This window comes from Schistocerca americana, chromosome 1 (assembly GCF_021461395.2).
Source record: "Schistocerca americana isolate TAMUIC-IGC-003095 chromosome 1, iqSchAmer2.1, whole genome shotgun sequence".
Classification (NCBI taxonomy): Eukaryota; Metazoa; Arthropoda; class Insecta; order Orthoptera; family Acrididae; genus Schistocerca; species Schistocerca americana.
Genome location: NC_060119.1, coordinates 488,048,132 through 488,120,220, shown reverse-complemented (window position 1 = coordinate 488,120,220; position 72,089 = coordinate 488,048,132). Strand labels below are relative to the sequence as shown.

The 72,089-nt window shown below is 43.3% G+C and overlaps 1 protein-coding gene and 1 pseudogene across 1 annotated transcript; one reads left to right on the top strand and one right to left on the bottom strand.

Moving 5' to 3' along the window:
- The first annotated feature begins 22,134 nt into the window (after nucleotides 1–22,134).
- Nucleotides 22,135–23,001, top strand: LOC124566302 (golgin candidate 3-like). Its single transcript, XM_047131027.1, has one exon. The coding sequence runs from the start codon at nucleotides 22,135–22,137 to the stop codon at nucleotides 22,999–23,001; it is 867 nt and encodes a 288-aa protein (XP_046986983.1).
- Nucleotides 23,002–35,979: 12,978 nt separating this feature from the next.
- Nucleotides 35,980–36,097, bottom strand: LOC124556803 (annotated as a pseudogene).
- Between the last annotated feature and the right edge of the window lie 35,992 nt (nucleotides 36,098–72,089).

Sequence of the window (72,089 nt, the reverse complement as noted above, 5' to 3'; positions counted from 1 at the left end):
GCAGACAAACTGCGCGAGAATCGGGAATCTCAAAAACGTCGGTGTTGAGAATGCTATATCAACATCGATTGCACCCGTACCGTATTTCCACGCACCAGGAATTGTGTGGCGACGACTTTGAACGTCGTGTACAAAAAATGGTTCAGATGGCTCTGAGCACTATGGGACTCAACTGCTGAGGTCATTAGTCCCCTAGAACTTAGAACTAGTTAAACCTAACTAACCTAAGGACATCACAAACATCCATGCCCGAGGCAGGATTCGAACCTGCGACCGTAGCGGTCTTGCGGTTCCAGACTGCAGCGCCTTTAACCGCACGGCCACTTCAGCCGGCGAACGTCGTGTACAGTTCTGCCACTGGGAGCAAGAGAAATTTCAGGACGATGACAGATCTATTGCACGCGTTCTATTTAGCGACGAAGCGTCATTTACCAACAGCAGTAACGTAAACCGGCATAATATGCACTATTGGGCCAAATCCACAATGGCTGCGACAAGCGAAACATCAGTGACCTTGGCGGGTTAACGTATGGTGCGGCATTATGGGAGGAAGGATAATTGGCCCCTATTTTATCGATGACAATCTAAATGATGCAATGTGTGCTGATTTCCTACGTAATGTTCTACCGATGTTACTACAAGATGTTTCACTGCATGACAGAATGGTGATGTACTTCCAACATGATGAATGTCCGGCACATAGCTCGCGTGCGGTTGAAGCGGTATTGAATAGCATATTTCATGACAGGTGGATTGGTCGTCGAAGCGCCATACCATGGCCCGCACGTTCACCGGATCTGACTTCCCCGGATTTCTTTCTCTGGGGAAAGTTGAAGGATATTTGCTATCGTGATCCACCGACAACGCCTGACAACATGCGTCAGCGCATTGTCAATGCATGTGCGAACATTACGGAAGGCGAACCACTCGCTGTAGAGGAATGTCGTTCACGTATTGCCAAATACATTGAGGTTGACGGACCTCATTTTGAGCATTTATTGCATTAATGTGGTATTTACAGGTAATCATGCTATAACAGCATGCGTTCTCAGAAATGATAAGTTCACAAAGGTACATGTATCACATTGGAACAACCGAAATAAAATTTTCAAACGTACCTACGTTCTGTATTTTAATTAAAAAAACCCAACTGTTCGTCTAAAATGTGAGCCATATGTTTGTGACTATTACAGTGCCATCTATCACAAAGCGAAAACAGTGGTCCAACTAAAATATTCATATTTCTTTACGTACTACACGAATATGTAATAAAACATGGGGTCCGCTATTAAAGAAAAAAAAACGCAGTTGATATCCGTTTGACCTATGGCAGCGCCATCTAGCGAGCCAACCATAGCGCCATCTGGTTTCCCCCTTCAAACTAGACAAGTTTCATTCTTTGTAGTTTTTTCGTTTAATGATTATTTCGTGAGATATATGGCCCGGTCACGATCAATGGATCACACTGTATAGGCGTAACACTGCAAAGCGAAAGGAAATGGAACGGGCTTGTAAGGAATTGGGAGAATTATAAGGAAGTGTGGCTCTCGTACAGAGGAGACAGCGGGCAAAAGACTTGTACGACACATAATGAAGACTGCTCGAGTATTTCGGATTCATACTACCACAACAGAAGCGAATCGAAGCGTTCGAGATGTAGTGCTACATAAGAACGGTGAAAATTAGGTGGACTGAAAAGACAAGGAATCAGGAAGAAAAGAATATGTGGGGAATACTGACAAGAAGAAGTGATAGGCTGATAGAACGTGTGTTAAGACATGAGGGATAACTTCCATGCTGCTAGACGGAGCTGTAGAGCGTAAAAACTCTGGGGGAATGCACAGATTTGAATACATAATTTAGTATGCAGGGTGCAAATGCTACCCTGACATGAAGAGCTTAGCGCAGGAGAGGAATTTGTGGAGGGTGGCATCAAATTAATCACAAGACAGACGACTCATCAAAAAGGGAAAAAAAGAAACAATTACAAAATATTTCAAGTTAATTTCTTATGTTCTCCTCTTTTTCCCCGAGAATATTAATTATATACTGACCGAAATGGAAATTGCTATACGACGAACTCCTTCATTTCAGTCTATCAGTCTGATTACTCCAATATGTCCATGCTTACGCTATATGTTGTTTCAGATTTCATCCTTGTGCGAAAAAAAAAAAAAAAAAAATTGGAAATTTGTGGTAAAGTTTTATGGGACCAAACTGCTAAGGTCATCGGTCCCTAAGCCTACACACGACTTAATCTAAATTAAACTAACTTACGCTAAGGACAACATACACAGCCATGCGCGAGGGAGGACTCGAACCTCCGACGGGGGGAGCCGCACGGGCCGTGACAAGGCGCCTCAGACCGCGCGGCTACCACGCGCGGCCATTGTATGAATTTATTTTCAATACAGAAAAGAACTGTTTCTACATATGAAGAATGTTGTGAATACATGTTGGCTGTTGGATGTGTCTAACGATGTTGGAAATTTTCAGGTGGAGATCTCAATACAGTATGCGCAGACGACGTCCACTATTATTGTCTTCTTCCGGACTCTGAGAAAGCCTGAATCATTGCCATGACAGACGTGGGTGCGTCATACCGCCAGATGGGACAGACATTAGGCTATACTGTGATGAATGCAGAACCAGTGGTGATGAGATGGACTCGAGACAACAGTGCAGCAAGAAGAGTCCTTCCTGAAGGACTGCACTACGAGAAGATGGTAGAATCCTTTGACTGGCTCCGATGAATAGACGGATGACAGTAGGTGAAATCTGAGCGGAAGTTAAGAGAGTGTCACCACGAACTGTGGGGAGGAGGTTAACTGGAAGCCGAGTTGAGCTCAGGAGTTGCTATGCGTCATTTACCACTGGTACCATACTAGAGACAAGAGAGACTTGCACTATAGAGACTGATTCAATTGCGAAGCTGTGTGGCTCTCTATAGTATTCAGCAAGAGTCTCGCTTCGCTTCACAGGTGTCATATCGACTTCATAATGTGTACAGACAACCTGGTGACCCATACCCCTCAAACTCCTGGAATCATGGTGTGCGGAGCTATTCGATGTGGGAACAGGACTGATTTTGTAATTGTACAAGAGCTACTACATACTCGCCAGTATTCTAAGATATTATGGCATGTTCCAGCAGGTTAGTTCGAGATCCCCCAATGCAGTTCACATCATAAACGCACTGGAAAATGTACACATGCTTGACTGGCGTACAGGCTACCCTGCGCCAGGCGCCGTACAGTGGCTTGCGCAGTATCTATGTAGATGTCGATGTGGTTGTAGTCCCTTGATTTGTCACCCATAAAGCAGAAAAATGGTTCAAATGGTTCTGAGCACTATGGGACTTAACATCTTAGGTCATCAGTCCCCTAGAACTTAGAACTACTTAAACCTAACTAACCTAAGGACATCACACACATCCATGCCCGAAGCAGGATTCGAACCTGCGACCGTAGCAGTCCCGCGGTTCCGGACTGCAGCGCCAAGAACCGCAAGGCCACCGCGGCCGGCCACCCATAAAGCAGGTCTAGGATGCAATGGAAAGACGTATACTTCCAAACTAGCCATTAGCCAGCATCTGATACAGTGTTTGTGATTATGTGTAGCTGAAAGATAAAGATTTACGTGAAACGACACAGTTTTCTTCTAGTCTACCAACAACATAGCACTTGCGAAATCCAACTCACGCGATTCTCACTTCATATCTTTAAAGCAATGGACTGAGATAATTACATTACTTCGGTATTTCTAGATTTTCGGAAAGCGTTCGATTTGGTACTACATCGACTCTTACTACATGATGTTCGGCCGCATTGATCCTTGACATAACACTACACCGCTCCCTGACTTACAAAAAACGTCTAGGAAACGTAAGCCAAAAGCTAAAGAGTCGCAACAACATCCTGAGAAAATTGGCTGGCTCGACTTGGGGAGCTCAAGCATCCACCTTACGTACTGCCGCAATAGCCCTTGTATATCCTGTTGCCGAACATTGCTCTGCTGTCTGGCATTTGAGCACTCATACTAAGAAAATCGACGCCCAGTTGAATGAGTGTTTGAGGATAATAACGGGTATTATTAAATCCACCCCAGTCCCTTGGCTGCATACTCTAAGCAATATCCCACCTCCACAATTGAGAAGGCAAGACGCAGCAGCAAGAGAGTGGTCAAAAATTCATGACTCAGATCACCCACAGAATCTACTAATCCATGATGTTTTGAACGAAATACCATCGACCCGCTTGAAGTCACGGAAGCCTATATGGGTTAATACACAAGAACATCAACCTGACATCAAGGAGCAATGGCGGCACTTTTGGAATGACTCTGGAATTAATAAACAAGGTATCCAAGATCCTGCTTTGGAATTACCGGGCTTTGACATGAAGAGATGTACCTGGACTAAATTAAACCGTATCAGAACGGGCCATGCAAGATGCAATGCATATAAGTACAAGTGGGGTCTATGCGACTCACCAGCCTGTGACTGCGGAGCACCAGAACAGAACGTCCGCCATATTATTGAGGAATGCCCCTTAAGAAGATACGCCGGACCTGTCTCTGAGGTTATATATGTGAAACCCTCTGCTTTGGATTAGCTGTGCAATCTAGAGTTCCCGGGTTCGATTCCCGGCGGGGTCAGGGATTTTCTCTGCCTCGTGATGACTGGGTGTTTGTGTGGTGTCCTTAGGTTAGTTAGGTTTAAGTAGTTCTAAGTTCTAGGGGACTGATGACCATAGATGTTAAGTCCCATAGTGCTCAGAGCCATTTGCAATCTAGATATTGAGCTTTAAATATATGAATGAGTTTCTAGTGAGGCTTGCCAAGCTTTTAACGTGTAGTTATTTTGTCTTGAGTGTTTGTACTTTATCCTTTTGTGCTATTGCTTGTTTTTTTACACATGTACTATTTACACGTTTTTTTGTTTTATACATTTCGTTTACATATTGTTGTACTTATATAAAATATTGACGCTGTATTGCCATACCCAAAATAAAATAAATAAAAATAAATAAACTTCTTAAATGGCAGAACATGTGCTCTCCTGGATCCAAAGCTGTCCATAGAAGCAAACGAAAATGTCGGAAAGTGTGACACGATGACTACTGCTCACATATTTTAGTGATTTATCTTACCTCCCATTCCACTAATTGAGAGCTTTAAATGTACGAGGTAGTATTCGCTGTCAGAGATTATATTGCCTAGTGACGTTGCAAGGCCACTATCGGCTGTCCAAACACAAGATCTTACTTTATCACAGGGGTGGAGTATATTAGTTTCTTATTTTCTTCCAGCTTTATATAGGATATGCTACATCGACGTTGCGAGATGATTTAATATGAATGAGTTACGAATTCCACCTGTTTTAGATCTGGCGACTTGCGGTTCGAGAAGAGAAGAGATAAAAATCCAACATACTAGATTTGAATCTAATAAAGAAACGAATGTATTGAAAATGCACCCACCACTAGGAAGTCATAATTCTCATTCAGTCTAGCGCATCCTTCATTACGACAAAAATGTGACTCAGTCAAATGTGGCGTTGGTTAGCCTGTCGGAGTGGTGCTGGCTTGGCATGTATTACGTCTGAGGTCGATTCCCACTTCAGGGGACAATTTTTACCAGGCATCAACAACCATCTTCATCTCCGCTAACACCAACCGAAAAACATGGAGTTGCACCGTCGTGCTTCCAAATCCACATTATATGTAATACATACACAGCCTGATGGAAAGTTGGCTTAAGGCGAGCCGTGGCAGAGTGACAAGTCGCGCCTAGTAGAATGCCTGTCACCAGTAGGCTTCCTCATAAAAGTAAATTTTATTTTATTTTATTAGCTAAATTTCGTCATGGTCACAGAGCATGTATTTTATTTAAACTTTAGATGTTGAAAATATTAGTGGTTGACTGGGATTCAAACTCGGATCTCTTCTTTCGCAAGATTTGGTCACTTCGTGGCGGTACATCGTTTCGTTGATTCTCCAATATTCCTGACTCCTCAAGGGCTCAATGAGGGGCACGTCTCTGGGTTCGAATCATGGTTTGGCAGAAACATTTTAATCATTTCATTTCGTGCTCTAAATGTACACAATTATTGGTGAAAAATAATTTTGATTGTTAGTGTCTCTTCGTGGTGGTGCTGGCTTGGCATTTATTACGTCTGAGGTCGATTCCCACTTCAGGGGACAATTTTTACCAGGCATCAACAACCATCTTCATCACTGCTAACACCAACCGAATTAATATTAAATGATGATGATGATGATGATGATAATGATGGTGTCTCTTCGTGCGAGTCAGCAATAGCAAAGGAGCCAGTTTCGACTTCCACCTAGACACTAAAAATTTCATCACATGGTTTCGGGTCCAAGCATGTCACTCCAAGCTACTGATGAAAAGAATTCAAAAGTTAACGTCCTTCTTTTGCAATCAATAACGATCTTAATTAATTAATGCCGTGTGACGAGGGCCTCCCGTCGGGTAGACCGCTCGCCTGGGTAAAGCCTTTCAATTTGAGGCCACTTGGGCGACTTGCGCGTCGAGGGGGATGAAATGACGATGATTAGGACAACGCTACACCCAGTCCCTGAGCGGAGAAAGTCTCCGACCCAGCCGGGAATCGAACTCGGGCCTTTAGGATTGACAGTCCGTTGTGCTAACCACTCAGCTACCGGGGGCGGACATGAATAACGATGACATTTGCGGGGTTCGGCTTCCATCCAGCACAGAAATTTTCGGTATTTTATTCCTAATTCAAGCATGCCCACATAGCTCCTTGTGAAATAAACCTATATTAAATGTATATTTGTGGCTAGAAAATAACGGTGGTAAATGCCAGGTTCGATTCCTGGTAAGACAAAAAAATTCGTCTCATCATTTCAAACTCAGACATCTCTCTAGTGTTGAAAAAAATTCGATAACTATCATTTGATTGTGCTTAATTAGCAATCCCATCAGGTGCTGGGTTCGAAAACACCTTCTAATACAAACTTTTACGTCACGCAAATTAAAAGTTAAGCATGCGCACACTTTGTTACTTGCGAATGAAACCATATTTAAAATATTTTGTACTAACTTAACAGGGACGCTCGTAAACTATCATTTATTCGAAGTGACATTTCAGAAATGTTAGCACTCTCATTAGCATGTAAGACAACTTCTACTCTAGTCTTGTCCAGTACAAAAATTTTCCTTGTGTAATTTCAAGTCGAGAGCTTTAACATTAGTTGTAGGTGTCGGGTTTGGATCCATATACAGAATAAAAGTGTCTGGCATGTCATTTAAAGTTCAAATACGTGCACAACTGGCTACTCATGAGCCGCTTAGATAAATAATGGCACTTTGCGCCAAATAACTTGGGTGGTAGGGGAGTTCCGAACTGCACATATGAGGGGACTTCATAACGTAAGCTACTCGTTATTATGGGAGGCCAGGTAACTTTTATTAAATGCTGTACTATCCGCCAAAGTGACACAAATACATGACACCAATTTTCAACATATTCAATAAGTCTCTGTAACCAACAGTCGTGTTATCCTCCCAGTTCCTCGACGATAGAAATCCGCTCTTTGGTCACAGAGCCATTGGAGAAGCTGTATGAATGTAGTCATCGTTGGAAAAGCTATTTCCCCAGCATGTTCTTTCACCTTGACGAAAATATAGAAATGACATATAGCAAAGTTTGGACTTCCTGCTGACACCCAACCTCCAGCTGTCAACACTTAATCAGTACCAAACGTTGTATGTCGGTAGATTATCAACAGAACTGCCGATACAGTTTGTGCTATGAGCTGTCGTCCAGGAGAAGGCGCATGAACTGTAAGTAATAAGTACCACATGACCTACAGACACTGCTAGAGCACAACTATGAGCGTCTGCTGTGTGGAGCTCCCGTGGGGAAGTCGAGTATTAACAGTTTCGAAATATCACTTATTGTAATAAATTTGAGTTTACAAGCGTTAAGGACGTTCTCATCTCTAATGTCGAGTTTCCTGATATTTATAACATCGTGGCACTAATTTATATCTGGAATGGCAGATATACAGAGCAGTATTCTCTAGCAGGGGCTCTTGATGTAATCTTTGTATAAAGTCACACAACCATACAGGAAACAATGAAGAGTACCTAAAAAGAAGTTAAGTGGGCTGGGTCAAAATCAGGCGGAACACAATTCAGGTCGTTCGGACATTTTTGAGCATGATAGTACATGTTGAACGTGCTAAAAATAGCTTCCAAACCTGCACATTACGTGCAAACAACAACAATGATTGGAAGTTGACTGAGGTAGGAGGTGGATGTCGGGTGGATACGAGCTAACCGAAAACGCTGTGCCGATGAATAGAGTAGTCCTGCTGGGCTCACTGACTGTATCATAATGACTAGTATTTCCGGGGGCTGTGAGGAAACTAGTTACGATTAATAAGAAACCACCTGAGCCGTATTGATACCCGTTTGTCATGTCTCGTCCGGTTTCGTTCGAAAGAACATCATCGGATTGCACTACCCGTAGAGTTGCGCCAATATCACGACTTAATATTTTTAGTTATCTTACGTAACGTTAAAGGTAAATTAAGTAAGATAACTAAAGCTAAAGTCCACCCGAACAGGTCATGAAGGCCGAATGGTATCGACCGGCCGCCGTGTCATCCTCAGCCCACAGGCGTCACCGGATGCGGATATGGCACGCATGTGGTCAGCACACCGCTCTCCCGGCCGTAAGTTAGTTTACGATACCGGAGCCGCTACTCCTCAATCAAGTAGCTCCTCAGTTTGCCTCACAAGGGCTGAGTGCATCCCGCTCGTCAACAGGGCTCGGCAGACTGGATGGTCACCTATCCAAGTGCTAGCGCAGCTCGACAGCGCTTAACTTCGGTGATCTGACGGGAACCGCTGTTACCACTGCGGCAGGGCGGTTGGCCAATTAAGATAGCTAGAATGCTTATATCGCGATAATGGCACAACTCTGAGGGGATTTGTTATGAACCCTGTTGACAGTGTAACCTACACCTACATCTACATCTACATACATACTCCGCAATCCACCATACGGTGCGTGGCGGAGGGTACCTGGTACCACAACTAGCATCTTCTCTCCCTCTTCCACTCCCAAACAACGAGGGAAAAATGACTGCCTATATGCCTCTGCACGAGCCCTAATCTCCCTTATCTTATCTTTGTGGTCTTTCCGCGAAATGTAAGTTGGCGGCAGTAAAATTGTACTGCAGTCAGTCTCAAATGCTGGTTTTCTGAATTTCCTCAGGAGCGATTCACGAAAAGAACGCCTCATTTCCTCTAGAGACTCCCACCCGAGTTCCTGAAGCATTTGCGAAACATTCACGTGATGATCAAACCTACCAGTAAAAAAAATGGTTCAAATGGCTCTGAGCACTATGGGGCTTAACATTTGTGGTCATCAGTCCCCTAGAACTTAGAACTACTTAAACCTAACTAACTTAAGGACATCACACACATCCATGCCCGAGGCAGGATCCGAGCCTGCGACCGTAGCGGTCACGCGTTTCCAGACTGAAGCGCCTAGAACCGCACGGCCACAACGGCCTGCTCTACCAGTAACAAATCTAGCAGCCCGCCTCTGAATAGCTTCTGTGTCCTCCCTCAATCAGACCGTATAGGGATCCCAAACGCTCGATCAGTACTCAAGAATAGGTCGTATTAGTGTTTTATAAGCGGTCTCCTTTACAGATGAACCACATCTTCCCAAAATTCTACCAATGAACCGAAGACGGCTATCCGCCTTCCCTACAGCTGCCATTACATGCTTGTCGCACTTCATATCGCCCTGAAATGTTACGCCCAAATATTTAATCGACGTGACTGTGTCAAGCGCTACACTACTAATGGAGTATTCAAACATTACAGGATTCTTTTTCCTATTCATCTGCATTAATTTACATTTATCTATATTTAGAGTTAGCTGCCATTCTTCACACCAATCACAAATCCTGCCCAAGTCACCTTGTATCCTCCTACAGTCACTCAACGACAGCACCTTCCCGTAAACCACAGCATCATCAGCAAACAGCCGCACATTGCTATCCACCCTATCCAAAAGATCATTTATGTAGACAGAAAACAACAGTGGACCTACCACACTTCCCTGGGGCACTCCAGATGATACCCTCACCTCCGATGAAGACTCACCATCGAGGACAACGTACTGGGTTCTATTACTTAGGAAGTCTTCGAGCCACTCACATACTTGGGAACCAATCCCATATGCTCGTACCTTAGTTAGGAGTCTGCAGTGGGGCACCGAGTCAAACGCTTTCCGGAAGTGAAGGAATATGGCATCCGTCTGATACCCTTCATCTATGGTTCGCAAGAGATCATGTGAAAAAAGGGCGAGTTGCGTTTCGCGGGAGCGATGCTTTCTAAAGCTGTGCTGATGCATGGACAGCAACTTCTCTGTCTCAAGGAAATTCATTATATTCGAACTGAGAATATGTTCGAGAATCCTGCAACAAACCGATGTTAAGGATATTGGTCTGTAATTTTGAGGACCCGTCCTTCTACCCTTCTTACATACAGGCGTCACCTGCGCTTTCTTCCAGTCGCTCGGGACTTTACGTTGGGCAAGAGATTTGCGATAAATGCAAGCTAAGTAAGGAGCCAATGCAGTAGAGTACTCTCTGTAAGACCGAATTGGAAAACCTAATGGTGACCCTTCGAACGAAACTGACGGTGAAGTTATGAAAGTACATAAATTTAGTTATGGTGCTTTCTTGTTAATACTGGCGAGAATCAGCTATCGAGCTGAAGTTGTACAAGAAACTAATTACTTTCACTTAGACCATAGCAGGTTTCCTAAGTAGTAGCACCTGCAGGAACTGGATATAAATAAGGACACACCGCGAAAAGTGCTAGATAAGCCTGCAGATTGTGTTGTTGTATTTGAACACGAACGGCACCTATATGATGCCCTCAGTACGTTGCAAGTATAAGCCTTGGACAGATCAGTGAGTATAGATGTGAGTGCGTTAGGTCTCAGATAAGTGAAACTGAATATGGACAAATTCGTGGTGCTCGTAAGGCAAAGGCGCCAAATTTCGTCTCCGTGCCTAATTTCGTCCCCCTAAGGTTCTCTGTTCTGAGGGTAGGCGCATCGGTGAAATTTCTCGTTAGTTGTGCTCATGGCCACCAGTTAGTTGTGAAAGTTTCATGCGTCCAGTCCTCTGCGTGGCCGTTTGAGAAAACGTATTCTAATTTGTCAAAAGGTGAGTTGTCATAATACTATTCGTAAATGCTTTTTTAGAATTATTATAATGTATTTATTTAGTTGTATTTGCATTTCTGTTTACGGTAAGCTATAAAGTGAATGTCCACAGCTCGTGGTCGTGCGCTAGCTTTCTCGCTTCCCACGCCCGGGTTCCCGGGTTCGATTCCCGGCGGGGTCAGGGATATTCTCTGCCTCGTGATGACTGGGTGTTGTGTGATGTCCTTAGGTTAGTTAGATTTAAGTAGTTCTAAGTTCTAGGGGACTGATGACCATAGATGTTAAGTCCCATAGTGCTCAGAGCCATTTGAACCATTTATTATAAAGTGAATGATCTGAGCGTTTTACCGTGTTTGGTTTACTTCATGTAATGTAGGAAGTCGCCATATTGGCAAGTAGGATGTTCCTGTTCTCGTCCCCCATCTGTTCCTGGGGATGAAATTTAGAACATATTTTTTTCGTTTTGTTTCATATGCCGCCTAGGAAGAAGTGGGATAGAGGGACGATGAAATCGGCAGTAACTGCGGTGGGAAACTAGGAAATGGGATACAAAGCTGCAAGACATTTAGTGTGTCCAGTGCAACTCTCAAGGATTATATAAAGAAAGGAGAAGGTAAAAGTGCTGAAAAGTTAATTGAAAAAGCTATTGGCAGAAAGCCAGTTTTTTGACGTGAGTTAGTGTCTTATTGTAAGGACAAGGAGAAAAGTTTCTACCTCCTTACTCTGAATGATCTTAGACGAATGGCGTTTCAGCTTGTTTTACGAAATACTGTTGCTCAACCATTTTCAGTTGTGTAAAAAAGTGGTTACGTCTGTTTCTTCTGAGACATCCGACTCTTTCTACAAGAACGCCGCAATCCTTGTCGCTAGCAAGGGCACAAGGTTTCAATGAGGAAAGTGTTAAGATCCTTTTCTCTATTTTTAAGCCCGAGTTGGAGAAAATACAATTTAATCCACTTAAAGGGTTCAACGTATGTGAAAGCGGCATCACAGTGGTACAATGCAAGTTGGAAAGATTGTTGCTATGAAAGGGAAGAAGTCTGTGCACAAACTGGCGTCTGCAGAGAGAGGTGCACTACTGACGGTTGTTTTGTGCATGTCGTCACCAGGTTCATTTGTGCCCCCTGTTATGATTTCTTCCAGAAAGCCGATGAAGAACGAACTCATAGATGGAGCTCCACCTGGGTCAGTAGGAGCAGCGAATGAGTCTGAGTGGATCAGAAGTGATCTTTTTGAAAAATGATTTCGACATTTCATTTCAGTTGTAAAGCCATCAAAGGAAGATCCTATTGTATTAATATTGAACGGACACTTCTCACATTCTCGCAATGTGAATGTTACTAACACTGCTCGTGATAATGGTGTTGCCGTAGTCTGCTTGTCTCCTCACTGCACTTCAAAACTGCAGCCTCTCGATGTGTCATTCATGTTTCCTTTTAAAACATTTTATGCGCGGGCAACAGAAAATTGGCTGTCTAGCCACCCTGGCAGGGTTGTTGGTAACCTGAAGATTGCACAGCTATTCAAAGAAGCCTATGAAAAGGCAGCGGTTGTAAAAACTGCCGCGAATGGTTTTAAGAAAACTAGGATTCTGCCTTACAACCCGAGTGTGTTTGGCCCAGAAGACTTTTCGGCTATTGCTGACGCCTGCTCAGCTCCTGACCTACACGCAAAAAATCAACCCTCAACAAGCACAGCTATACAGCCGGCCTTTCCAGCCGCTCAACTTTCAAGCAGCACCCAGATGGCACAGTTAACAGCAGTTAGCCCAAGAGATGTCATACGGGTGCCTGTTATCCACTCATCTTCATCTAAGCAACGAGGCAGTGCTTCTCTTATTACAGGCTCTCCTTACAAGATGAAACTGCAACAATCTCAAGAGAAAACCATGCGTCGTGTGAGAAAACGGTTAGATGTAATTCCGAATACATTGCCAGGAAAGGTAAAGAAACCGTTAAACAAGAAAACAAAACTGGAAATATCCAGTGACTCTGATGAGGACTGTGATGTCCCATAACAAGGTTCAAGTGGAAGCGAGGATAATGAAGATGATGCGGAGTGGCCCATTTGCCTAAAACGCAAGGCAGTCATGGGGAAAAATATGTGCATTGCACTCAATGTTCCTTGTGGCAACACGAAATGTGCTCAGGAGCAAAAAAAAAAAAAAAAAAAAAAAAAAAAAAAAAAAAAAAAAAAAAAAAGACGCTTGTTTGGAAGGATAAAAAATAATCGTACAGTTGCTAATCAACATTCATTGCACCAAAAACGAATGTTGTAACCTGTATCTAATGTAAATAAGCGTTGTAAGATGTTTTTATTATTATTACCGTGTTTTTAAACTGTTAATACCTCTTTTACAAGTCGTATTAGTAGGGGACGAAAGTAGGACACCTTTCTCAAGTTTAGTAAAAGTACGAGTACATTGATTTTGAAGCTTTTTTTCTGTAAAGATAACAAATCGTTTCTGATATATTTTGAGCTAAATACCATGTGTAGTCTTAGTTGGTGGTCTTATATAAAATTTTTGGCAATAATTGATTTAAAGATATGGTACTCAGAGTCCAAAAAGAGACTGGGGTACGAAATTTGGCGGCTTTACCTTTTGTTTTATAACCAAGGCAGCAGAAGTGTTTGGTGTTTCAAGAGAAGATTTATACCGCATACAGGGAAAGCGGGAAAACATTATGCTCAGAGTCACAAATCGGACGAAAGAGTGTGCTGAGTGAGCTTGACAGACGATCAATGAAGAGGACTGTGACGAAGATTTGGGGAACGACAGCGCAAAAATGATTGCAGAACTGAATGTTGTGCTCGCGAACCCTGTCAGCACCAAGACAACACGAAAGGAGTTCAATAAGCATGAAATCGATGGGCGAGCCACTCACCACTGATTGAAATGCCCGTAACAGGAAAACGTGGCGACGAAACTATAAAACCTGGACTATGAACCAATGGAAGAATGCCATTTCGTCGGATGAGTCTTGTTTCACACTGTTTACCACTTCTGGCAGAGTTTATGTCCAAGAGTGCAACATTGCGAAGATTCGGTTATAATTTGGGCAGCTATACCGCGGTATTCATGGTCTCCATGATTACTCTGCAAGACCGCGTTACTACCAAGGACTATGTGAAGTTTTGGCTGATCAGACCCATTCCATTGTACAATGTCTGTTCTCCAATGGCGATGCTGTGTTCCAAGACGACAGGAACCCTGTTTACACAGCTGGCGTCGTTGAGGAGTGCTTCTGTAAGCATGAGAATGAAGTGTCGCATCTCCTGTGCTACAGCAGTCAACAGATCTGAATATTATTGGGCGTTTGTGGTCTGCTTTGGAGGGAAGTGTGGGTGCTCGCTATCCACCTCCATCCATAGTCCGCCGCTCGTGGTCTCGCGGTAGCGTTCTCGCTTCCCGAGCACGGGGTCCCGGGTTCGATTCCCGGCGGGGTCAGGGATTTTCACCTGCCTCGAGATGACTGGGTGTTTGTGTTGTCCTCATCATTTCATCATCATCCAGGAAAGTGGCGAAATTGGACTGAGCAAAGATTGGATAATTGTACGGGCGCTGATAACCACGCAGTTGAGCGCCCCACAAACCAAACATCATCATCATCATCCACCTCGATCATCATTATCTGCCACTATTTTGCAGGAATAATGCCATAGGATTCCCTGGAAACCCATGCAGAGCCTGTAGTTATCCATTCCGAGACGAGTAGAAGCTGTTTTGATGGCAACGGGCGTCATGCACCGTAGGAGGCATGGTAATGTGTTGTGTTTTGGGGGACAACGACTGTTCGCCTCCGGTGGCGTTCTGTGTGCCACACGTGTGCTAAAGAACAGTCACTTCAAGGCAAATATCTACAGCCAAGAAGCAGCGGCAGCTAGATAATCTCAAAGACCTCCTGGTTAAATTGAATTTGTCACAAGACATCCACTCACACTGTTCTTCTCACGACCCTCCAGCTATATACTTTGGACCCATTACAGAGATTTGTCAATCAGTATTGAAGGCACAAGAAAATAAAAATGCCAAGTCTCACAGAAGTATTTATCAAAATATAACATCGATGTTGTTGGCGTTTAGGGAACACACACTGAAAATAAAGAGCAGATAAATCAGAGAGGAAAAATTCCTGGCTGTGACCTACTAGGACCAACGTGCCATCGTGCTTGCGGAGTGGCAAAATACGTACGATCGCAAGTCAAGAACGCACATGTTTGCTCTGCATCTAAAGTCAACGACATCCACAAAGTTACAGTAAAAATTGGGGACGTGGCAGTAATTAGTATTAACAAACCTCTAGCTATCTCTTGGCCTCCATAGCTCATCCCGGTGTCGCAACACGCCATCATATACTTCGGTGATTTTAATAGCCACCATACTCAGTGGAACTATAAGGAAAGTGATCAAAATGGTGAAGCCGTTGTAAACTGGGTGGAAGACAATAGTTTATATTTGGTGTTTGATGCATGGGAACATTTGTATCATCAGATTGGAGACAGGAGCGTAATGCCGATCTATGATTTGTAGTAATTCATGAAAATAAATCATATCTCCAAAGTTTGTAGTTCGTATTACGAGACGTCCCACATGCGCAACACCGCCCGTTCTTGATTGATTTAGGGGCAAATATCCGACCCATTTCAGTCCACTCACGACCTACATGGAATTTCAGAATAGCAAATGGACTGTATTTTCTAAAAATCCTAATGAATGTCTTGGTTGGATTCTTCCCAAAAAACAAAAAAAACTATGGAGCTATGATAAGTGCAGCAAAGAAGGCAGTCTCTAGGGGCTACCGGAAGCAATGTATTCCAGGTTGGATTGAAGCTACTGAGAAACAATATGACGAATTTCTAAAAAGCAGGGACACAGAAATAGTGGATAACCAACTTCATAACCTCGATATAGCCAGATGTACTAAATGTGTAGAAGTTGTTGAGTTACTCAGTTTTCAAACATCAAGTAGAGAAACAGGGTCTTCACTAAAGTAGTTGGATGAAAGCAAAATTAAAGTGAGGAACAACACTCATATGTCAGCTAATAAGATTGCGTCACATTTACTGTCCACATCAAGAGCACCAAGGGGTAAAACTCATACAAGATATATTAGACGCAAACTCACATTGCACAAAAAGAACACTAATGAACAATCTGACTTTCCTAGAACTTCCTCTATTTCTGAGATTTCCGCTGTTCTTAAAACTCGAAAAAGATGGAAACAGAACGGGAAACGATGGAATCTACCTAGAATTTCTTCTGAATAGTGGGAACTACAAAGAAATATGGCTGGCGGATCTCTTCTCTGACATTATGGTATCTCGCTCAATCCCACAAAAAGTGACGCAGTCTAAAATCATAGGAATACTAAAGCCTGGCAAGGCATCAGATCAACCTAAGAAGTATCACCCAATCGCACTATTGAGCACTGTTTATAAGTTCTTCGAAAGAATTGTATACAATGGAATTAGTCTAGTGATCTTTCAGAACATTCCTTTTGAGCAGCTGAATTCCGACCAGGACGGAGCCGCACTGATTAAGCCTTATCTCTGACAACGTTTATTGAAGGAGGATACCAAATGTAGCGAATGATATTAGTTGCTTTCGTTAGTCTAAGTGCTTCATATGACACGGTTTTCAGGCATGAACCGCTTTATAAGTTATTACAACTCGTCCTATACGTACGTACGACGAAACTAATTGATAACATATTAGCTGGATGGACGTTTACAATAAATACAGCAAAAGACACTAACTGTCCAAAAGTATTGAATAATCCCTTACCGTAGGGATCCGTTCTTGCTTCTCTATTGTTTAATTTTCTGGTATTTCTCCAACATAGACGAGAAAGTGCGGCTATGCGGACGACTGGACAATTGCTATCCAACACAAAACTTTTGAAACAACTGAAGAAATCCTAACTTCTGAGCAAGGCATCTTAATCCAATATTTTCGTAGATGGAGGTCGCAACCAAAGTCAAACCAAACAGAAGTTCCATGTTCCGATCTATGTAATAGATTGGCACACACAGACCTCGATGTCTGTTTCGAGGGAGACAAAATTCATCATAACATGCATCCAGAATACCTTGAGATCACGTTAGATAGGACGCTTCGTTTTAAGGAGCACTTGGCGCGATCGTCTGCTAAGCTCAAAAGCAGAAAAAACATTCTCCATGAATAATCAAAATATCCACGGGTGTACTGCCGGTCTACAGTGCCCAACGGGCACAGTATTTCGGCGATCATACATGTCACCATCATCAGGTGAACTGACGGACTGAGCTCCTGTGAACGTGTCGGCACGGAGATCCGTACGCTATGGCTGCCCAGTTCCCCCTGAGCAGCCATAGCGTACGGATCTCCGTGCCGACACGTTCACAGGAGCTCAGTCCGTCAGTTCACCTGATGATGGCGACATGTATGATCGCCGAAATACTGTGCCCGTTGGACACTGTAGACCGGCAGTACACCCGTGGATACTTTGATTATCAAATACGCCGGGAGAAACTCAAGAATCACATTCTCCATGAACTCCGTGGCACTCGTGCGGTTCTAGGCGCTACAGTCTGGAACCGCGAGACCGCTACGGTCGCAGGTTCGAATCCTGCCTCGGGCAGTTAGGTTTAAGTAGTTCTAAGTTCTAGGGGACTGATAGACGTTGAGTCCCATAGTGCTCAGAGCCATTTGAACCACTCGTTGGGGATCGTCAGCAGACACTCTTCGGGTATCAGTACTCGGACTGATATACTCAGCAGCAGAGTACTGTGCTCCTTCTAGCTTTATACTCCACACGTAAAAAAAAAAAAAAGAAGTTAAGCGTACAACTTAACGGCCACGGGAGTGGCCGTGCTGTTTGAGGCGCCGTGTCACGGATTGCGCGGCCCCTCCCGCCGGAGGTTCGAGTCCTTCCTCGGGCATGGTTTGTGTGTTGTTCTTAGCATAAGTTGCTGTAAGTAGTGTGAAGTCTACGGACCTATGACCTCATTAGTTTGGTCCCTTAGGAATTCACACACATTTGAACATTCTGAACAACTTAATGAGGCCATGCGCATTGTTAGTGGGTCAATACGATCTACTTCCACATACAGTCTACCTATCTTGAGCCACATTCCATCTTCTGATGTCAGATGGAAGAGCACGCCACTGAGTGAGTACCGGAAGATTCCTAACAACACAGACCTTTCAATGGTCGACGACATATTCCCTGCGGAGCGAAAAAGACTAAAATCAAAACATCCCAGTCTCATCACAGCCAGGGCTCTGGTGGAAACTTAATTCAATACCATCGATAAATGGAAACGGTGCTGGCAACAAAATTGTCCTCCACAAAGCCTGAAACTGCCTTGCATCCCAAAAAAACCCCATAGGTTCGACCAGTCTCGTACAATTTTTACTTCCCTGAACCGCAACCGAACGGACCATAGAAGAGGTGGGGCAAATCTTTATCACCATCGCGTGACTGTTGTGCGGAACGACAGAGAGTTGCTCATGTTGTCTCAACATGTCCTGCACGTGCCTACAAGAATCCTTTCGAAGATTTCCTGACAGTGACGAGTGATGTGGTAATAAAATATATAAAAGACATTGAGATCTGTTGTCATTTGTGTTATTTTATGTTGGAGATCTGCGATTACATGTCGGCATGTAGTAGTTTTGGAAACTTTGTATATGTATTGCCATTCCTTAAATAAATAAATAAATGTGTTGTGCTTTTGGTGCACACAAATTTGTGTGAACCCCCTGTAGGAGCGACGAATTCTGCGGAAACTCATCCTGAAAGTATTTTATGTCACACCTGACAATCGAACTACGTATCAGTTTTGGATTCACGTGGCTTATGCATAACCAATTTTAGAATATGACAATGCATTAACTTTCTGACGAAAATCGTAAAGACTTATGACTCTAAAACACAACTACATGCCTATATCACACACAACTAAATGTCCATATCACTGACGTCAGTATGTCGTAGGATTTTGGAACACGTTCTATGCTCTCGTATTGTGTCTTTCCTAGAGGCCGAAAATATGACCTGTATGAGTCAACATTGATTTCATAAACAACGATCGTGTGAAAACTAGTTCGCCTTGTTTGGGACCAACAAGGTGTTAGATACCCTGCTTCCGGGATGAATTTGGCTTCCGTAAGGCTTTCGATTCTATTCCGCACTGTCGATTAATAAACAAAATATGAGCTAATGGAAGGTTTGAACAACTTTGTGACTGGTCTGAGAAATTCCTAGGAAATGGAGCGCAGCGTGTCATTCTTAACGTAGAGACATCATCAGACGCAAAGGTAACTTCAGGCGTAGGCCAAGGGAGTGTTATAGGACCGTTACTCTTCAGAGTATATACATATATGACCTCGTGGATAACATCGGAAGTTTAATCATGCTGTCCGCGGATGATGCTGTTCTATACAGAGAAGCCTCAACGCCAGGAAATTTTAGCGTAACGCAGGGTACGGAATCGAGACTTACTGTAGGTATTCGCAGTTGACTCTCAGCATAAACGAAGGTAGCGTATTGTGCATAAGTCCCCGTTGTCGTACGATTCCACAATTGCCGAACTATGAGACGACTGCATAAAATTAGCCGTATGGAAGGAAGATGCCACACCGAAATTAAATGGAAGAATCCTCAGACAGTTTACTCCAGTCACGAAGGAGGTTACTTATAAAACCTGTTTCGACAGTTACTTGACTATTTCTTGTCAGTTTTGGACCCTGTAAGGGGTCCGTAGGCCCTTACTATAAGTTTGCACTCGGCACAGGTCGACTGGGCAAACAATCGATAGTGTCGTGTTGCGAGTGCGAGAGTTGAGTGAGTCAGTTCCCAGGTTGCGGGCCGAGCCGTGTGGAGGCCTGTTGCGGTAATACTAAGCTGACCGACAAAGGGAGTGGCCATCGCCGTGGTTTAACCCCTTTGTGTTAGAATAATACGGGAAAGTGAAGACGTACAATTACGAGAGTGATCAGTGATATTTCCGTGCCGATATTTCTGGTTTCGCGTCTACCGCGCCGGCATTATTTGGATTGCAGTGTTGGATTACAGTGATTGAATTTGCGTGTGACGATAATGAATAGCGAGGAAGCCTGTGCTGAGATTAGCCGTTATTAAATATGTATGACGAAGGCAGTGGCTGTCTCCTTTTTCTTGTGTTTCTGAGACGAATATAGGTCTTGATTAGTGAAGCTGTGTTGTTGTTCTCCTTGTTACCAGACATTTCATTATTACAGCATTTGAGAAGGACAAAATGGAATGTAACAACTCCGTAGCAGTCAAATCCGATTGCCAGCCCCATTAGGTACACGGTCACATTAATTAATATTTGCCCGCATCTCGTGGTCGTGCGGTAGCGTTCTCGCTTCCCACGCCCGGGTTCCCGGGTTCGATTCCCGGCTGGGTCAGGGATTTTCTCTGCCTCGTGATGGCTGGGTGTTGTGTGATGTCCTTAGGTTAGTTAGGTTTAAGTAGTTCTAAGTTCTAGGGGACTGATGACCATAGATGTTAAGTCCCATAGTGCTCAGAGCCAGCCAATTAATATTTACTTGGGCTGCTATTCAGATCCCGATCGAGCGGGATACATAAATCGGAGGTGTTACACCCTTGGCTTACCGTGAAGGACTAGTGCAATTTTCGGACGAATCGTAAAGAACAGTAGGTAATTTTATCTTGCTTAACGCGAGAAAATATTTTTTTTCCAATTTTGGATCGAGACAGAGCATAAACTTTGAAATCGCGACAAGAAACAGTGCATTTTGAACAATACGAAGTAATAGCATCTTACAATTGTGACTAAACTTTTTCCTTGCCATATTTGATATGAATAATAGTGTCGATAAACTGTGTTATAATGTGCAAATGCGTAAATCCGCGCGAAAAACTGTGAAAAGTGAACACCAAAGAAAGACACGTGTGAACATTAAAATAGCAAAACGAGCCAAGAATTCGTGACTAAAACTTTTACAGAAGTGTTTAATAGTAATATTATGACTGGAATTGCTTTTTAAATAGTGAAAATTGGACAGCTTCATGTGGACCCATAAACTGTTATGCGGACGACAATGTATTGTGGCGACGCAATTACTGAGTGACGTCACACAGACCCGTGTAGCAGCTGCGCCAAAGAGCTTTGATCTGCAAGGTGATTTCACACGTCATCCCAACTACCTGTGCAAGAAGTAGTTCAAGCACAGACGCACTACACTGAGCGCCGACCCGGCATCTAGCGGCCGAACTACAACTACGCCCACCTGCAGCGCCACGGAGTGGCCGACGGAGAACTACGACGACTCGCCATAGATCTTCAGCGCGACTTCACGCGGCTCTGGCAGCAGTACAGCGCCACGCCCACTTCAAACGTCAAAACATCGCGACTCGTGGTAATGTCAGTTGGTGAGTGAAGACGACTGGTTGGCATAACATTAAATTGTAGTGTGCAGTCTTCGCGGTAAATAAACATTTGTAAACTGAGGTTCGCGTTAGGAAATGTGCCCAATTACAGTAATTTCCGAAAAGTTTGCGAAACATACTCTGAAATATAGCATACTTATTTGTGCATACTGCGCAGTCTAAATGGTGATTATACAAATATGCTTTTTTTTGGGGGGGATTTTACATTTATAGATTTTATGAGTGGTGTGATTTATCTTGTTTAGAACATTTTACATAAGCTGTGTATGTGAGAATTGATATTTGAAGTTATTAGGTTTTGAGAGTTGTTATGTTTGGTATTCATACATATTGTATCAATTTTGGGATTAACTGAAAAATACTTCAGGTACTGTTTGATTAGTTTCGTGGTAATTAGGAGCGTTTTGGGTTGCTAGAGGTTATTTTATATTACTTGCCTGTGCATTAAAAAAAAAAAAACCAAACATGTCTACTGAAGATAAGCAGGTTTGTGAGGCAGTAGTTGAAAGGAAAGGGATAGAACAGGAAGACAGAGATGATTCAGGAATCAGTGATTATAGATTGTCATTAGGAAGCCCATCAGCACATTCAACTAGTTATCCTGAGACACTGGGACAAACGACGAGAAATAAGCCAGTTTCAGAGGATGCAGATATACGATCGATGTTGGCAGCCTTGCTAAAAGAAACTAGAGAGAGGGAAGAAAAATTCCACAAATCAGTAGAGAAAGGTTTACAAGAAACAAGAGAATCACTAAAGGGTTTGCAAGAAACTAACGCATCATTAGAGAAAGGTTTACAACAAACTAACGCATCATTAGAGAAGGGTTTACAAGAAAATAGAGAAAGCTTAGAAAAGTCATTTAAGGAAACTCTAACACAAGAGCTCAAAACATCAGAAAGGAAGATAGAATGTAATCTGAAGAAGGAAATGCAGGAGTTACAAGAACGACTGAAGATGGACATCGACGAGAGAGAGAGGAAGCTACAGAAGAGCATAGACCAAGTCCAGGGAGACGTGGAGAAGATGGAAGGAAAGTTAACAAAAAAGGTGGAAGACGATATTGAAGAAACGAAAGCCGAATTGGGAGAAAGAATCAACGAAGTGGAAACAAATTGCAATCATCGAATCGCCGAGGTGACGCAGATGCAGAAACAATGCAATGATGCGGTTAAGGGGATAGGAGATAAGCAAAACCAACTGGCTGTCCATCTGAGGAATGCTATAGCCGTGCAACGAGAAGAGGATAACAAGAGGGTTGCAATGGACGTCAGGCAATCAGAACAGGGAGTGCAGCAATTGGAGAGCAAGACGGAAGAAATTGATAAATGAATTAGCAATGCCACTTTAACCGTTGGGGAAGGCAGAGTCGTTACCTTGATGAGCAGTGATAATCGGTACGTCCAAAATAATACAGGGCAGAAATTTAGACCGAAAGGAGGGTTGCACCCAATGATATTTATGAAATGGTTAAAAGGAGTTTTCCCAGCACATCTTAAAGACTCAGGCAAGATTCAAATTGCAATAGATAGAATGGAAGGTGAGGCCTTCACTTGGGGAGTCAGGAAGAAGGAAGGGACTACTAATTATGATCAGTTTGAAGAGGAATTCTTGAAGAAATACTGGTCCAAAAGTCATCAGTGTGCAGCAATTGAGGACCCACTCCACTGCAAGTCACTTAGTACATGGAGAGGAACGTTGAGAGAGTTTGCCAAACATTTGTGGGAATTGAACGAGACCTTGGAACAACCCCTGAGTGATGACGTAATGATATCAGCGATAAAAAGAAGAATGAGCTGGAGAATGCAAGAAACTGTATCCGGGAGCCTAATTAAAGATAGGGGGGGCCTTGATGGAAATACTGGAACAATTGGAATCTGTTCGATCACAGGAACACAATCAAGCTAATGATCAAAACCGAGGGGGAAGTAATGACCCAAGGAGTCATTTTGGTAATTCGTCTAATTATAGAGGAAGAGGCGGTGGCCATAGGTACAGGAACCATGGTGGTGAATGGCAATGGAGAAATGATTGGAGAAGGAGTGAAGAACCAAGAGATCATGAGAGAGGATGGGATAGGCGAATGAATGACACAGTGCATATAGAAGAGGCGGAGAGACCAGAAAACTGAATGACACTCCAGATGAGGTCCGGTCAGGAGTGAGAGCTACAAGGACCAGAGTAAACCTACTAAGACACGACAATGGTGGAGATCTGAGAGAAGATCTACTGGAAGAAAGAAGTAGGATTCCCAAAGAACCCATGCTACCCATGATAGGAAACAAGCTATGTGGACTGAATATCGAGGCATTAGTCGATACAGGAAGTGAAGCATGTGCAATATCCAAGAGATTATATGAACAGGTACTAAAAGCAAACATTAGCTTGCCTAGTTTCCTGGTGAGTGGAGTGAGAATTGTGAATGCGTTGGGTGCAAGGAGTAAACCTATTAAAGAACAAGTGTTGATTACCTTCGAGATAGAGGGAGAAGAATACGAAGCAACATTTTTGGTAGTGGCTGGATTGAACACATCAATTATTTTAGGGATAGATTGGTTGAATCAAGTTGATGCAGTAGTGAGTTTTGCTGAAGGCACTATCAAGGTCAAACGAAGAAAGGGAGAGGAGAAGAAATTAAAGTTTGCTGAGGGGAGTGCAATCGAAGAAGAGGAGGAATTCAGAAGGATAAATTTGTGTCATGAAGAGGAACCCACCATGGGATACGGGGAAGAGGAACTAGAAGAAGAAGTGTTGATATACCTTGAGGGATTAGCACGAGAGGATAGACATAAACAGGATAAGATCAGTAAAAAGTTGGAGGAGATGACACACCTAGATGAGGGGACTAAGAGGAAATTAGGCGCAGTATTATACAGGCGTTGTAAGGTATTTTCTCAACGGCCAGGTATCATGAAAGGGGTGGAGTGTAAGCTAAAGATAAAGAACCATAAACCGTTCAATATAGAACAGTATTCCATTCCCCAAGCGAAACGAAGAGCAGTAGATGAAGAGATACAGAGGATGATGGACCTTGGTGTTATAGAAAGGGCCAAAAGTCAATATAACAACCTCCTATTTTTTGTTGATAAGAAGGATAGAAAGGTGAGGATAGTTTTGGATGCACGAACAGTGAACAAAATCATCGAGCCGGAGCGGGACAAACCTGAGACTATAGAAGAACTGATTCAAAAATTCCGAGGAGCAAAGGTGCTTAGTAGTATCGACTTAACTGCTGGTTACTGGCAAATACCACTGGCCGCAGAGTCCCGCCAGTATACAGCATTTACTTATGGAGGAAGGTGCTATCAATTTAGAGTGTTGCCATTTGGGCTTAATGTGTCAATGTCTGAATTCATAAGAGCGATGGATAAGATACTAGGCGAGGAGTTACTTAAAAAGGTCACCGTCTACGTGGATGACCTCTTGATAGCATGCGAATCATGGGAAGAACATTTGAATAGATTGGATGCAATCTTGGCAGCTTTTGAAACCGCAGGGGTAACTGTAAACCTGGACGAGTCGGAATTTGGCAAATCAAAGATAAAATTCCTGGGCCATATAATATCCAAGGAGGGTATCTATCCTGATCCTAGTAAAATGGAGGCTATTAGAAATTTTCCGACCCCCCATAGTAAGAAGCAGTTGCGAGCATTCTTTGGGGTTTGTGAGTTTTATAGAAAATTTGTCAAAGGATCTGTACTTAATGCCCCAAGTATGAGGGAATTGACCAAGGCGAGGATGCCGTGGCATTGGAGTGCAGAGTGCCAAACCGAGTTTGAGAATATCAAGGAAGCACTATATAGTGCAGACATATTGTACCACCCAGATTTTTCCAAGGATTTTTATTTAGGAGCAGACAGCTCTGACTATGGACTAGGAATACATTTGTACCAAATGGAGAGGAGCGGAAATGATGAGAGTGTAAGAACAATAGCGTTCGGTAGCAGAAGTTTAAATGCTTGGGAGAGGAATTATTCGATTACTGAAAGGGAGGCATTGGCAATTGTGTGGGGGCTTAAGCGTTTCCGGTATTATTTGGCCGGGAGGCATGTGAAAGTAGTGACTGACCATAAGGCCCTTACATTTCTGACCACAAGCAAGTTGAGGCATAGCAGACTAACGCGATGGGCCCTGGCATTACAAGACTATGACTTCGAGATAATTTATGAACCAGGAGCAACGCATATAATACCTGATGCTTTATCAAGATTACCAGCTGACTCGAGAGGAATGTTGGTGGACAGGCCAGAAGGAGAAGGAGTTAGAATTAACCTGATGAAGGGAGTACAGTATGAAGAATTCATAAGGAAGTTCCTAAAGAATGTGCGCAGGGAACAGAACGAGGACGAGAGATTAAAGACAATTAAAAAGAAATACAGGCGTGCAGGAGAGGACAGAATTCGCACATTTTATTATATTCATAATGGGATACTTTACAAAAGAAACAAGGAGAGTGAGGAGAACTGGAAACTGTGTGTGCCTGAGCATGTGGTAGAAAAATTAATTTGGTATACGCACTGTAGTAATGCGCATTATGGACCAAAGAAGTGTCTGGAAAAGTTGAAGTTAGATTGTGCATTCAACAACATGGGAAGGCTTATACGTAAGATACTGAGTACATGTGACACCTGTCAAAAATCTAAAACGACTACACTACAGCACAAAGGATATATGCATCCAATTGTACCAACAGCAATTAAGGACATAGTTGCAGTGGATCTCTTTGGGCCACTTCCTGCCTCACGAGGGAATTACACACAAATCTTAGTAGTAGAAGAACTGGTTTCCAAGTACATAAAATTTTACCCGTTGAAGAAAGCTACTAGTAGAGCCATCATTAACCATTTTAAGAAAGACTTTTTTCAAAAGGTGTGTATTCCTAAGCGAATTTTGAGTGATAATGGGTCACAATTTAGGTCAAAGGAGTGGACAGAGATGCTAAATGAGCACAGAATAGAGCCAATTGCCATTTCTAGGTATAGGCCAGCTTCTAACCCTGCAGAACGAACAATGAAGGAATTGAACTGTTTATGCCGAACATACTGTCATAGGAAGCATGGTTCATGGAAAGAATATCTGGAAGAATTTGAATGGGTCAGGAATCACCTCCCACATGATTCCACAGGGTTTGCACCATGTGAAGTATTGCTCAATCAAGAACCCGACAGTATTTTTTGTGAGTTGGTAGTCTACCCACCAGGAAGTTCATTAACTTGGAAAAGGAAATTGGAGCTAGTGGAATTAAGTATGAAGGAGAAGGTTAGGAAAAGACAGGAAAGACACGACAAGCTAGTGAAACCGATAACTTACCGAGTGGGAGACCTGGTACTAGTAAAGGTTCATGCAAAATCAAAGAAAATAAACTCTGAAATACATAAATTCAACCACGTTTATAAGGGACCATACAGGATTATAAAAATTGGTCGTCCTAACACTGTGGAGTTGGAATATGCACGGACAAAGAGAGTGCATGGTAAGAAACATGTGGAAAACATAAAAAGGTACTACTCACACGAGAACAGGGATAACCCAGATGAGGAAGGGGAACTCGATTAGGGCAAATGTCTGAAATGAGAGTGTTCAAGCTCCTTTATGTAGTTGAGTAGGACATGTTTAGAACATTTAGTTCTTAAACGGACATTTGAAAAAGAAGAATGTTTATTTACAATGTGTTTTCTGATGTATTATAATTAGAATTGCATATTTCATATCGAGGGGCATGAAAGGGAAGCAGTGGTTGGGAATGGAGTGAGACAGGGTTGTAGCCTTTCCCCGATGTTATTCAATCTGTATATTGAGCAAGCAGTAAAGGAAACAAAAGAAAAATTCGGAGTAGGTATTAAAATTCATGGAGAAGAAGTAAAAACTTTGAGGTTCGCCGATGACATTGTAATTCTGCCAGAGACAGCAAAGGACTTGGAAGAGCAGTTGAACGGAATGGACAGTGTCTTGAAAGGAGGATATAAGATGAACATCAACAAAAGCAAAACGAGGATAATGGAATGTTGTCAAATTAAGTCGGGTGATGCTGAAGGAATTAGATTAGGAAATGAGACACTTAGAGTAGTAAAGGAGTTTTGCTATTTAGGGAGTAAAATAACCGATGATGGTCGAAGCAGAGAGGATATAAAATGTAGACTGGCAATGGCAAGGAAAGCGTTTCTGGAGAAGAGAAACTTGTTAACATCGAGTATAGATTTAAGTGTCAGGAAGTCGTTTCTGAAAGTATTTGTTTGGAGTGTAGCCATGTATGGAAGTGAAACATGGACGATAACTAGTTTGGACAAGAAGAGAATAGAAGCTTTCGACATGTGGTGCTACAGAAGAATGCTGAAGATAAGGTGGGTAGATCACGTAACTAATGAGGAGGTATTGAGTAGGATTGGGGAGAAGAGGAGTTTGTGGCACAACTTGACTAGAAGAAGGGATCGGTTGGTAGGACATGTTTTGAGGCATCGAGGGATCACAAATTTAGCATTGGAGGGCACCGTGGAGGGTAAAAATCGTAGAGGTAGACCAGGAGATGAATACACTAAGCAGATTCAGAAGGATGTAGGTTGCAGTAGGTACTGGGAGATGAAGAAGCTTGCACAGGATAGAGTAGCATGGAGAGCTGCATCAAACCAGTCTCAGGACTGGAGACCACAACAACAACAACAATTTCATATCGACGATTACCTGAGAATGGGTATAAAACCCGTAACAACTAATTTGTAGTATAATAGTTCATATGTCATGTGTTCAAGTAATAATTTTTGATTGTATGTTGTGTGTTTCATTCAATATTGGACTACAGAGGACTATTGCTGTTTGATATAAAAAATTGTAATTTGGACAATGTCATGTTTATGAGATGTAATAACCTTTTGTAGAATATTATTGTGGAGGCAGCCCACTACCGGAGTCGAGGGATTATTTGGCGAATTGTAATTTCATTAATTATTTACACTATGTGTTTTGTTCAGATGTAGCAATGTATTTCCCTTGCCGATTCTTTTACGCCGGTGGCTCCAAAGAAGTTTTCGAGGGCGGGGATGTAAGGGGTCCGTAGGCCCTTACTATAAGTTTGCACTCGGCACAGGTCGACAGGGCAAACAATCGATAGTGTGTTGCGAGTGCGAGAGTTGAGTGAGTCAGTTCCCAGGTTGCAGGCCGAGCCGTGTGGAGGCCTGTTGCGGTAATACTAGGCTGACCGACAAAGGGAGTGGCCATCGCCGCGGTTTAACCCCTTTGTGTTAGAATAATACGGGAAAGTGAAGACGTACAATTACGAGAGTGATCAGTGATATTTCCGTGCCTATATTTCTGGTTTCGCGTCTACCGCGCCGGCATTATTTGGATTGCAGTGTTGGATTACAGTGATTGAATTTGCGTGTGACGATAATGAATAGCAAGGAAGCCTGTGCTGAGATTAGCTGTTATTAAATATGTATGACGAAGGCAGTGGCTGTCTCCTTTTTCTTGTGTTTCTGAGACGAATATAGGTCTTGATTAGTGAAGCTGTGTTGTTGTTCTCCTTGTTACCAGACATTTCATTATTACAGCATTTGAGAAGGACAATTGGAATGTAACAACTCCGTAGCAGTCAAATCCGATTGCCAGCCCCATTAGGCACATGGTCACATTAATTAATATTTACTTGGGCTGCTATTCAGATCCCGATCGAGCGGGATACATAAATCGGAGGTGTTACAACCCTTAACGTATAGCATCACGAAAAACAGTGGAGATCCTAAGAAGAGCTTCACTTTTCGTTACAGGTTATTTTAGTACAGGTGAAAGCATCATGGTGTTAAAAAATCTTCCACTCCTTACTTTAAGCGGATTGTAGAAAGAGCCGTAGTTGCAGATTTGTGATTTATTTATTACGCGGTTTTCCCGGATAGGCCTTCATCGGATGATAAATTAAAGCCAGGGGTATATGTCATACCCAATGGAACATTAGAATGGAAGATGCTTAGGTACAACGACAAAAGCAGTCACAGCAGAAGAGAATACGACCACGCGAACATACACTCCTGGAAATTGAAATAAGAACACCGTGAATTCATTGTCCCAGGAAGGGGAAACTTTATTGACACATTCCTGGGGTCAGATACATCACATGATCACACTGACAGAACCACAGGCACATAGACACAGGCAACAGAGCATGCACAATGTCGGCACTAGTACAGTGTATATCCACCTTTCGCAGCAATGCAGGCTGCTATTCTCCCATGGAGACGATCGTAGAGATGCTGGATGTAGTCCTGTGGAACGGCTTGCCATGCCATTTCCACCTGGCGCCTCAGTTGGACCAGCGTTCGTGCTGGACGTGCAGACCGCGTGAGACGACGCTTCATCCAGTCCCAAACATGCTCAATGGGGGACAGATCCGGAGATCTTGCTGGCCAGGGTAGTTGACTTACACCTTCTAGAGAACGTTGGGTGGGACGGGATACATGCGGACGTGCATTGTCCTGTTGGAACAGCAAGTTCCCTTGCCGGTCTAGGAATGGTAGAACGATGGGTTCGATGACGGTTTTGATGTACCGTGCACTATTCAGTGTCCCCTCGACGATCACCAGTGGTGTACGGCCAGTGTAGGAGATCGCTCCCCACACCATGATGCCGGGTGTTGGCCCTGTGTGCCTCGGTCGTATGCAGTCCTGATTGTGGCGCTCACCTGCACGGCGCCAAACACGCATACGACCATCATTGGCACCAAGGCAGAAGCGACTCTCATCGCTGAAGACGACACGTCTCCATTCGTCCCTCCATTCACGCCTGTCGCGACACCACTGGAGGCGGGCTGCACGATGTTGGGGCGTGAGCGGAAGACGGCCTAACGGTGTGCGGGACCGTAGCCCAGCTTCATGGAGACGGTTGCGAACGGTCCTCGCCGATACCCCAGGAGCAACAGTGTCCCTAATTTGCTGGGAAGTGGCGGTGTGGTCCCCTACGGCACTGCGTAGGATCCTACGGTCTTGGCGTGCATCCGTGCGTCGCTGCGGTCCGGTCCCAGGTCGACGGGCACGTGCACCTTCCGCCGACCACTGGCGACAACATCGATGTACTGTGGAGACCTCACGCCCCACGTGTTGAGCAATTCGGCGGTACGTCCACCCGGCCTCCCGCATGCCCACTATACGCCCTCGCTCAAAGTCCGTCAACTGCACATACGGTTCACGTCCACGCTGTCGCGGCATGCTACCAGTGTTAAAGACTGCGATGGAGCTCCGTATGCCACGGCAAACTGGCTGACACTGACGGCGGCGGCGCACAAATGCTGCGCAGCTAGCGCCATTCGACGGCCAACACCGCGGTTCCTGGTGTGTCCGCTGTGCCGTGCGTGTGATCATTGCTTGTACAGCCCTCTCGCAGTGTCCGGAGCAAGTATGGTGGGTCTGACACACCGGTGTCAATGTGTTCTTTTTTCCATTTCCAGGAGTGTAAATATACGCGGCCCCTGTCCACACGTGTCATCTACCACAGCCGAAGGAGTTCCAACGCCGCCTTGCATGGGGACCGCGTATGTTTATGTGCACATGGTTGTATTCTCTACTGCTGTGACTGCTTTTGTCGAAGTACCTATGAATCGTCGGCTGGTGTGGCCGAGAGGTTCTAGGCGCTTCAGTCTGGAACCGCGCGCCCGCTAGGTAGCAGGTTCGAATCCTGTCTTGGGCATGGATGTTTGTGATGTCCTTAGGTTAGTTAGGTTTAAGTAGTTCTAAGTTCTAGGGGACTGATGACCTCAGATGCTAAGTCCCATAGTACTCAGAGCCATTTTTGAACCTAAGAATCTTCCGTTCTGGTGTTACTTTCGATGTGACATATTCTGTTGGCATTAATTTTAATGTGACACATGCCCTGGACACTAATTTCAACATTATCTGACGAAACCCTACATGTGCGAAACTCACAATAAATAAATGACAAATCAGCAACCTACGGTTGTTTTTACAATAATCACGAAGTTGTCATATAGCTACAGAGGCAGACGCTTCAAGAGAGACATTATACATTTCGGTATCATTTACAGTAAAAAATGCATGGTCGGACGTTTCTAAAAGAGGCGTCCTATATGTTATTTTCTTCTACATATATCTCAGAAAAAGGCCATGAAAGGAGATTTTAGCTCACCATTCACGACGGGGAGAGGAAATGAGGAAGTGACACAATGTACCTTCTCCCGCACACCGTAATACGCCTTGCAGAGTACAGGTGTGGATTTTCTCTGCCTTTATGCAGACCTGTTTAATATAGTGCACCTGCCGAGAGACAATTACAGGACCACCACGTGGAAAAAAAAATAAAGTTGTATGGCGCGAATGGCTGGGAGACCCCGAAGGCAGGTTCACCCGTCTAATTGGTAAGGTTTTCACTATGCTTCACGCCCATAGACACCTTTCGCGAAATATGAGAACTGTGTGCGTAAGTTGAAACGTCCGCTTAGAAAAATTTATGAATGATTGTGCTGTTAATCCTCTTATGTTATTTGATTTTCAAACAGTATAGCAAAACTGAACGTGCCCAGACATTTCTCTCTTTACTTATTCAGATCATCAATAAATTGACACACAACATTTTTAGCACAATGCAATCTGACTTTCAATAAGCCTTACAAAAGAATGGCCCTGACTAACATTAACCTATACCTTTCATGAATCACTTACCTCACAAAAATCTTCGTTACTGGAACTACTGCAATACAGCGAGCGTCAATACTGCCAGCTAAATAAAAGATTCTAACCACTGAAGTCACTAACTACTGATAGGCATAGTTAGCAAATGAAAGATTTTGATAGAGAACAGACAATGTATTTACCTTAATAGTGTTCAAAAGTCATAATATATATATCATTTCATGACACCAGTCTTACAAATTTACTGTCTCTGATGGACACACGTCCAGATCATCCGCTCTCAAAAATTCCACCATCTCTCTCCCCACATCCACCACTGCTGGCGGCTCACCTCCAACTGCGCAACGCTACGCGCTGTTCACATCCAACTGCCCAACATTACAATAGCGAATATTACAACAATGCCAACCAGCCACAGACTGCACACAGCACAGCCAGTGATTTTCATACAGAGCGCTACCTGGTGTTACCAATATAAAAGCCTAAACAGCCTACTTACAAAGTGTATCTGTTAAGTGTAGGTGACTATGATGGGTGTGCGTGTAGGGCAGTGTCAGGTTCGTGCTGGAGTTGTAGAGAGAAAGGAGAAGGTGAAGTCCGATGCCGACACCTAGCTTGCGCCTCTCGAAGAGCACCAACGGGGCCGCAGAGTTGAACGTCCACATCCTATGGACGGATGAGGCTTCGAATTGAATCCAGGACATTTGGCTCAATAGCTGGTGATCAGGGACTCCATGCCACTACCCCTCCTGATCTATCTACCGTAAAGTCAAAGTGGAAAATGTCAACAGCGCGCGGTGTACCTGGACGGTCACCCATCCAACTACTGACCACGCCCGACGGCGCTTATCTTCGGTGATCTGTCAGGAACCGGTGAAGCCACCTCGGTGCGATCGTTAAGGCCATGTGGAAAGAGTGAACGCTTTCATTAATCTAAGCATATGACTGATAAAACCTCGCGAAAAGTATTCTCCGTTGTCCCTGTAGCAATCTGGAAATTGCCAGAACATTGTCACATAAGCTGATAAATGTTTTTACTGCGCTGCTTGCCTACGCAATACGAGGTGGTACTTACTTATACCAGTGGGTTACGAACCGAGTAACTCCCATTTCGCACGCATGGGTGGTATCACGTTTCAGGTCCGAACCCCGGCGATGACTTTCCATTGTATAGTATCGATACGCGCAGAACTTCCGCGACTAGGTGGCTAGAGAAGCGAGATAAATCTGCGGGACCAGACGGTGGTACACGGCGACACGCTGCTGACAGCAGGGCTCCGCAGCGCTCGGCTCGGCTCGTTTCCTGGAAGCACGTGGAGCCGCGGGCGGCGCATACTCGGAGCGCATTCCATCCATTTAGCCGCATTCCTGCGCAGCTTGGCGCGATCATAAGCCAGATACCGCACCCGTATGGTAATTTCATCGGTAAACCGGAGGCAGACGCCGCTGCCGGACGGGCAGTCCGCCGTCGGTCGGCGCTCTCTTCACTTGATGTGTTCCGGGCCTCAAAAACCCATTATTTCGTGTAAAGTCGTGCTTAAGGGTAAACCTGGAGCTCAAAAAGCGGACGAGAGGAAAGCTGGCATTTTAAACAACGCAAACAGAACTTACAAAAATGTAAGTGTTTAACTGCCAGACAAACTGTTAAGCATGACATCTGATCAAAAATACCCGGATTCCTATTAGTAGACATTAATTAAATGGATTATGCTCCCTTTGAATTTATGACGGCTTGAACTCTACTGGCGACACCTTCAATGAGATTTCTGTGGAGGAATGGCATCCTGTTCTGTGTCAAGAGTGGAAACCAGAGAAGGTTGGTTGTTTGATTTGGGGGAGTGGACCAAACAGCGTGGTCATCGGTCCCGTCGGATGAGGGAAAGATGGAGTAGTCGGCCGTGCCCTTTCAAAGGAATCACCCAGGCATTTACCTGAAGCGATTTAGGGAAATCACGGAAAACGTAAATCAGGATGGCCGGACGCGGGATTGAACCGTCGACCTCCCGAAGGCGAGTCCAGTGTGCTGACTACTGCGCCACTTCGCTCGGTATAACCGGAGAAGGTTGCGATGTTGGACGCTGGGCGTCTGGAACGAATTCGACAGTCTATCTCAGCCCAAACGTAGTCCACTGGATTCAGGTCGGGCCTGTGGACAGGCCAGTCCATTCCAGGAATGTTATTGTCCACAAACCATTGTCTCACCCATGGTGTCTTATGGTGGGGGCCGGCCGAGTGGCGAGCGGTTCTAGGCGCTACAGTCTGGAACCGCGCGTCCGCTACGGTCGCAGGTTCGAATTCTGCCTCGGGCATGGATGTGTGTGATGTCCTTAGGTTAGTTAGGTTTAAGTAGTTCTAAGTCCTAGGGGACTGATGACCTCAGAAGTTAAGTCCCGTAGTGATCAGAGCCATTTCAATTTTTTATGGTGGGGTGTATAGTCATGTTGATACAGTCATCATCTCCGAAGTATTTCTCTACTGTACTCAGTACACATTTCTGTGAAATGCATTCATATCCTTCTTCATGTAGCGTTTTGAGCGCTACAACGGGATCACTAAGTAATCAAGAAAAACATTCCTACACTGTATCACCACTTCCCTCGTACTTCACTATTGAGCACCACACATGATGCTAGGATACGTTCTCCCGGCAGGCGCTTTCATGGGATTGCCAAAGCGCTTTTTCTGTCATCCAAAGTCTAGTGGTGACATTGTCTACACCACCTCAAGCGTCGGTTAACACTGACTACAGAAATTCTGTGGTTTACGAGTGGCTTGCAAGGTGCTGCTGGACCATTACACGCCATACTTTTTAACTCCTTATGTAAAGTCATAGTGCTATATGGACTGATGGTAGCACTTTGTAGCTCACGAGTTATTCCTTCCGCTGATTTCATGCGATTTCTACAACCACGTACGCAACACTCGACGGTACCCGCCCGTCAGTACATGAGTTCTGGCTGGAGTTGGTTTACTTGTCGTCGTCACTTCGCGTTTTCCCCCTCACAGTCACATCACCAGCGGTCAGCTTGGGCAGCTTTAGAAGGCCTGAAATGTCCCTGATGGATTTATGACTCGAGTGGCACGCAGTGCATAGTCCACGTTCGAAGACACTGAGCCTGGCCGATCCAGTCTGCTGTTATTACTTCTATAATGACGACGCAGTGCCCCCCAACTCCTTTTGTACTGTCGGGTCCACGTCTGGTGACATCTAGCGCTCAATTCCACTTTACATAGGGGTCTCGGGATACTTCTGATAACGTAGAAAAAAACATCACGATATTGAAAAGCAGTCGCGGCTGTTTGAAACGAGAAAGATACCGAGCCCTGACTGAGTTCTTGCCAGTCTTTTACCGTAGTTCACTATTTTGCACCATTTGATGAGTGCATGTATAAATAGCATTCTCAGCCGAGCAACCTTTGTGGAATCCAAACTGTTAAATGAAAAGTAAATTGTTTACACTTACGTGTACATCTACTGTAGCACTCCGTCTTCAGAGCAAAAGTGGCCCATCGGAACCATCCGTCCGCCGTGTCATCCTCAGTTGAAGATGTGGATACGAGGGGCGTGTGGTCAGCACACCGCTCTCCCGATCGTTATGATGGTTTACTTTCACCGGAGCCACTACTAATCGGTCGACTAGCTCCTCAATTGGCATCACGAGGCTAAGTGCACCCCGAAAAATGGCAACAGCGCATGGCTGTCTGGATGGTCACCCATCCAAGTGCCGGCCACGCCCGACAGCGCTTAACTTCGGTGATCTTACGGGTACCGGTGTAGCCACTGTGGCAAGGCCGCTGCCTCACGTCTACCGTAGAGTATGTTACTTTTCCGAATATTCTGAAAAAAGACAGTAAGCAAACTTAATTGTTTAAGCCCGTCTTGTCACCTTTCTTATGAAGTGATTTAATAATTGAATAACTTATAGATTCGGTGTGATCCGAGCCTAATCTAATGATAATCTTAATGCGCACCTCTGAGTTTAGCATCTTAAAAGGACACGCGGACCAGTCACAACCGTAAGCAGAGAGATGGTTCGAATTCAGCGTCTTCTGGTAGCATATGCAGCGCCACTTGGTGGCTTCTGGTGAGCCTTCTCTAGCGGTGGCTCGCAGCAGCCTGTTTAAATGTTTCACTTGCAGAGATGGTAGCGGTGTACGACACTGCATTCACAACCCCCATACTTATTTCGCAACGTTACAAGATCTCCTCTTCCTCATCATATTTCAACTTCTATGCTGGTCTTATATTTAAACTAAGTGTAAACATTTCGATGGTCTCTGCATCAGACAATAACTCCCTAAACGCACCGTCGTCTGAGTCCTCTCGTAGAATCAGCCACCCTCCTGCCACCACTCCAAATCTGAAACACAGATAAAGAAAAACGAGAGTCTTGCCATACCTTTCTCACACTTTTGGCCATTCATTTACTTGCTCCTTTACAGAATTTTCCCTTATCATTAACGATGATCCTGTCTCTTCCCCACTCTCCTCTGTTTCGCTTGCATTGTGGATTTACCGCTACATCCTTGGGCTCTGGCATCTTGGCTGGCCAAGCACTGCGTATTGGCAGTCTCACTCCTATATTAAAAAGACTAACTTGGAACTTTGATAGTGGTAACTATTTATTTACAGCACGTACAAAATAGATACGTGTTTCAAAGTTTTACTGACCTTCAACGTACTCACCAGTATTGTGTATAACCCGCTGCCAGCGATGTGGAAGGCTACTCTTAGCAGTGCCAGTTGTGTTGACAGTTCGAGCGGCGCGGTCTATTGCCCGATGGTTCAAATGGCTCTGAGCACTATGGGACTTAACACCTGAGGTCGTCAGTCCCCTAGAACTTAGAACTACTTAAACCTAAATAACCTAAGGACATCACACACATCTATGCCCGAGGCAGGATTCGAACCTGCGACCATAGAGATCGCGCGGTTCGAGACTGAAGCTCCTAGAACCGCTCGGCCACCCTGGCCGGCTATTGCCCGATGAATTTGTAGCAGTTCTGAAGCGAATGCCGTGAAGTGTTTCCTCCACTTTAGAAATAGAATTGAACTTATGAGGGCTTAAGTCAGGGGAGTGCAGTAGGTGGTATAGCACTTAGCAGCCCTATCAGTCAAACAAATCAGTAACGGCTTGCACTGTACGTGCTTGATCATTAACCTGCAAAACGATGTGTCATCAGTTCTGTCTTTACGCTGCTCATTTTTGGAACACAACCTATGACCAGCTTAGAGACAGAAGTGAGGACACTTTCTGCGGGATCTGACCATCATTTTGCAGGAGAATGCTCAAGCACGTACAGCGCAAGCTGTTGCTGATTTGTTTGATTGATGCTATACCACCTACTGCATTCCCATGTCTTAAGCCCTAGTCAGTTCAACTCGATTTCTAAACTGAAGGAAACACTTCACGCCATTCGCTTCAGAACTGCTACAAATTCGTCTGGAAATAGACCGCGCCGCTCGAACTGTCAACGCAACTGGCACTGCTAAGAGTAGCCTACGACATCCACATTGCTGACAACGGGTTATACCCAATACTGGTGACTACTTTGAAGGTCAGGTAAACTTTGAAACACGTATCTATTTTGTACGAGCTGTAAATAAATAGTTGCCACTATTAAAGTTTCAACCCTCGTATAACGCTCCGTTCCTACAATTCATTTCCTCGCGTAGGAATAGTGCAAGCTTCTCGTCTGGAAATTCAAACATTAAAAAGAAACAGTTCTCTACCTTCACAAATCACAGAACAACCTCCGTGTTTGGTAACTCAACTGGAAAATTTTCTCTCGCTCTGCTTCATTCGCAGCTAGTCATTTAGCAGATTTCTTTGTGATGGCTTCGGTCACTCTCCCTCAAAGATGGCATGATATTGTCTCTTTCACCAACGATAAACCTAACGAGAACATAGCACGTCTTCAGTGTCAATACCAAAAATCCAAATCCCACACAGAAAATCCTCACGCACTGAACGAGATACTACTCCGTTAGAAACCACTCTCATTAAGCTAAGAAAGGATCAACCTGCATCCACGTCATAGCAAGGAATCAGTACTTATGTTCAGTTATTACTGTACTTAAATTATTATTATGAAAGAGGCTCGGTCATCACTTGTCCAGACTATCATTTTATTGGTCACTCCTCGAATTTATAGGTGCTAGACACATGCTGCACTCCTTGCGAATTTCTCGTATGTAGTGTTTCCATCTCTATAACGGTAAGATGTAATTTTCTCCACATCCGGAATAGGTCACAATACACATTGAAGACTTTACTGCAGAGAAATTTGTATTTCTTCAATAGTCAATGTGATTTTATTAATATTTTTCAGCGTGAGTTTAACATACCAAAAACCGATTGAAACCGTATGACTGAGTTTATCGTCAATCACCACATCCACCCTAGCACTACTCTGATTGTAGTTTCAATTGTTCCACCTTTACACTGATCACAAATTCTACTGAACCATCTCCTTTCTCACTTGCTCGTCCAATCAGTCATAAAATGTTAGTTGCATGCCACTTCCTCCCACTTTTGCTTCGATAGGCCCTGTGTTCAACTTTAGAATCATCTGGATTGACTGACAAAATCCAGGCCCAGAATCACATTAATGGATAAGATTGGAACAACTAAGAAGACTACACTGGTAGGAACTGACACAGAAAAATTAATTTTTACTTGTTTCTTAACTTCCGCACTTCTTCTGCTTACAGAACTTCTGACCTCTGTCTTCAGCAGAGATAACATAAGTCATGAATTTTCTTGCTAATGTGCCTTAAATATATTTCTGTTATCCCTGAAAGTTGACTTCCAGTGTCCAAGATATACCACTACACTGCACTATACAGCCTTACCATTAACATTTACATCCAGAAATGGGTAGCCACCTATGAGTAGCAATCCCTCGCCTTTAAGAGTGACATATTTACGTCCTCCAATTCAATATACAGTCATTGGGGTTCCACTTTATCAGGAATGTTATTGTACGGTCCCGACACAGCATCGATAGTTCCCCCCTCTTTTGACACATTGTGCCTGGGGTCAGTTTTACAATTCTCACTGGAGATTTTTAATTTCGTGTCTGTCCTGCTCTCTCAAAGACTTGCCAATTATTAAATCTATTTCGCTGTGACCTACAACCTCTCCGCGAGTCCTGACTCAATCGGGAACCGCACTGCCACAGATGTTGTCATGGTTGCCAATCTCTTCACCCAGAAAAATGATGTTCGATTATGGAATGGTTGCTCTACTGCTGCACGGTGTGTACTTCATTGCCACATTCATGACCTAGTTCTTCAAGTAAAGATTAAAATGATCTTATACCTTTCATAACTGCAATGACTACTTCTCTACGTACTTGCTTAGCGGGCTTAGTCAAACTAATCCTAATTAACTCATGTTGATCATAAGGTGCATTCAAGTATTGACTGTTTTTCAGCATCTCTTTGAAATAGAGAATGTGATTTTGATGACCTGAATCACTGATGCTTCCATCATCAAAATATTAAACTGAACTTGGTCCTGCATGCCTTAGGACCAGCGTTCTTCTAGGAATGCAGTCCTAAACTCACAATAAGTTCTACAGTCGTGCATTCAAATATGCACAGCCGATTCATCTATAAGGTGGCCACACACAAAATTCATTTTGAGTGATGGGCTCCATGGAAATGGTAATGCAGTTTCAGACTGATCAGTCGACATGCGTGGATACAGATAAGTGGCGGTATCTTGGAAGAGTCTATACTTTTCTATTGAAACAAAATATTTCTTGTCTTCCTCCTCCTCAAACTCAATATCTAACTCAATTTCATTTGCCTTTTTGCACGCTGGTCAATCACAGAGTTGAGATAATTTCTTCTATAATTCCTGTAATTACTCCGAATCATCTCTCCTTCTTTTACACTTTTCGACATGCTCATAGCTTACATCTACCACCTTCTCCGGCGTTGCCTCACAATGCTCTGCTATCCAATGGAATTCATTTAATACTCCTATATTCCTGTGATATATTTAATTTTGGTTCCGTTTAAACTGTAGCAAAGACTACACTTTGTCGGCTGTGGTCTCTTCAACATCCTGACTTAGGTTTTCCGTGATTTCCCTAAATCGCTTCAGGCAAATGCCGGGATGGTTCCTTTGCAAGGACATGGCCGATTTCCTTCCCCATCCTTCCCTCACCCGAGCTTGCGCTCCGTCTCTAATGACCTCGTTGTCGACGGGACGTTAAACACTAATCTCCTCCTCCTCTCTTCAACAGGGCAAGTTCGATGCGAGTCCCACCTGATTCCTGAGTGACAATTGTCGTACGACTATCGTTAGGACACCTAGTCACTCTGTGACCTTACGTACCTCCCTGACTCATTGTTTTATGATCTGATCATACCGCGACACTTGTTGGGAAACAATCTGTAAAGTTTATGTTTGCTCCTTGTTTATGTCCAAGAGGACTTCTCGCACTTCTGTCAGAGCAATTGCGTCTGTGTGGGTCACTAGTTCGTTTTCAACGCTGTCACTCAGGTCTCAAGTAGCTCGGTTATCGTGGACTGATTTTGTGACTTGTCTGTCGCGTTTTCATTGATTTCGCCCTTCCAATGATTGACTTATTCTAAGCCTGTGTTAACCTGAGTTACTTCTCTTCTAGTATCTTCTGCCTGCCTCTGCTCTCGGCTATAATTGCCTCCAATTTAGCACACTGCTCGTCTACACCAGTTTTCTGCAAAACTAGCTTCTTTTCAGTATTCCCAGAACTTGAATTCTGCTTATCTATATTCGTTTCCTGCACCTGAAATTATTAATGGCTGGAAAGCGCTGAAGTCAAAAGTGCATGTAAGCATCTCGGTTCAGCGAGACGTCGTTCAGTCCGAGTGGAGGATTTCGACCACGCCCTCTACCTGCTTTGGTTACCGGTTTGTACGACAAGAGCTGCCTCCTAATCGTCTGGTGCTGGATGTGGGTTGGACAGACATGTGGGGTGGACGTCGCTTTCTCCGTCGGCCACCAGCTTGGCAACAGGTCATATTGTGTCACTTACTGGAACAACTTCTCTCTCACTCATGACGACAAACGAGTCCTGCTCAGCCACTTCTTCATGCGCACAATTAATATTGACTAAACTGTTAGTTCACAAGCAGATTGTTATGCCATTTGTAGGGCATAATGCACTGTTTGACCAAGAAAATACCATACTCTCCGTTTAGTGACAAATTCCTATCTACAACCAGCATTCACATATAATCGACACACAAATTAATCAAACTCCCCACGAAAGGCACAAAAACCAGAACGACGTCGTATATCAATGCAATACAGTTAATGTGCAAACAGAACTGCATGACTCCCCCAAAAGGGAGGACGTATTTATACATGTACACTTTGTTCATGTATAGGCATTTCAAATCTTTTGGGTCAAATTGAAACAGGTGATAGTGGGTCCACAACCGATTATATTGAGAAAAGGAATCAATGATCGGAAATGCATATTTATTGTGTTTTGGCATTTACAGTGTACACTTCATAGTGACGACCGCCAGTCTCAATGCGTGTTTTGGAACGCAACGTCACATGCAGTTCTGCCGCACTCTCGCAAAGAAGCAGGTTGTCTGTGGTATACTGAAACAGTCAGTTGGTGACAGACAGTGTACATCCCAGAACTTCAAATAGACGTACCGTACACAACTTCGCTCACAGCATGTGCGTCATGGGACGACCGCATGCATCGCACAGGCGCATTAACCGGCGCTCCACGCTCATCACTAGCCCCGTCGTCAGTTGTTCACTGCATTAGACAGCCTTTGATGTGTCCATGGTGAGGTATGCTACCGTGTACAGTGCAGGACGCGTAGTCAGAGATGGGACTTCATTCGTCACGAGAGTTGGAAGACATGCATTTAATGTCCGGTGCGTCAGGACGTAGTGCCCGTAAAGCAGCACTAACGTACAGAGAACGCTTTCCCAACAGGCGTCATCCTAAACGGAAGAAGTTTGTGGATACCAACTTACAAGAGACAGGGTAGCTCACGCAACAGAGAGCTAGTCAAGGTTACCGCCAACGCTATGTCCGAACACAAGACAGGAGATGGTGATGGATCTTATGGCCGATCACCCAGCAACAGGTCCCCGCGAACTTCCCCGTGAAACGTACACTCGAAGGATACAGTCCGGCGAGTAATGGTACCCTATCATAAAGAATGTGTGCAAGCATTGGGACCAACGAATTTTAAGCACCACATTAACTTCTGTCAATGAATTATCCATCGCATTGCTGTAATGCCGAACTTCGTAGAATTTGTGTTGTAAGCGTTTGAGGCCTCATTCGCTCGTATGGTGTTTTCAACAGCGGCAACAGCCATGCCCGGAGTGAGGGCAATCCCCAAGCCACGCACATTGGTGGCGATTCTCTGTACACATGTGGGTGGGTATTGTCCAAGATCATCTAACAGGACCTTATTAGCTATCCCCCCGTGTGACTGGTCTACGTTACCTGGCATTACCTGGTGTTTCTGCGAGATGTGGTGCTACAGTTCTTGGAGACTGTACCTCTTGTAATGAGCGAAAGGATGTGGTTTCAACACAACGGTGCACCAGTCCACTTCCATGTTAACGTCCACGAGCACCTCAACAATACCTGCCCTGATCATAGGATTCAAAGGGGTGGTCCTGTCCCATGGCCATTGCGATCGCTGGATCTCACACTTCTGACGGTCTTCCTCTGGAGTTACGTCAAGACGTTGGTGTGTCAAACGCTCGTAGTACAGGATGAAGACTTGCTTGATAGCGTCCAAGCTGCCTGTCTCCTGGTAAAACAAACACCAGCATCTTTGAGAGAGTGTGGCAGAAGTTCATGCGCCGTTGTCATGTATGCATTGAGACTGGCGGTCGTCACTTTGAACAATTACTATGAGCTAAGTTATCGTTATGCGGTTTACGCCGTGTATGCTCATAACACAATAAATATGCATTTCCAACCATTGATTCCCTATCTAGATACAGTCGGTTGTGGATCTAATACTATCTGTTTCAATTTGATCCAATAGGTTTGAGACATCCTTTGTTATGGTATGACTGCGAAAAACGGAAGTACCATGACACTGAATGCTGACAGGGTCGTCAGTACATAAAAGAATCATTTTTCTTTGCAAACCTTTACTACTAACGGTGGTGAAGCAAGAAAATGATCCCTGTCTACTTTTACTCGTTTAAATTAACTAGGGGATCGTTACCGTTGGGCTTTTTCTTCACTAAATCGTTCGCTACCACCTTTTAGAGAGTTCCTCCTTCATCATATTAAATGTATTTCTTTTGTTCAATTGCTGAAGTAATCTAGACAGTTGTAGTAAGAGCTCTGACTTGTAAATTTTCTTATTGAAATCCATAAGATCTTTTCACTGTATGCTCAAGGGTCGTACTGAATTTCTGTAGAATAAAAGATTAATCCCTAGTATACTTGATGCTCATATGAAGGTGCTCAGCGGAAATGCTTATAGTCTTGTATGGCCATACGGTGCTAAGAAATTCTGTTGGGATTATTTAGACATACCGGATTTTAGTGTATCTCTCGGACGCTTTTGCAATGTGGGGGCTTATCATGGGGTGAATCAAACTGGAGATTAGCTCCCGTATACCCAATTATTTATTACATAAAATTCCAATTCGGCACAAATAAAATGATCTTAATGTCAGAGATAAATCTTAGTTTACTATGGTCCTTTTACACATGAAAAAGATACTTATTAAATTGATTAAATAGATCAGCGAAAACAGATTTCACAAGAAATTTGGAATAAGATGCTTAAAACTGAAGAAGAAAAGATACCACTGGATTGTCTCAAAATCGATCATGCAGACGGAGGTAGCGGGGTAAGAAAACTCCATGTCTAACACACCTGCTAATGATGTAACGTTTCTGAAAAAACCTGATCAAGTGAAATATTGTCATGCACGTGAGAATTCATTCTGCTCAGGATAATTGATACCATGCAGCTAGGTTAAAGACTATGAATAAATATAGAAAACATGACAGAACTGCAGGAGCAAATCACGCTGCATCCAGTAAAAATCGTTAGAAGAAACTTATATTGGTGATTTTGGTACTCATTATGTTCATAGAAACGAGCTACCCTTGGCGAGACGAATTATTAATCGTAACACACAAGTTTGGCGCCAAGTGGCGCCCAGTACCACACGAAGGATGGACGTGATTCTACCAACTATACTGCATCAGGAATAGAATTGGCTGGCTGAATCTGAGTTATAATGGCAAAGCTCACTGAAGCTGATGGAAAAAGAAATAATAAACAGAACTCAAAGTTGCAAAGCCATAACATGAGGAGCTATCGCTCGGCAAGACACTAAGTCAAATTCCTCTGTGAAATTTCATTATCGTTGAGCTTATGACTAGGTTCACGATACGACCACATGAGTAGGTACCATTGACGAACACTGATGAGCACAGAATCTTAAGTTACATGCGAAGCTGTTGGTGTCCAAACGCGAATGTTATTAAAAAACCGTAATTGTTTATTAAATCAACATGAAAGTGCTGAACTTTCATAGCTAATAACACCCTCATTCACACAAAGCATACCAACTTACTCTAAAACCATGTTCCAGGGCTACAGCCATATTTATAAATCGGAACTTGTAAGAACAGCGTCTCTAAACACCAGCATCTGAGAATCCGCTAAGAAGGTATTTTTTTTTTCAGAGTGAGGGATTGGCGCAACTCGGTTAGCCAATCGGGTGAAACAAAAGTACCGGGGAAGCTTACGATCGCAGCATACTGATTTACTAAATATCTATGGAGCTCAAACTGGGATGTTGTAGCGTAAATTGGGAAGTTAGTATTGCTACTGATCTACCCCGGACCGTGCGAAATGCACACACACGCTTCCATATTACGCAGAAAGGTAATCAGGATCTGGTACAGCACAAGAAAGCGGCAGCTGATGTCAAGAGAAATAAAACAAAAGAGTTGCATTGTATTCTTCTCCCAAGCAGCGACATGTGTTCAATATATGACATTGGGAGCAATAAAATTTTGACATAAGCAAGTCATGAAACTATAAATTATGAAAGGGGGCGAAAGACGGAATATTTTCAGAAAATGCCAACAATTGCAACGTGTTCCTTGTATTTTAAAGTCTGAACAAAACCATTGCAAGACATGCCTTTGACAGTAGTTGTAGCGCCTAACAAAAGTTACGGATTTCGTAGAAATGTGCCTGTCCGGCTCCGAGTTACCGCAGAGTCAACCACCTTCCCAACACACAGTCGCGTGCCTAAACTAATAATTTGTCTATATTTATGCATGATACTCCTAAAACGAACGAGCGAGTGAGTAGAGATCAACATCAGACCTGGCATGCGAACACACCAACATGTATGCAGAGCCCTCTGAAGCCGTCATCACACGTTCCGTGTTTCTCATCGCGAAGCACGCCAGATGTATCCGTCGTGGCTAGTGTACGCTTTGAAACGAGCTGCTACATCTCACAGAACTGTATCCTCACCGTGATTTGCGATCTAAGCGCTTTCCAAGAGCAGTTCTCGGCTGCATCTGGAGCATAAATCATGTGTTAGCAATTGTCGGAGAAAAGGGGAGAAAAACGCGAAGAAGATTCTGGACTCCTCGATGTCTTAAACGGCGAATTGCTGGTAGAGGAGCACTACACAATGCTGTACAACGGTCTGAGATATACTCTAGGCGAAGTTGTTCTTTAACACAATTAGCTCTTCATCCCATTTTCCGTTTTAAACCGAATGTAGTTAAAGTACGATGTCTAACATGGTCGATGTCACATTGACTACCACCACTCTGAAGTAACAGACTTCGTCACATAGATTTCAAGATCAAGTCATGTTTCGTAATTTCAGTTGAATGGAAGAGGGAACTTTTTCTAAGTTGCTCACAATCACTGAAAAATATATTTACCGGTAAGTTGCAAACATGAGGCACTACACAAAAGCGAGAGATAGGTACATATATTTTTCAGAAAGTTTCATAGTAGCAAAAACCTACTTTCCGACTTAGTGTGGCAGTCATGTTGAGATTTCTGCCCAGAGGGGAACCATTCCAGTCGATGGCCTCTGCACTGAGAATTCCTAACAAATAACATCAGCTATTGCACACAGCACTTCTATTAAATTAATAAGAAAGATCTAAAATCTTTTAGAAAACGAAAAGTGAAAAAGAAAGGAACGAGAAGACGCAAATCGGTTATCTTTCTCTTCGTTGCTCAAGACGCCCCTCAACTGTTCTATAGCTTCAACACCACATTCGTGCCGGCATACGTGGTGTACACAGTCTAAAGACTGTAGCTGAAAATGTCGTTATTTGATATTTAACTACGAAAAGTTGTACCAAAGCTATGCGCTTTTGGAAGATTATCACTGAGTCGAAACACTGAAACGATTTCTTTCATAGCACACAAGTTATAGCAAGCACTAAAAACATCAAATATGGGTAGCCTTTACTTGCCGATATGAAGTTTCCAGCAATTTTATTAAAGCAAATCGAGGTTAAAGCTACGCGGTCTCGAGAGCTCTTCAATTTTCTGATGCTCTGAAACAGTTATATTAACAACACGTACTATATGATAAAGAAAATCAAACAAATACGAAGTTTATCCCCGCAAAATATAGCGGCTCCTAATTTCTGCTTGTGACGTAAAAATGATTTTGCATCTCATTGGCCACGTTCCTCTCCACGAGGTAAGAATCTGAGATGCCAGATTCTACACTCCTGGAAATGGAAAAAAGAACACATTGACACCGGTGTGTCAGACCCACCATACTTGCTCCGGACACTGCGAGAGGGCTGTACAAGCAATGATCACACGCACGGCACAGCGGACACACCAGGAACCGCGGTGTTGGCCGTCGAATGGCGCTAGCTGCGTAGCATTTGTGCACCGCCGCCGTCAGTGTCAGCCAGTTTGCCGTGGCATACGGAGCTCCATCGCAGTCTTTAACACTGATAGCATGCCGCGACAGCGTGGACGTGAACCGTATGTGCAGTTGACGGACTTTGAGCGAGGGCGTATAGTGGGCATGCGGGAGGCCGGGTGGACGTACGGCCGAATTGCTCAACACGTGGGGCGTGAAGTCTCCACAGTACATCGATGTTGTCGCCAGTGGTCGGCGGAAGGTGCACGTGCCCGTCGACCTGGGACCGGACCGCAGCGACGCACGGATGCACGCCAAGACCGTAGGATCCTACGCAGTGCCGTAGGGGACCGCACCGCCACTTCCCAGCAAATTAGGGACACTGTTGCTCCTGGGGTATCGGCGAGGACCATTCGCAACCGTCTCCATGAAGCTGGGCTACGGTCCTGCACACCGTTAGGCCGTCTTCCGCTCACGCCCCAACATCGTGCAGCCCGCCTCCAGTGGTGTCGCGACAGGCGTGAATGGAGGGACGAATGGAGACGTGTCGTCTTCAGCGATGAGAGTCGCTTCTGCCTTGGTGCCAATGATGGTCGTATGCGTGTTTGGCGCCGTGCAGGTGAGCGCCACAATCAGGACTGCATACGACCGAGGCACACAGGGCCAACACCCGGCATCATGGTGTGGGGAGCGATCTCCTACACTGGCCGTACACCACTGGTGATCGTCGAGGGGACACTGAATAGTGCACGGTACATCCAAACCGTCATCGAACCCATCGTTCTACCATTCCTAGACCGGCAAGGGAACTTGCTGTTCCAATAGGACAATGCACGTCCGCATGTATCCCGTGCCACCCAACGTGCTCTAGAAGGTGTAAGTCAACTACCGTGGCCAGCAAGATCTCCGGATCTGTCCCCCATTGAGCATGTTTGGGACTGGATGAAGCGTCGTCTCACGCGGTCTGCACGTCCAGCACGAACGCTGGTCCAACTGAGGCGCCAGGTGGAAATGGCATGGCAAGCCGTTCCACAGGACTACATCCAGCATCTCTACGATCGTCTCCATGGGAGAATAACAGCCTGCATTGCTGCGAAAGGTGGATATACACTGTACTAGTGCCGACATTGTGCATGCTCTGTTGCCTGTGTCTATGTGCCTGTGGTTCTGTCAGTGTGATCATGTGATGTATCTGACCCCAGGAATGTGTCAATAAAGTTTCCCCTTCCTGGGACAATGAATTCACGGTGTTCTTGTTTCAATTTCCAGGAGTGTATATTTCACGCTCAGTAGTGTAGTGGGGGAAAGTGGAAATCGATGCTGTGACTTCACCAACTCCTCGTCCGAGGCCTACGAGAGAGACAGGCCGCGGCGCATACGTCACGAAGATAGGCCGAGCTCGCTCGCTCAACTCCGCAGAAAAACAGCGTTTCTGCATTTCGTAACTGGGTGTGTATGTAAAAACCAGAAATGCTTCTTCTACTAGAATCCATTATTAATAAATCTTACTGTTATTAGTCCTACAATGGTATAAAGTGCATAGGCCTACTAATTATTTGTTACGGCTGTAATGGGGTACACTAAATTAAAATCATGTCACAATGGTTATCAGTTGCATAAGGATGAGGACTGTTACATAGAAGAGACTGTTGTTGTTGTGGTCTTCAGTCCAGAGACTGGCTTGATGCAGCTCTCCATGCTACTCTATCCTGTGCAAACTCCTTCACATCTCAGTACCTACTGCTACCTACATCCTTCTGAATCTGTTTAGTGTATTCATCTCTTGGTCTCCCTCTACGATTTTTACCCTCCGTGCTGCCCTCCGAGACTAAATCGATGAGCCCTTGATGCCTCAGAACATGTCCTACTAACCGATCCCTTCTTCTAGTCAAGTTGTGCCACAAACTCCTCTTCTCCCCAATTATATTCAATACTTCCTCAATAGTTCTGTTATCTACCCATATAATCTTAAGCATTCTCCTATAGCACCACATTTCGAAAGCTTCTATTCTATTCTTGTCTAACCTATCGCCCACGTTTCACATCCATACGTGGCTACACTCCATGCAAATACTTTTAGAAACGACTTCCGGACACTTAAATCTATACTCGATGTTAACAAATTTCTCGTCTTCAGAAACGCTTTCCTTGCCATTGCCAGTCTACATTTTACATCATCTCTACTTCGACCATCATCAGTTATATTGCTCCCCAAATAGCAAAACTCATTTACTACTTTAAGCGTCACATTTCCTAATCTAATTCCATTAACATCACCCGCTTTAATTCGACTACATTCCACTATCCTCGTTTTGATTTTCTTGTAGTTCATCTTATATCTTCCTTTCAAGACACTATCCATTCCGTTCAGCTGCTCTTCCAGGTCCTTTGCTGTCTATGACAGAATTACAATGTCATCGGCGGATCTCAAAGTTTTTTATTTCTTCTCCATGGATTTTAAATCCTATTCCGTTCTTCTGTTTCCTTAACTGCTTGCTCAATATACAGATTGAAAACGTCGGGGATAGACGACATCCCTGTCTACCTCCCTTCCCAACCACTGATTCCCTTTCAAGCCCCTCGAGTCTTATAACTGCCATCTGGTTTCTGTACAAATTGTAAATAGCCTTTCGCTCCCTGTATTTTACCCCTGCCACCTTCAGAATTTGAAAGAGAGTATTCCAGTCAACATTGTCAAAATCATTCTCTAAGTACACACTTGCTAGAAACGTAGCTTTGCATTTCCTTAATCTATTTTCTAAGATAAGTCGTAGGGTCAGTAGTGCCTCACGTGTTCCAACATTTCTACGGAATCCAAACTGATCATCCCCGAGGTCGGCTTCTACCAGTTTTTCCATTCGTCTGTAAAGAATTCGTGTTACTATTTTGCAGCCGTGGCTTATTAAACTGATAATTCGGTAATTTTCACATCTGTCAACAGCCGCTTTCTTCGGGACTGGAATTATTATATTCTTCTTGAAGTCTGAGGGTATTTATCCTGTTTCTTACATCTTGCTCACCAGATGGTAGAGTTTTGTCAGGGCTGGCCGTCCCAAGACTATCAGTATATCAGTAGTTTTAATGGGATGTTGTCTACGCCCCGGGCTTTGTTTCGACGTAGGTCTTTCAGTGCTCTGTCAAACTCTTCACGCAGTATCATATCTCCCATTTCATCTTCATGTACATCGTCTTCCATTTCCATAATATTGTCCTCAAGAACATCGCCCTTGTATAGACCCTCTAAATAGTCCTTCCACTTTTCTGCTTTCCCTTCTTTGCTTAGAACTGGGTTTCCATCTGAGCTCTTGATATTCGTGCAAGTAGTTCTCTTTTCTCCAAAGGTCTCTTTAATTTTCCTGTAGGCAGTATCTATCTTACCCCTAGTGATATAAACCTCTACATCCTTACATATGCCCTCTAGCCATCCCTGCTTAGCCATTTTGCACTTCCTGTCGATCTCATTTTTGAGAAGTTTGTATTCCTTTTTGCCTTCTTCATTTACTGCATTTTTGTATTTTCTCCTTTCATCAATTAAATTCAATATCTCTTCTGTTACCCAAGGATTTCTATTAGCCCTCGTCTTTTTACGTACTTGATCCTCTGCTGCCTTCACTATTTCATCTCTAAAGCTACCCATTCTTCTTCTACTGTATTTCTTTCCCCCATTCTTGTCAATCGTTCCCTAATGCTCTCCCTGAAACTCTCTGCAACCTCTGATTTAGTCAGTTTATCCAGGTGCCATCTCCTTAAATTCCTTCTTTTTTGCAGTTTCTTCAGTTTGAATCTACAGTTCATAACCAATAGATTGTGGTCAGAGTCCACATCTGCCCCTGGAAATGTCTTACAATTTAAAACCTGGTTCCAAAATCTCTGTCTTACCATTATATAATCTATCTGAAACCTTCCAGTATCTCTAGGCTTCTTCCATGTATACAACCTTCTTTCATGATTTTTGAAGCAATTGTTATGATTAAGTTATGCTCTGTGCAAAATTCTAGCAGGAAGCTTCCTCTTTCATTCCTTACCCCCAAACCATATTCACCTACTACGTTTCCTTCTCTTCTTTTTCCTGCTATCGATTTCCAGTCACCCACGACTATTAAATTTTCGTCTCCCTTCACTATCTGAATAATTTCTTTTATCTCGTCATACATTCCATCAATCTCTTCGCCATCTGCAGAGCTAGTTGGCATATAAACTTGTACAACTGTGGTAGGCGTGGGCTTGGTATCTACCTTGGCCACAATAATGCGTTCACTATGCTGTTTGTAGTAGCTTACCCGCATTCCTATTTTTTTATTCATTATTTGGCCTACTCCTGCATTACCCCTATTTGTTTTTGTATTGATAACCCTGTATTCACCTGACCAGAAGTCTTGCTCCTCCTGCCACCGAACTTCACTAATTCCCACTATATCTAACTTAAACCTGTCCATTTCCGTTTTTAAATTTTCTAACCTACCTGCCCTATTAAGGGATCTGACATTCCACGCTCCGATCCGTAGAACGCCCGTTTTCTTTCTCCTGATAACGACGTCCTCCTGAGTAGTCTCCGCCCGGAGATACGAATGGGGGACTATTTTACCTCCGGAATATTTTACCCAAGAGGACGCCATCATCATTTAACTATACAGTAAAGCTGCATGCCCTCGGGAAAAATTACGGCTGTAGTTTCCCCTTGCTTTCAGCCGTTCCCGGCACCAGCACAGCAAGGCCGTTTTGGTTATTGTTACAAGGCCAGATCAGTCATTCAGGCTGTTGCCCCTGCAGCTACCATGTGAAGCATATCCGGTAAATATTGCGACGTGTAATTTCCGAAACGAATCTGTGTGCTCTTCCCACAGCTATTGTCTACAACAGGGTCAGTTTGTGCGGGTTAGGAGCTTTTATCACCTTGGAATTGAATTTCTGGTTTCCCCCTAATCCTCCTAAATTGGTAGAGGACCGGGCATATGACATCGGCTCAAGGTCGAGTGATTTCTCCATGATGGTACCTCCCTTCAATTGTCGTAAGACATTGCACGAATTTCGAAATGCCAGATATTGAGACAAGTGATCGCAGAGTAAAACAGTAACTATAATCAGTTAATAGTGAACTGGCATATGGATCACGTGTCACACCTTCTTGTAACAGCAGTTTATCTATTTCGATGGAGCAATGAAGAGTAAATAGCGACTGTATAAAAAATGCGCATGTCATTCCTGTTTCAAAGAAGGTTCATAGGACAGATGCACATAGCCAGAGGCCTATGTCGCTGACGTCAGGCTATTGTAGAAATGCGGAGCATGTTTTATGGTCAAGTGTTACGATTTTCAGGAGAACGAACATCTTTTCTATAAAAGATAAACCCGGATTTTGTAAATAGAGATGTAAAGAAACTCAACTCCCTTTGTTCGTCCATGAGATGCAGGGTGCTGCAGTGATCGACAGTCAGACTGATGCTGTGTTCCTTGCATTTAGGAATGCGTTTGATGCAGTTTCGCACAGTAGTTTAGTAAAAAACAAACGAGCTTATCTATCATCGAATCAGATCCATAAATGGATCCAGGACTTCCTTGCAGATAGAGCTCAAGAAGTCGCTCTTAACCAAACAAAATCGACAAATATTGAGTTAATATCAGGTGTTCGCCAAGGAGGTGTGATATCCCGTTACTGTTTATAATATTTATATAAGATCTAATGGATAACGTGGGAACCTCCATGAGACTGTTCGCAGGTGATGCGGTTGTCCATCAGAACACATCAATGCCAGAAGACTGCAGCCAACTGCACGGAGATCTGCAGAGCGTCGTTGAATTCTGCAGTCAGTTAACCCTGAACGTAGATACGTGTAAATGTAACATATTGGACATAAATAGGCGAAGAAGTCCACTACTAAACAATTGCATTACTGGTGACAAACCGCTGGAAACAGTAACTACAATAACATATCTGGGAGTAAACATGCAGAGTTGCCTACAGTGGAATGAGCACATCAAACAAGCGCCGGCCGCTGTGGCCGAGCGGTTCTAGGCGCTTCAGTCTGGAACCGCACGACCGCTGTGGTCGCAGGTTCGAATCCTGCCTCGGGCATGGATGTGTGTGATGTCCTTAGGTTAGTTAGGTTTAAGTAGTTCTAAGTTCTAGGGGACTGATGACCTCAGATGTTAAGTCCCATTGTGGTCAGTGCCATTTGAACCATTTGAACATAAAACAAATCAGGGGGAAAACAGATGCCAGGCTGAAAACCATAGAAGGAATTTAAACAAATGCAATTCATCCACGAAAGAAATGGCTTACAAAACACTTGTTCGTCTGATTCTTGAGTATTGCTCATCAGTCTGTGCCCTTACTCGGTTGGAATAATAGGAGAGGCAGGCAAGGTTCAACGAAGAGCGACGCGTTTCGTCACGGGACGAATTCCAGTGGCAGACGCTAAAAGATAGATGCTGTGTATCACGGAGAGGTTTACTACTAAAATTCCGAGAGCGTACGTTCCGCGAAGGGCAGTGCACCGTATAACTTCCTCTCACATACGTCGCGCGAAATGATCACAACGAGAAATCCGAGAAATTAGAGCTAATTCGGAGGTTTGCTGACAATCGTTTTTCCGACGCGCCATTCGCGTACAGAATGTACCATCCGCCAAATGCCATAAAATTCACTTGTGAGGTACAGATATAGGTGATGGCCAGTGTTTTCCACTGCAGAGGAACTTTTAAAAGTCATATCAGGAAACCGCACCTCACAGAAGCGCTGTAAGCTGGATGAGGAAAAGAACAATGAAAATCCATACACTTTGCTACTGTTTCTGGCTGATGGAACGTCTAAATTTTAAATAATTTCGTGGCTATTGGGAGCTCGTGAAACTAGGGAGTCAGTCGTCAATCCTCATGGGTTGTAGAAGTAGCAGGCCCTCTGGGGTGCAGGTGGTGTTTTCGTAGTGTATTTCAGAAGCCGTGAGTACTTGATCCTTCGTGATTGAGACATAAGGGTTATCTTTCAATACTGAGACAAACGAGCAGTTTTTCTGTACAAGTTTTTAGATAGGCATTCTTGCATTTAGTTTTTTCGACATCTCTTACTACGACGCACACTTACGAGCTTCATGGAGAGTTGGAAGCTCTGTGTCGCACTTTCTATGATGTGAAGGCGTCTGCTGATGAACTTCAAAAGCAGCATGCCACCTAAGGAGTACCTCAGACACATCAAATGTACTTAGATCACACAGAATTTTAGGACCACCTACCTGTTATCAATATAAACCCGTTCAGGCGATGGCAACGTCACCTGGCGAGGAATGACTTCTAGTGATACACGCGCACGATGGGTGCTTCCAATTAGTGAGAGATCTGGAGAATGTGGTGGCCAGGGCAGCAGTCGACCGTTTTCTCTATCCAGAAAGGCCCGTAAAGGGCCTGCAACATGCAGTCGTGCATTATCCTGCTGAAATGTAGGGTTTCGCAGGGATCGAATGAATCGTAGAGCCACGGGTCGTAACACATCTGAAATGTAACGTCCACTGTTCAACGCGAACAAGAGGTGACCGAGACGTGTAACCAATAGCACCCCATACCATCACGCCGGGTGATACGCCAGTATGGCGATGAGGAATACTTCTCTGCCTCGTGATGACTGGGTGTTGTGTGATGTCCTTAGGTTAGTTAGGTTTAAGTAGTTCTACGTTCTAGGGGACTGATGACCATAGATTTTAAGTCCCATAGTGCTCAGAGCCATTTCGATGACGAATACACGCTTCCAATGTGCGTTCACCGCGATGTCGCCAAACACGGATGGGACCATCATGATCCTGTAAACAGAACCTGGATTTATCCGAAAAAATGACATTTTGCCATTCGTGCACCCAGGTTCGTCGTTGAGTACTCCATCGCAGGCGCTCCTGTCTGTGATGTAGCGTCAAGGTTAACTGCAGCCATGGTCTCCGAGCTGATAGTCCATGCTGCTGCAAACGTCGTCGAACTGTTTGTGCAGATGGTTGTTGTCTTGCAAACGTCCCCATCTGTTGACTCAGCGATCAAGACGTGTCTGCACGATCCGTTACAGCCATGGGGATAAGATGCCTGTCATCTCGACTGCTAGTGATACGAGGCCGTTGGGATCCAGCACGGCGTTACGTATTACCCTCTTGAACCCACCGATTCCATATTCTGCTAACAATCATTGGATCTCGACCAAAGCGAGCAGCAATGGCTACGATCCGACCTTTATCAAAGTCGGAAACATGATGGTACACATTTCTCCTCCTTACACGAGGCATCACAACAACGTTTCACCAGGCAACGCCGATCAACTGCTGTTTCTGTATGAGTTATCGGTTGGACACTTCGCTCATGGCCGGCCGCGGTGGTCTAGCGGTTCTAGGCGCGCAGTCCGGAACCGCGCGACTGCTACGGTCGCAGGTTCGAATCCTGCCTCGGGCATGGATGTGTGTGATGTCCTTAGGTTAGTTAGGTTTAAGTAGTTCTAAGTTCTAGGGGACTGATGACCACAGTAGTTAAGTCCCATAGTGCTGAGAGCCATTTGAACCATTTTGAACTTCGCTCATGTCAGCACGTTGTAGGTGTCGCCATCGGTGCCAACCTTATGTGAATGCTCTGAAAAGCTAATCATTTGCATGTCACAGCATCTTATTCCTGTCGGTTAAATTTCGCGTCTGTAGCACATCTTCGTGGTGTAGCAATTTTAATGGCCAGTAGTGTAGTATCCACTGAAAGACCTGAGTCGAAACAAGGCCCCGGGAGTAGACAACATTCCATTAGAACTACTGATGGCCTTGGGAGAGCCAGTCATGACAAAACTCTACCATCTGGTGAGCAAGATGTATGAGACAGGCGAAATACCCACAGACTTCAAGAAGAACATAATAATTCCAATCCCAAAGTAAGCAGGTGTTGACAGATGTGAAAATTACCGAACAATCAGTTTAATAAGTCACAGCTGCAAAATGCTAACGCGAATTCTTTACAGACGAATGGAAAAACTAGTAGAAGCGGACCTCGGGGAAGATCAGTTTGGATTCCGCAGAAATGTTGGAACACGTGAGGCAATACTAACCTTACGACTTATCTTAGAAGAAAGATTAAGAAAAGGCAAACCTACGTTTCTAGCATTTGTAGACTTAGAGAAAGCTTTTGACAACGTTAACTGGAATACTCTCTTTCAAATTCTGAAGGTGGCAGGGGTCAAATACAAGGAGCGAAAGGCTATTTACAATTTGTACAGAAACCAGATGGCAGTTATAGGAGTCGAGGGGCATGAAAGAGAAGCAGTGGTTGGGAAAGGAGTGAGACAGGGTTGTAGCCTCTCCCCGATGTTATTCAATCTGTATATTGAGCAAGCAGTAAAGGAAACAAAAGAAAAATTCGGAGTAGGTATTAAAATTCATGGAGAAGAAGTAAAAACTTTGAGGTTCGCCGATGACATTGTAATTCTGTCAGAGACAGCAAAGGACTTGGAAGAGCAGTTGAACGGAATGGACAGTGTCTTGAAAGGAGGATATAAGATGAACATCAACAAAAGCAAAACGAGGATAATGGAATGTAGTCAAATTAAATCGGGTGATGCTGAGGGGATTAGATTAGGAAATGAGACACTTAAAGTAGTATATGAGTTTTGCTATTTAGGGAGTAAAATAACTGATGATGGTCGATGTCGAGAGGATATAAATGTAGACTGGCAATGGCAAGGAAATAGTTTCTGAAGAAGAGAAATTTGTTAACATCGAGTATAGATTTAAGTGCCAGGAAGTCGTTTCTGAAAGTATTTGTATGGAGTGTAGCCATGTATGGAAGTGAAACATGGACGTTAACCAGTTTGGACAAGAAGAGAATAGAAGCTTTCGAAATGTGGTGCTACAGAAGAATGCTGAAGGTAAGGTGGGTAGATCACGTAACTAATGAGGAGGTATTGAATAGGATTGGGGAGAAGAGAAGTTTGTGGCACATCTTGACTAGAAGAAGGGATCGGTTGGGAGGACATGTTTTGAGGCACAAGGGATCACAAATTTAGCATTGGAGGGCAGCGTGGAGGGTAAAAATCGTAGAGGGGGACCAATAAATTAATACACTAAGCAGATTCAGAAGGATGTAGGTTGCAGTAGGTACTGGGAGATGAAGAAGCTTGCACAGGATAGAGTAGCATGGAGAGCTGTATCAAACCAGACTCAGGACTGAAGACCACAACAACAACAACAACAACAGTGTAGTATCAGCGAGGGTGTTGTCCGTGTGTAGACCTATCTGAGTTTCACCGGTGGCATACTATGATGGCCCGAAGCCTCGGCACGAGCATTTCGGAAACTGCAAGGACATGTCGGTTGTTCGACGAGTGCTGTGGTGAGTGTCGTCAACACGCTGTGAAACAAAGGTGAAACCACGTCCAGACGTCGTTGGGTTGGGCGGCCACCCATCATTACTAATGTCGGACGTCATAGGCTGGGCAGACTTGTAAAACAGGATAGTCGGCGAACTACTGCGGAACTAGTATCAGACTTTAATGCTGGGCAGAGTACGAGTGTGTCTGAACATACAGTGCACCAAAACAATCTTAACGATCGGCCTCCGCAGCGGACGACCATGCTTGTGGCAATCTAGCACGACGACATCGACAACTACGACTGAAAAGGGCAGCTGACCACCGGCACTGGACGTTGGCGGAGTGGCGGAGCGTTGCATGGTCTGATGAATCCCGATACCTTCTTCCCCATGCCGATGGGAAGGCGAGAATCCGTCGTCTTCCAGCGCAACAGCTCCTTCACATCTGTACTGCGGGACGGAGACAAACTGACGGCGGCTCCACATGCTCTGGGGAACATTCAATGGGCATCCATGGGTCCAATGGAGCTCGTGCAAGGCGCAATCGCGGCCAAGGAGTATCGTACACTGGTTGCAAACCACGTACACCCCTTCATGACGATTATGTTTCCCGACGGCAGTGGCATTTGTCAACAAGATAATGCACCATGCCACAATGTCAGGAGTGTGATGAAGTGGTTCGAGGAACACAGTGGCGAGTTCCAAATAATGTGTAGGCCTCCAACACACCAGACCTGAACCAGATCGACCGCATCTGGGACGTGATTGAACGTGGCGTCAGAGCTCGTTGATGCCCCTCCCAGGAGTTTACGGGAATCAGGTGACTTGTGTGTGCAGATGTGGTGCCAAATCCCTCCATCGACCTACCAAGGCCTCATTGCATCTATGCCACGACGCTTCGCCGCTGTCGTTCGTGCAAAAAGTGGACATACCGATTATTAGGTGGGTGGTCATTATGATCTGTACTTGTAACTTAAAATGGAAAACTCCCAAATTTAATTACGTAGAATAGTGTACAATCACATTCGCCACCCCATATAAATGAGTAAACGTGTTACTGTTTCTTAAATAAATCTAACTCAAACATTCATACACAATATATTAAATGACCTTTTAAAAAGTTCTGTGTTAGTTACATTTGCTTTTTAAAAGCTTCAAATGTCAATTACAGAAGTCGGTATCTCTAATACCCATTAGCACGTTTTCTTGCATTGATGCATGCCTGTATTCGTCATGGCATACTATCCACAAGTTCATCAAGTCACTGTTGGTCCAGTTTGTCCCACTCCTCAACGGCGATTCGGCGTACGTCCCTCAGAGTAGTTGGTGGGTCACGTCATCCATAAACAGCCCTTTTCAATATATCCCAGGCATGTTCGATAGGGTTCATGTCTGGAGAACATGCTGGCCACTCCAGTCAAGCGGTGTCGTTATCCTGAAGGAAGTCATTCACATGATGTGCACGTTGGGGATGCGAATTGTCCTCCACGAAGACGAATGCCTGTCAGTCCGAGGATGGTATCGTACAGCCGTTACGGCGCCTTCCATGACCACCAGAGGTGTACGTCGGCCCCACATAATGGCACCCCAAAACAGCAGGGAAACTCCACCTTGCTGCACTCACTGGACAGTGTATCTAAGACGTTCAGCCTGACCGGGTTGCCTCCAAAAACGTTTCCGACGACTGTGTGGTTGAAGGCATATGCGACACTCATCGGTGAAGAGAACGTGGTGCCAATACTGAGCGGTCCATTGAACATGTTATTGGGCCAATTTGTACCGCGTTGCATGGTATCGTGGTTGCAAAGATGGAACTCGCCATGGACGTTAGGAGAGAAATTGTGCATCATGCAGCCTGTTGCGTACAATTTGAGTCGTAATACGATGTCCTGTGGCTGCATGAAAAGCGTTACTCAACACGATGGCGTTGCTGTCAGGGTTCCTCCGAGCCATAATCCGAAGGGAGCGGTCATCCACCTCAGTAGTAGCCCTCTGGTGGCCTTAGCGAGGCATGTCGTAGACAGTTCGTGTCTCTCTGTGTCTCCTCCATGTCCGAACAACATCGCTTTGGTTCACTCCGAGATGCCTTGACACTTCTCTTGTTGAGAGCCCTCCCTGGCACAAAGTAACAATGCGGACGCGATCGAACCGTGGTATTGGCCGTCTAGGCACGGTTGAGCTACAGACAACGCGAGGAATGTACCTCTTTCCTGATGGAATGACTGGAACTGATCGGCTGTAGGATCCCCTCCGCCTAATAGGCGCTGCTCATGCATGGTTGTTTACATCTTTGAGCGGGTTTAGTGACATCTCTGAACGGTCAAAGGGGCTGTGTCTGTAATACAATATCCACAGTCAGCGTCTATCTTCAGTGGGAGTGTAAAATGTCTGTAGACAGTGGCGTTTTGGTAAACGAAGCGGACGTGGCCAGGTATAATAGAAATAAACAAATTATATTTGTTCCTGTGGAAATATGAGAGTGACGTTTTTGTTGTGACTTCTTTCCGTGTAGACTATGAAGCGTGTGCTTGTTTTGTTGTGATGATATTATTGGTGAAACTGTAAGGAGACAGGTGGAGGTGGTGCGGGAACTAATGAGGTGAAGGGAAAAGTTGCCTGTTGGAACACTTTTTTATTTTGATACTCCAAGCCTTTATTATGCATCTAATTGAAACAAAATGTACTGTACAAAAAGTTACATGTTGGACACTTTCATCAGATGGTGTTATATTTTGAATAAACACTTAGCACAAATACGTATAATTTAAAATTTATAAATGTGTAAATAGTCCGAATTAGGAAACCGCTTGCTTAATTTGGGCCTTCAGTTGCTTAAGTTGGACCAGGTGGTAAAAGACATTGAGAGAGAGTAAATAAAAACTGAAATATTTTAAATTAAGCTTCAGTTCAACACATTAATTAAACAAACATATTATTTAGGTACTTAGGCTATATTACACAAAACAAAGAGTTTTGAAATATTCATCGTCATTAAGATGTGTATATTAGGAAATTGCTAAAATAATTTTCGTACTCAGAGCTATAATCGCTTCAAATCGAAACAAAGAATAAAGTAGGAAACTTGTTCACTGAAAAATATAAGAAAATTGGACGTCCTGAAATACACTAATGATTTCTATTTACTGGGATTAAGGACGGCAAGTTACATAGCAGTCTAACTGCAATCCGCTCAGAAAAATTTCTTTATGCTGGGCTTCACATCGGCTCATCGTGTATGAACCCATAATTTACAGTCCATACACTATATCATGTTATCTTCCGTAATCTTCTAACACAAAACACAGAACCAGCCTGAATTTCGAACAGCGCCGTTTGTCTTCTGTTTTTTGCGAAAAAAGCTCTCTTAGCAGCTTTTTGTTTTTTTACGTGACCCTTCGACTGCTCTACTTGTTGCTTACACGGGCTGCTAGTGACTATAGTGGCAGTCTGTACTTTCCCTCTATCTGCTGTGTTAATTTGTAAGAGAGGGACGCCTTGCTCACAATTTTCTTGAAATTCTTTGTGTATGTCGTAGGCCTACACTCGCCATCACTTGAAATGTTTTCTGAACAAGATTCCTCTCCATTGTTCGTAGAACTGGGTTTCGCTAGAAAATTATCATCACTTTTCAAGCAATCAGCTGGTAAAAATGATGATCTGAAAACACATTCCTATTAACAGGCCAAATTCCTGCTGAGCGGAAGGCACTCTCCGCTATTCTAATTGTTGCTGCTCGGCCATAGGCTTCATTCAACAGTCCAAATACCTGAAATCTTGAATACGTGTGTTTACTATCAGCATGTCTGCTTATTGTAGCTTTGGATACTCCATATGCACGAGCACACTCGTTAAGTCTATTGTCACCGTTTCTGTATGCTCCCACGGCGACCTTCAGCTCATCTTTTGACCGTTTCCCGTTCATTCCCCTTTTTGCCATCTTGGAAACCTAAACAGATTATCCGTACCTGTTACTTACTGAAAAAGTTTTGCCTTTTTGAAAACCTAACAAGAATACTCGTACCTATTACTTGTTGTGAAAATGTACTTAAATATTATTTGGTGTGAGTGCCTCCTAAATTGGATCGATCCAGGTTAGGAAATAGGCATTGGTCGAATTTCGGTAACTGGACGCTATATAAGTAAAGATAAGCTACAGGAACACACAAAATTAAATTATAGTTTGAGATGTTTAATTATTAACTAATGAATGGCACGTATGAACTATATTGCAGATTATTTACTTACTCGTCCTGTATAGAAAAGCTTATGATTTACAGCAATTACGAAGAAAATAGAATAACGGCAACTGTTCTCTCTTCAATGGGTCTTATCGACTGCCCGCTGTGCCACGTGACCTTGACAACATTTCTCACAGGAGAGCTAACTTAAAAGTTTAAGTTACCAGCACACAGTAAAATAAGAAGGTGGTCCCACTTATGCAACGGTCCAACTTCGGCAACTCTTCCTTACCTTAGCAGCGCAGAGAATTACGCTGGTCCCACTAACAAACGTTTTAGATAAAACTGAGGAGGAGTACGTTGCATTATTTGCCTCACGCGCCCCAAATTGGAAAGAGTGCGTCGATTAGGGGCATGGTCGCTAATAAGAATTCGCATGGCGCCACGGAATCTTTGATGATGATGATGTTTGGTTCGTGGGGCGCGCTCATAAGCCCCCATGGAGCCTTCGAGGACGGAGGAAAGGAACCTTTCGGTATCGTGGTTAGGAAATCGGCCGTTTATAATATCTTTGCTGCTGCAAACTGATGAGAGAACAATAAAAAATCGTCGTCGGAATATAGGGAAAAAGAAACTTAAGACAATATGGCAAGGGGGCAGGGAAAATTGAAACTTTTATTGTTTCTTTTTCTTGGCCTGAACGTATCGTTGGCCATGATTCAGTTTGTTTGCGTTCTGGTTTTGGTCGGCTTCTGTAAATAGTATTAAAAGAAGCTGGAGATATTTAATAGATAACAGTACGATTACTTATTACCAGTCACTTTTAGCGAGGGACACAAATCTTCTGTCAAATGACTTTCTCTTCGCCAGCGTTTTAAGATCTAAAATGATAACCTAGCAAAATACACAAATAACGTAAGACGGATAGAAATTCAACACCGCTGCAACTTTTCACAGGAACGCTTATCATGGTCCCACAGACGGATGTCATTTACTTATCTCATGCAGGACTAGTGGAACATACTGTTCGTCTTCCTACAATCGCCCCGTTCAAGTAGGCTTTATGCTGCAATGTATGCATCACGGTACTGCATTCCGTCTGTTCACCTAAATTTGCGGATGTACTATTCATGAACTGTTTCAAGCTACCCCCGTTTTTTAACGTTTGAGTAATTTATAGGGATGATACTGAGCAAATCGGGTGCATCTATTTGTAATTAAAAACGCACGATAATGAGAGTTTTTAGAATTTCCATGTTAGCAGATGCGCATTGCCACTTTCAATCGAACTTTAAAACGGTAAAATTTACCTGTTATTTAAATTCTCATTTTATCTAGAGCGTCATATTTAGATAATTTCTAATCAAAATTTATTGCCAACGAGGAGAAAGCCTCCCATTACATAATGCTTTGAATAAAATTAATTAAAAACATCAGATAACCGTTACATATGTTCCATGGAATATTTTGAATCAGCCAGCACATAATATTTCGAATAACGCGTTATCTAATAGCAGCTTTCGGTGGTATATATAAAAACTGTCTCATGGTATACATGGTAGTTCTGGAGCACAACTGTCAATCAACCAGAACTTTTAATTTTAGCCTCGTTAAATAATTTTTGGATCTGCTTAATTTAAATTAACCAAAAGCCTTGCCGCAGTGGTAACACCGGATCCCCTCAGATCACCGAAGATAAGCACTGATGGACTTACTGGCACTTGGATGGATCACCGTCTGGGTCTGCCGAGCGCTGTTGGCAAGCGGGGTGCACTCAGCCCTTGTGAAGCCAATTGAGCAGCTACCTGACTGAGATGTAGCGGCTCTGGTAGGAAGAGCGGTGTGCTGACCACATGCCCCTCCATACCCACATACAGTGACGCTATCGGCAGAGGATGACGCGGCGGTCGGTCGGTACCGTTGGGCCTTGCGAGACATGTTCGGATAGAGTTAATTTAGTTAAGGAGGACAATTTCTTGTTTCATAAAATGTGTTCTCCATAGTTGGAGATGTACATCTGCACTGGTAATTTCTTGCGTATTTTGAGTTACAATACCAGGAAGTAGCAGCATTCAGAGGGAAAATACAGTCATATATTGCAGCCGAACCGAATGACTCTAGAACTGTGAAAAGTGGTTTGTTACCACTATTACTGGACAGCAGGGACCAGATTTGTAATCCTATGGCTCATATAAATACAAAATCTACAGCTACTTCTTGAGACCGTATATAAATAGCTTGATTTTCGTAGATTTTGACTCGTCGAATTCAGACTGAAAAAACGTATGTAGTGGCTGGCCAAAAATATCTAATGGCACAAATATTATTGTCATATTACTTTTAAAGTATTTACATAGCCATCGAGATAATAGCAACGGGCTTATTTGGCATGTGTTGTTGTGTTGTACTTCTACTGTTACTATTCTTTAAGATTTCTGTAAAACATTAATGAAATATGTATTCATTTGCTCCGTATTTTTTTCCTTCACTGTTAACGTTGCTTATCTTGGGTTATAGTGACTTTGTGTGTACAAGTACAGTGCAAGGTATTACGTAAAATCAATATTATTTATTGCGTAATGTTAATTTCATGTATGCATGTATGTAATTTAGTTGTAATTTTGGGAGTTTCTGACCGTTAGGAAAATTAATATCTGTGATAGATGTAACGAAGAGACAGTTGAGGAGCGATGAGGAGGTACGTTGCTTATCTTGGGTTATAGTGACTTTGTGTGTACAAGTACAGTGCAAGGTATTACGTAAAATCAATATTATTTATTGCGTAATGTTAATTTCATGTATGCATGTATGTAATTTAGTTGTAATTTTGGGAGTTTCTGACCGTTAGGAAAATTAATATCTGTGATAGATGTAACGAAGAGACAGTTGAGGAGCGATGAGGAGGTACGTGGAGTGACAACTGTGAGGGGAGTTGAATACTACGGGTAAAACAGACTGTTTTCTCTAGCGGCAATAAACTGTGTATTGTCTGGTGGGGTATGCATAGAACTGTATCTGAATCCAGGTAAGGGCCGGGCTTCTGAACAGCTTCATTTTGGTAATATGCAATTAAACGTGTGGACTGCGCGTCATGGTTGATATTCGACCAGCCACCCACTGATTCTTAAATTTTGATTCCTAATGTAGGATTAACCCGACTAGATGCATTCCGTTCCGTTTACAGACAAAGGGAAAGTTTATTATGGTGTATTTTGATGGACCAGCGATCAACAAGACAACGGAGCGTCGCACGCAGAGAACCTATAGTAACCATCTCAGGTAGGAAGCTGCAGTACGCACATCTCTGAAATCACACTATCGACTGTCAACTTACATTTCATTGCTGCGGTGTGTCAATACGAACTCCCATCGATAGATATTATTAAATTGTCTTTTGTAGGTTCAAATCAGTTTTCGAGTTTCCTTCCAACGGCATAACCTCAGTAACACCTTAAATTAAAGTTACATTCTCTGCTGTAAAAGCTTGTTTCAAATGCTAGTACTTCACGTATTGTATCATAACAAGGTGTTGTGACATAATGGTTTGTGCTGAAGACACTAATTTCCTATTAGTGTGTTAATTAGCGATAATTTCTAAGCAATAGTTCAAAGAAATATATTTTGATGACACTGGGGATAAAAATTACATTATTTTAATCTATTGATACTGTGAAACTTTGTTATTAAAGATAGTACTCGTGAATCACCAGAGGCATTTACAATAAGCTAACAACGACTTGAAGTCGTAACTGTTCACAGAAACATGATTTAAATGCAGGTCATCACCCATTCTCTGGGCTGACAACGTTGTTCCAGTCAGGGATCATTTACTTATTTGTTGATTGCTCTGCTTTACAATTAAAGTTTCCCACTTAAATCTAACAGATGTAAACTACTAACAGTAATAAGCCGATAAGCATAAAATTTAATAGTTTTGTGAAGGAAGTTTTCGTATAACAAAGTTGCAGTGGCTACCCACACATCCATCTTCAATAGCAAACACTAACCTAGCCAAGTACAGTTACAGTAGCTCTTTTTAAATAATATTTGTGGATATTTTATCTCTTTTTCTCACTAATGTGTATTTATTTTGTATGTGCCTTGTGTTGTGGTTGTCTTCCGTATCTGACAGCTCTGTCAATTCTTCTTAGAGATAGACGCTATCTACTATATAATATCAGAGATGCACTAGCTCATGATAGAAATAATCTGCTTCGGATTTGATTAAATAGACTGGTACGTGGTGCTTTAATCTAGCGGTTTACGAGGTGTTTTGATGAACATTTTTCTACAAAACCTCTGCGGAGCATGTGGAGTAATGACCTATCAGATATTAAAAACTAATTGACGAGGTGGGGGGAAAGTATCTGCTGCGTATTTACGGGTAGGATACTGTGGAAATCAGTGTAGAACACGTAGCTGAATAACAGTCCCTCCAACTTTTCATAGAAACAGTCTTATCTCAACAGCAGTGTAAATCGGGATCAATCAAAATGAATAAGAAGTTGGGACCGCCATTTTACTTATGCTTGCGGTCCCAGTCACTCATTTATTTAAAATGTCGCCTAAACCGCAACTCAGAGTAGAGAGAACTTTTTGCTGGTACATAAGGTTCGCTTCAATTTTGAAAATGGGTAGTTAATGACTTAAAGTACAACAGCAGTTGGAAATACGTAACAAATCAACTTTTATACGTCTTTACGTTCATGAAAATGTGTTTTTAAGCTATTCGTAATGTTTTATAAAAATGCAAGTGAAAAACTTAGGACGTACAATAGACATAATATTAGTTTCACACCAGATGTGAATCAAAAAAGCCTAGCATTATGAAACAGTCAATTAAGGAGAAGGCGAACGTAAATTTTTATTTAGCGCGTTGTAAGCCAGCTACCAGACAGAAAAGCGAAAGTTTCTTGCACCCAACTTCATACCGCCGTAACAGTAAATGTAAGTTTTATATCGGAATTAGGCATGTATGTTTTTATTCACATAAGCTTTAAGCATCGAATTAACATTTTTCTTTGTAATAGAAAGAATTATAACGTAGAAATACTTTTTATTTAAGAGAGAAAATCATTCAACTGTCCCTTTAAATACGTTATTTCACATTTATTTTATTGCTGTGTGTCTTCTGGGGTTGATCAAAATACAGTGACACGTGAAAAAAACACAAATTTTGATGACTGTACCCTGCAAAGCTGCGTTAATTGTTTCTCTCCATTCAGAAAAATCTCCGTTGTCTACATGAATCGTATTTCGTAGGACGAAATTGTACTTATTAAATGCGTTAGCTGCTTGCAAACCTAACTTCGGATGGCTATAGAGCTTTAGATTCATGGGGATCGAAAGCTAACTGTTTATGGAACTTGGTTCAAAATTTTAATTTGCTATTGGTTTATGCGTTGTTAATCATTCGGCCGGTCAGCGTTCCTAGAATTTAATGTCGTTGACGATAAAGTTTCTCTTATAATTATGAATGATAATGGTCTCTGGTGTAACAGCGGGACTGTGTAGGAAACAGATGACGTACAAGCAGTATTTGAATATTGATTCTGTCACAAGTTTCACTTCTCATCAATTTGTGCTAGGGTAGAAAGCTGGTTAGAAGCCCTAGAATCACACTCTTTGGTGGCCAGAGCCAGCGCTGTATTTATTTCCAGTTTCCACTATTCGCTGATCTCTCTCAAGGGTCTCCACTTGTGGACAGCTGTCGTGTAGTCAAAGAAGAACTCCGTTTTATGTGGGTAGGCTGGATAACATTTTATTAATCGATATAAGCACTGTTACAGTTCTGACTAGTTAACATGATACATAAAAGCATAACATTATTATTGCCTGCTTTTTCAGAACGATGAAAAAGATGGTACTTATAGACACATTCTACAACCCGCCAGCTAAACAGTTAGTGTAATATTAAATCTTTATTACCACATTGAGGAGCACATTTTTGGAGCTCGTACGCTGTTGGACTCTCGAGAAATAGCATCAAAGATTTTAAAAATCTGTCGAAGTTGCCTAAGAGAAGACCATAAAGCTTTACGATTAGTATGTTCACAATTGTGAGTTTTATCGATGTTTGCCGTCTGAATCAGACAGAAAGCACTGCATTATTCTGCCGTTCTCCCGTGAAATTTTAACACAGGATCGAACGCTTCAAATTACTGTAATTAAACTCGAAAAAAAAATCATATATCTTTACGGAGTTACATGTTCTCACCTTCGAATACCTTTTGTAATATGTAAGAGCGTCACAGTGGATTTCATCGAAACAGATTTATACACAGAAAATATAATCAAAGGGTATTATTTCTATCGTTGATCGGTGTAAATGGGAAGAATTTCTCCTTAGGAAAAAAATCCTCGATCACTAACAATTTTTGCTTGCTGGTTCTCCGTCGTTTTACGCTCACGAAGTGCGCAGGTAGTAATTATTGCTGCCCTATAGCATTAATAGAGAGGTTTTAAACAGTACGCCACTGGCGAAACATTGTGCCAGTTCTGGTGTGCTGTGAGGGCACGCGTGTAATACCGACACACGTTTCGTTGAGTACTTCTACATTCGTGATGACGACACGTTCCTGCATTCCAATACTCAAAATACTTCTTCGAGACGCCGTAACGACTCTTACCACACTTTGCTCCGGGGCAGAAATGCTGGCCCCAGTTTTGCACGTAATATGTTAACATCGATATTAATATAGGTTCCATATAATTTTGAGCCTTACTTTTTTTCGACCACGGAATAACCATAATTTAAGTGTTAATTGGTAGGTTTAGACCTTATAATATTATACGGGTAAGCACTTTTGTGTGGGTATCGACAGTGTATATGGGTTTTATGGCCAGTTAAGATGCCGGCCAGATAGGAATCTCGCTAAAGCACGCGCATCACGCAGCCGGAGTCCAGCAGTTTTATCTGTGTGGAACCTCGCCGGGAGAAAAAGGGGGAGTGTTAAAATGCTGAGTGGGGGCGGAGCGGGGGCGGGGGCACTTGTACACTCGCATTACACTCCAAACTGGCCCCTGGAGCTCCCGTCCCCTCAAAAATATTCTTAAGCACAAAAGTGTACCTGCGTGTTTAATTTCTACTGTACACACACACGGGCACAACAGGCCATGTGTCGACATTTGTACACACTCAGAAGTTAGCGGGTACATTTTTTTCGAATGTTGAAGGAAAAAAATTCTTTACTATTATTGCCTTTTAACATTGCCTCGTATTCCTAGCGCAATACTCCGAAATTCAGTCCACCTCAGCGTATTTTATCTTTAGTCATAAGCTACCGGTGTTGCTAAATTATCGTGGAACTTGTCGTATGAGTAAGAATGCGTGAAACAACCCCTCTAAGTGCTCAGAGAGAAGGATAATCGAAGCTCTTTCGTTACCTGCAGACTTTTATTCTATTGTGTGATTTCACTAAGCAAATTTACCGCGTTTTACGTGTTTGTACTGCATTCTGATGGAAAAAGCAAGATTGCAGAGGAATCACCCTTTCATTAGTGTGAAGTTTTCTAAAGAAACAAAAGAAAAACATAATTCGGATGGTCGCATGGGGATACAAATACAATCTTAGGAATTCTTCAGAACTAAGAAAAATCATTATCACAATATTACTAATGCAAGACATTAACGTGAACTTAGCCTGTTTCACATTCTAAACCTAGAAACTAACGACCTGAGGCTCACAGCTTTCATATCGAAAGATTCTTATTAATTAGTTCCTGCCTATGCAACCAGTATCAGTAATATTCTTCAAAATTGTGTTTCCCTCCCCTCCAGTTCTTCGTTTAAGAAGATGTGTGTGCTATTATAGAAGGGTCAGTCACAGGACACTCAAACGACGGAAAAAAGTAAGCAAGCTGATCATTATTTCAAAAGTAATCGCCATAACTGTTAACACATTCATCCCACTGTTGGACAAAAAGGTCATTGCCTTCATTGAAAACGTTTGCTATTGCCTACGGAACAATGACTGCACTCTTCGTCCGAAGCAAATCGATGTCCACGAATGTCCTTCCTCAGGGATCCAAAACTATGGAAATCTCATTTGGAGGGGTCGTGACTTTATGGCAAATGTGGGCGGGACGACATGTTACCAAGGTTTTTCGATTACTTAGCAGAAGTTTCGCTGGGGACCCCTTACACATCTTCCACACATTCCCGATCTCTCCCCATGCTATTTCCATATTTTTGAAGCAATGAAGAAAGACTTTGTGGATGTCGGTTTGCTTCATACGAAGAGCTGCACGCCTCGGTACAATCATTGTTTCATGGGCAATCGCAAACATTTTTCTATTAAGGCATTGATTGTCTTGTCTCACAGTGCGGCGTTGCTTTTGAACGAATAAACAGTTTACTTTTTTCATGTGTCTCGTTTTCATTTGACTGCCTCTTACAGATTGTTGCTTCAGTGATAGTGATGTCAACTGAGATTTGTCATCAACTTCCCGGCTGAAATTTTATTATTACTTGTCGTTTCTGTGCTTTATGTGCATCTAATATGTACTGTGCGAAATACTGTGAAATGCGTGGCAGAGGATACTTAGCATGGTACCACGTGTTCAACTCCTGTTCCAATAGCGGGAAGAATCAGTGTTTAAATGCTTTTGTATGTGCTGTGATTAGTTTTACATTGTCTTCACGATCCCTACGGAAGAGCTAGGTTGGGTGTTGAAGAATATCTCTAGATTATACTCTTATTACTGGTTCTTGAAACTTTGTATGTAGGCTTTTGCGAGTAATTGAGACATCTATCCTCAACAGTCCTCCAATTCATGTTTATCATCATTCCCGTGACGCTCTTTCGTGGGTCAAACGAAGCCGCTCTTATTTACATACTTTCAGTATGTTGTTGTCCCAGTATGATAAGTGTCACACGCACTAGACATGGGGCACCTAGCAGGTCTGTAAGCAGTACCGTTTGTAGGTTGACTGCACCTTCACAGTATCTGACAATGAACGGAATTTTCCCATTTACCTTTCCTACGACTGAGGCTATGTGATCATTTAATTTCATATCCCGACAAAATGTTATATCTAGGTGTTTTTACGAGTCGACTGATTGCAACTGTGGCTAACTGGTTCTATATTCAGGGGACACGATTTTCCACGTTTTGTAAAGAGCAGAATTCCCTCTCGTTTATTATCTTATAATCTGACTATTGTCTTCCATTGTCTTCTATTGATACTGAATTTGGTTCGTGAATGTGCAGTAGGAATGAAACTGTTATCGAACTCTGAGTATGTCGCACGGGCAAAGCATCTAAAATACTTTTGCATGTCTCGTATTTAGCAGGTAAATTGACTGGAAATTGATTACCGTGTGTTTTTCTCGACTGATCAATCAGTACTGGACAACTTCTCTCCTTTGACAATGAAATGTCAGTTTACGACAACCACTCTCTGGGAACGGTGTTTCCTTTCCATTTTATCTTCTGTGTAGTTTGTGAAATTGGGAACAAAAGTTTGATGCTCATACAGGCCATATCACTCAATGGATATACAGGGTATCCCAGAAGAACTGTCTATATTCAGGGATGTGAATCAATCGAAGCAAAAAATTCTATTTAAACTTAGCCTCTTAAACGCATATGTTAAGAGCTGTGAGCACTTCTTCATCTTAGATACTCTGAAACAAATCCCTTCTATTGTAAGCTCTTTGCTTTCAGTGTTTTGATAAGCTGTGGTATACACCAAACCAAGGAAAAAAAGTCCATTAAACATGGGTTCTAAAGGGCATGCCTTAATAGCTATGAGCATTTGTTTATCTTTGCCACAGTGAAGCAACCTCATTTACTGAAGTGCATATGACTCTTGAGGTATGCATTTAAAGCCTATATTTAATAGACTTTTTTCCTATTTGGGTGCATACTACCTGCTCCCACAATATGGAAAGCAAAGAGCTTTCAGCAGAAGAGATGTGTTTCACAGTACTGAAGATGAAAAAGTGCTCACAGTTTTTAAAGTACGCATATTAGGGCCTTGTTTACTGCACTTTTTTGTTTCAAATGATGATTCCTGTCATATCCATGAATACTCACCGGTCGTCCTGGGACTAAATGTGTAAACTTCAGTTTCGCTCATAGCTTACATAGGAGTTGAACATTTATGTTGAACAGAGTTGCTGCTGATGCTGTGCGTCGGATAACCATCGCCCCAAAGTCGCAGGAGGACGACTTCTGTCAATGCCGGCAGTCCGTATAACTGATCTCAGCAGTATGGTGAGTGATACAACTGTAGATATGGATAGCGGCGCTTGCAAACTTCCTTTACGACGGTAGTGGGTTTTACTGTATCGCTCGTTCATTCCCACAGATTAACACCACAAAATATTTAACAGAGCATTGCATCTTAAAGGCCGAGTTATGGTGTTCCAGTTTCTGAGACTGCAGTATCCCACAAGATTGATTAATGT

Bases quoted from the DNA above. Each gene is read 5' to 3' on its own strand.
- LOC124566302 (XM_047131027.1), top strand. From the start codon at position 22,135: ATGTCTACTGAAGATAAGCAGGTTTGTGAGGCAGTAGTTGAAAGGAAA.